Source organism: Lotus japonicus, chromosome 1 (assembly GCF_012489685.1).
Source record: "Lotus japonicus ecotype B-129 chromosome 1, LjGifu_v1.2".
In the NCBI taxonomy this organism is placed as follows: Eukaryota; Viridiplantae; Streptophyta; class Magnoliopsida; order Fabales; family Fabaceae; genus Lotus; species Lotus japonicus.
This window is the reverse complement of record NC_080041.1, coordinates 11,269,017-11,329,964: the sequence shown is the minus strand read 5'-3', so window position 1 is coordinate 11,329,964 and position 60,948 is coordinate 11,269,017. Positions and strand designations below refer to the sequence as shown.

At 36.7% G+C, this 60,948-nt stretch overlaps 6 protein-coding genes and 1 pseudogene across 7 annotated transcripts in view; 3 read left to right on the top strand and 4 right to left on the bottom strand.

The window, feature by feature from the left end:
• The first annotated feature begins 644 nt into the window (after positions 1-644).
• Positions 645-4,780, top strand: LOC130733597 (probable LRR receptor-like serine/threonine-protein kinase At3g47570; annotated as a pseudogene).
• Positions 4,781-5,657: 877 nt separating this feature from the next.
• Positions 5,658-6,413, bottom strand: LOC130733598 (pleckstrin homology domain-containing protein 1). The gene has a single exon (XM_057585821.1). It carries the CDS (start codon positions 6,307-6,309, stop codon positions 5,875-5,877), a length of 435 nt encoding a protein of 144 aa, XP_057441804.1. The 5' UTR covers positions 6,310-6,413; the 3' UTR covers positions 5,658-5,874.
• A 4,689-nt stretch (positions 6,414-11,102) lies between these two features.
• Positions 11,103-12,026, bottom strand: LOC130731599 (uncharacterized). Its single transcript, XM_057583880.1, has 2 exons — positions 11,620-12,026; positions 11,103-11,460 (listed from the first exon to the last, which is right to left on the bottom strand). Exons 1-2 carry the CDS (start codon positions 11,878-11,880, stop codon positions 11,362-11,364), a joined length of 360 nt encoding a protein of 119 aa, XP_057439863.1. The 5' UTR covers positions 11,881-12,026; the 3' UTR covers positions 11,103-11,361.
• Positions 12,027-12,852: 826 nt separating this feature from the next.
• LOC130733595 (uncharacterized) lies at positions 12,853-18,684 on the bottom strand. Its single transcript, XM_057585820.1, has 5 exons — positions 18,206-18,684; positions 18,005-18,125; positions 15,981-16,095; positions 13,718-14,740; positions 12,853-13,585 (listed from the first exon to the last, which is right to left on the bottom strand). The coding sequence occupies exons 1-5, from the start codon at positions 18,408-18,410 to the stop codon at positions 13,328-13,330; spliced, it is 1,722 nt and encodes a 573-aa protein (XP_057441803.1). The 5' UTR covers positions 18,411-18,684; the 3' UTR covers positions 12,853-13,327.
• A 4,835-nt stretch (positions 18,685-23,519) lies between these two features.
• On the top strand, positions 23,520-24,329 carry LOC130724431 (agamous-like MADS-box protein AGL80). The gene has a single exon (XM_057575682.1). The coding sequence runs from the start codon at positions 23,520-23,522 to the stop codon at positions 24,327-24,329; it is 810 nt and encodes a 269-aa protein (XP_057431665.1).
• A 4,389-nt stretch (positions 24,330-28,718) lies between these two features.
• On the bottom strand, positions 28,719-31,472 carry LOC130733594 (protein yippee-like). Of its 2 annotated transcripts, none has more exons than XM_057585819.1 (6): positions 31,342-31,472; positions 31,004-31,116; positions 29,851-29,894; positions 29,550-29,658; positions 29,234-29,289; positions 28,719-29,004 (listed from the first exon to the last, which is right to left on the bottom strand). In XM_057585819.1, exons 2-6 carry the CDS (start codon positions 31,097-31,099, stop codon positions 28,920-28,922), a joined length of 390 nt encoding a protein of 129 aa, XP_057441802.1. In that variant the 5' UTR covers positions 31,100-31,116; positions 31,342-31,472; the 3' UTR covers positions 28,719-28,919. The 2 variants fall into 2 exon arrangements, with proteins under 2 accessions (XP_057441802.1, XP_057441801.1); XM_057585818.1 differs by having other exon boundaries at positions 31,300-31,459.
• Positions 31,473-60,560: 29,088 nt separating this feature from the next.
• LOC130733593 (3beta,22alpha-dihydroxysteroid 3-dehydrogenase) overlaps positions 60,561-60,948 on the top strand; it is a 6,336-nt gene continuing 5,948 nt past the window's right edge. The window contains exon 1 of the mRNA XM_057585817.1: positions 60,561-60,948. This exon is cut by the window's right edge and continues 384 nt beyond it. Coding sequence (XP_057441800.1) covers positions 60,817-60,948 — 132 coding nt within the window. The 5' untranslated portion in view covers positions 60,561-60,816.

Here is a 60,948-nt window from a genome sequence, read left to right as displayed (position 1 = left end):
ATTGTTTCTCAAACTTCCTTAATCTAAATAAAAATTTCGTTGCTTTTGGAAAAAATATATTTTTGCGTATTTATTTACTGGGTTATTTGTTTTGTTTAGTAAGGGGTCATTACTTTTTTGAACATCTTTTATGAAAAAATTGGTTCATCCATCTCTCCTACATAATGATTGTTGTCCAGAAATTTGGTGAATATTGAGTCATTTATAGAAAGACACATTCTTCACAAAGAAAGAAGAAAAAAAATCTACGTTTTGGTAAAGTTTGAGTTAAATCACTCATTATCTTATTTTATTAATTACGCGGTTTCTTTCGGAAGCAGATGAGCTTCTCACGTTGCCTGAATAGTCGGCACATTGAGGTCCTGGGTCGTTAGATAAGAATCTGAAGATGAAAGGCGAAACAAAGAATATCACTACTTTAATGAAGCAGTACCATAGAGAAGTGGCCATAAACGTTACGCCTTTCGTGTGGCTTTGAACTTACCCGACAAGGAATTCGCTTCCTTAGGACCGACAAGGAATTTCGCTACCTTAGGACTGTTATAGTTAGAATAATAATATTATGAAATAATTAAGTAATTGATTTTTTAATACAACACATAGTAGAAAAAATGACATGAGATATAATAAAGAGAAATGGGGAGAGAGTTAATAGGGGTATTTTAAGAATTGAACATGGATAATAAACAAATTGTGTTAAATATTAATAAAAAGGATTACTTTGCACGATTTAAAAACGTTAAGGAGTTAAATACACATTTTCAAACGTTAGAGACTAAGTCACACATGACTCTAAGTTCATAGGAGTAATTTCCTTTTTTCCCAAAATTTTATACACCCTTCTTATTTTATCCCACTATTTGTTTTTCAGTTGAGAATGCTCCTAATCTACAATTCTACATGAATAAAACTCAACAGAACCAAAGAAATGGATTTGTTTTTTTTTTTTTTTTTACTTTTTTCTTAAACTGAAAAACATAAGCACACTCTTTTTTAAGTTATCTAAAAACACTCTTTTTTGCTTATAAAAAAAACTATTTTTGTAAGTCAAGTCTTGAATTCCAAGTCAATAAACGGTTTGACATAGTCCAAATGGGTCCCTCCACACCTTGCCAATTGGGTTAAACTTAAAGTCATGCTGACTTAAGTCCACGCCTCCCTTTCATTTTCAAGACCATTAACTTGTTAGTTCAAATAAACAAATATAAATTTTCAGAAACAAAACGGACACAGATTCAATAATAGCAAATGATGACTTTTATTATCATGTTTCTTCTCTGTTTTGCTTCCCAAACGTTGGTGCCGTCAGTTACAGTTGCTCTTGTTCTGAATTCAGACACTGATAAACTAGCTTTGCTTGATTTGAAGGATAAGCTAACCAATCACATGCCAGATTCTCTACCATCATGGAATGAGTCTCTGCATTTCTGTGCATGGCAGGGTGTTACGTGCGGTCGCCGCCACATGAGAGTCACTGCCTTACACCTGGAAAATCAAAACTGGGGTGGTACTCTTGGACCAGCCTTGGGAAATTTAACTTTCCTCAGAAACCTCAAACTCTCCAACCTCAACTTGCATGGTGAAATTCCCAGACAAGTTGGTTATTTGAAACATTTGCAAATTCTTGACTTAAGGTACAACAATCTTCAAGGAGAGATTCCTATGGAGCTTACTAACTGCACAAATCTCCAGGTAAGCAGGGTTGGACCGAGGTCTGAGGTTATATTAAAAATGGGGTAGTTGTCGCTTTAAAGAGAAAAAAATTATTCATAAAGTAGTATTTAAATGTTGAATTTGTAATTCGCCCCCTCAAATCTTGTCTTCTTCAATTAGTCATTCTAGATTTTACTTAACGTGTTAAACTTACTCATTTTTTCGGGTTCCGTCTCTGCAGGTAATTATCTTGTTGTACAATAAACTTAGTGGAAAAGTTCCCTCTTGGTTTGGATCCATGAAGCAGCTCACAAAGTTGCTTCTTGGTGCTAACAATCTAGTTGGGACTATCCCACCTTCATTGGGAAATCTTTCATCACTCCAGAATCTCACACTTGCAAGAAATCAATTGGAAGGAAGTATACCTCATACTCTTGGTAGGTTGTCAAATTTGAAAGAGCTGAATCTTGGTTTGAATAGTTTGTCGGGTGAAGTCCCTCATTCTCTTTACAACCTTTCAAATATTCAAGTTTTTGTTCTGGGGCAAAACCATTTATTTGGTACTCTTCCATCAAATATGCACCTAGCTTTTCCCAACCTTCAAGGGTTCTTAGTTGGAGAGAACCACTTAACTGGAATTTTTCCTTCTTCAATATCCAACATCATCGGTTTGCGTCGGTTTGATATCTCCATAAATAATTTTGAGGGGCCAATACCTCAATCTTTGGGAAGATTAAACAAACTTGAGATGTTTGATATTGCTTACAATAGTTTTGGGAGTGGAAAAGCACATGATTTAGATTTCCTTTCCTCATTAACAAATTGTACACAATTGAGGATGCTAATTTTAGATGACAATAAATTCGGTGGTGTGATACCAGATCTTATAGGCAACTTTTCTACCCATCTCACTTTGCTTAACATGGGTGGTAATCAAATATCTGGAGTGATACCTGAAGGAATTGGAAAATTAGTGAATTTGACTTCCTTTATTATCATAGAGAATTTTCTTGAGGGAACAATTCCAGATTCAATTGGAAAGCTTAAGAATCTAGTGAGATTGGCCTTGCAACAAAACAAATTATCTGGTAACATTCCTACTGTTATTGGCAATCTTACAAGGTTATCTGAACTTTATCTTCACACCAATAGATTACAAGGAAGCATTCCATCTACACTCAGATACTGCACCAAGTTACAGTCATTTGGTGCTGCTGATAACAACATAACTGGTAGTATTCCTTATCAAACTTTTGGCTATCTAGAAGGTTTAGTAAACCTTGACTTGTCCAGCAACTCACTCATTGGTCCCCTTCCTTCTGAGTTTGGTAACTTGAAGCATCTTTCATTGTTATATCTACATGCAAACAAATTGTCTGGTGAAATTCCAATGGAACTTGGTGCTTGCTTGGCATTAACAGAGCTCATGCTGGGAAGAAACTTATTCCGTGGAAGCATACCATCATTTTTAGGCTCTTTCAGATCCCTGGAAATCTTAGACCTTTCCAGCAACAACTTTTCTAGCATGATCCCTCACGTATTAGAAGATCTAACATTGTTGAATACTTTGAACTTGTCTTTTAACCATCTCTACGGTGAGGTTCCCATAAGAGGTATCTTTCATAATGTCACTGCACTTTCACTCATTGGAAATGAGGGTCTTTGTGGGGGAACACCTCAACTGAAGCTACCAGCATGCTCTACTTCACTCTGGAAAAAACACAAGATGTCTCTTAAAAAGAAATTTATCCTCATCATTGTGATTGGAGGGGTTTTGATGTCTTTAATGGTATTTCTCAGTGTCTATTATCACAGGAAAAAGCATATAAAGTTATGTTCTTCATCTTCTCTACAACATAAGAACTCCAGTGTTTCTTATGGAGAGCTACATGAAGCAACCAATGGCTTCATCCAATTTAGTAGGCACAGGAAGCTTTGGTTCTGTATACAGAGGATCTCTTCTCCATTTTGAAGGACCTGTTGCAGTAAAAGTGTTGAACCATGAAACACGAGGGGCATCAAAGAGTTTCTTGGCTGAATGCAAAGTTCTGGAAAAGATGAAGCACCGAAATCTACTCAAGCTTCTTGCCTTTTGTTCTGGCGTTGATTGCAATGGTGAAGTTTTCAAGGCAATCGTTTATGAGTTCATGCCTAAGGGGAGCCTAGAAAGCTTGTTACATGGCAGTGAACAAGGTGGGTCTAGAAATCTAAGTCTCAACCTTACACATGGGTTGAATATCGCTCTTGATGTAGCTCAAGCATTAAACTATCTTCACCATAATTCTGAGCAAGCTGTAGTTCACTGTGATATTAAGCCAAGCAACATTCTTCTTGACAATAATATCGTTGCCTACTTGGGAGACTTTGGGTTAGCAAGGTTCCTTCATGGGGCCACAGGGAATTCAAGTAAAGATCAAATTAGTTCCTCTGCAATTAAGGGAACCATTGGGTATGTTTCCCCAGGTACAGAGCATTCTATCCCTTATTATACTTTATAAAGTATTTTACCTATATTTGTTAATTACCTTGTGCCAACATCAGCAAAAGTTGTCTACTCGAACTGTGCTAATTCAAATTCTAAAAACGATTTCTTTTTATAAACAATATATGACTATGTTTGATATATACTTCTTTCCTTAATTTTCGTCTAAAGAATTATTGTTGGAACAGAGTATGGAGTAGGTGGTCCAGTATCAACACAAGGAGATATTTTCAGCTATGGAATCCTTCTGTTGGAGATGCTCACTGGAAAGAAACCAACAGATGGCATGTTTGTTGAAGGTCTAAGCCTACGGAAATTCTGTAACACGGCAAATCCAGAAGTAATCACTGAGATAGCGGATTCACGTTTGCTTATCCCATTTGCTGAAGAACGGAGAGGGATTATGGAAGACAACATTAGGGAGTGTTTGGTGTCATTTTCTAGAATTGGAGTTGCATGTTCTGCAGAACTCCCCACCCAGCGCATGGGCATTAAAGATGTTATAGCGGAACTGCATGCAATTAAACAGAAGCTGCATTCACCATGAGACCTCTAGATTACTTGTTTTCTGCACATTACTGTTGTTTGCAAAACTTGAATTCCTACATAGGATGTAACAGTTCCAGTGTACTTCAATTTACCCAATATCCAGAATAAAAGTGGTGTACTACAAATATTACCATGTATATGCTTTAGAGGATGGGGCACTTTAGAGGATGGGGCAAGATCCTTTATATCAGTGTCTAGTGCCAGAAATGGTTTTAACTTGAATAAAATAGCAATTGAAACACTTAATAGAGAAAAGTTCTTCCCAAATAATGTCCTTTTACGACTTTTTACATGGATCACTGAAAATAAGTAACAACCTTAGAGTAATTAAGAATGATCTATTAGTAAAGACAAGACAGATTCTAAGACTCTTCAAGTTTTAACCTTCGCCCTGTAGTACTTTACACGGGCCATTACCAGATTATGGAAACTTATAACATATTAAAATTAGTTTCTCTTTCATCAAAATCAAATTTTCTAGGTATTAGCCGAGGTATCCCACGGCCGGTAACTCTGAGACTAATCCCTCGCGCCATGAGAAGTTTATCCCCATAATTGATTCGAACTTCAGAACCAGAATCAATTGTAAAAGAGTTTCCAAACATGCCCTTAGGAGTTTGTGAATTGGGAAGTATGTCTACAGTAAGAAGGTTATCTAGCTGAAGATCCTACTCATTCCATAGAAGCCAATTGATTAAAACCTGGTGTGGCACAATTTCTATAACATCGACATTGCCAAATAGAGTAATTGAGTTCATGGATTCACGTTTGAGATGAATCCATGATCAAGTCAACTATACTCCCTCCGTTCCTCATTATAAGAACCATAATCGAGAGCGAAGGTAGTTTCCAATTGAAGCCAAACTACAATCAATAAACAAGAGTTTCCACCTCGAGGTGGAAACTCCTGAACTACATTTCAACATAGATTACAAAATCTACCGAAGTAAAATCCATAGAAAACCTTGAAATCTGAACGAAACCAAATTCTTACGAATTGAGAACTAAAGCTATATAGCAATTCAAGTACATAAACAGAGTTTCTTCACAAAAACGAACACGATCTGCAATTCATATAACAATATACACAACGGAAAATTTATAAATATAGGAAAGAGTAGAATTAACTGACACAGAGTCGCGGCGCGGCGCGGCGGCGTGTTGATCGTGAGCGGCGAGGAGCTATTCCGTCAGCGTTTGGCGCTGTCATAATCGACGATCTCAGAATCGGTGACGGATCTGGAGTGCTGAACGATGGAGCGGCCAATAGAGTTGATCCAGTCCTCCTTCTCCTTATCAGAATCGGCGATGAAGTACATCGTATCGGAGCGCGTGGAGAGTTCGAAGGCGTAGGGTTTGTGGAGGACGTCTTCGGCGCCCTTGACGGTGAGACAGGAGGCGACGGGGACGACGCCGCGTGGCTTGGAGACGCGCGTGACGGCGGAGTCTTTGAACCAGAAGAGTTTTCCTTGTTTGAGAACGAACCAGCGGCGGCGCCAGGTTTTGATGTACTCGCCTTGTTTTGTGAGCCAGCCGGTGCGTTCGGGGTTGGACCAGAATTCAACGCCGTCGTAGTCGGTTGGCGGCTCCGCCTGGCCGGTCGCCGCGCGCCACAGGCTGTTCATCGGATGAAAACGGGAAGAAGAGAGAAAGAAAGGATCAGAACAACGCACCGTGAACAAAACCACTTAACATTGCTTTGCTGGCTTCGCAGCACACAACATTTTTTTTTTCTCCCACCAATTTTTCCTATTATATTATTTGGAGTTTAATAATTGACCTAAATAATTATACATGGTATATTATATTATCTACACTATATTTGATTTCTTATTTTAATAAGAAATTATTGAGATATTTCAGCTTCTTAAAAATAATTAAAGAAGATGGAATAAATTAAGATAGGACATGCTCCCTTCATAACATTGAGATATTTCATCTTCTTAAATGAATGTCTTTTGGAGGGTTAATGTGCATTGGAAGGTGCATAGACATTTGCAACTAATGTGAACTAACTTTGGACCGATGGAAATCAAAAGATTATTTTGGGTTACGGGTTTGGAATGTGTGATTCTGAGTTCTAATGTTCCAAACAGATTATTAAACTAAAAAGTAAAGACTAAACATGTTTGTAGTTAACTTTGGTTTATTGTTGAATGAGACTGAACACAATGGCAACATATATCCTCACCCTCTTTTACGTTGGACATATTAGATTTCGAGATTATATGTTAAATGAAGCATATGGTAACCCTGATCTTTTATCATTTATTATAAAATTGTAATATGAATTATGTTATGGTCTCGATCTATTTTATAACTTCTCATTGAACTTGTCCAATAGTTATGGAAACTGCAAAGAAACTGTATTGAGATATGTTTTAATAAGAAAGTAAAATCACGCACTGTCACAATCTAATGCACACAATTTTTCATATAAACATTTTTAATCGTTAAATTACATAGTTAATTTCGGTCACCCCAAACTTAAACTTCTATCTCCGTCCCTTGTCCCTTGTGAATAAATGTTCAACCTCAAATAAAAAAGCAAACACACCCTTGGTTTTCCCCCAATAATTACTTTCCCCTATACTTAGATCTATTGATGAAGCATGTTGAAGAGTTATCAAAGTTATGACATGTAGAGGTGATAGTAAACTTTTAATTAGTCTTAATCTGACCCCTCAAAAATATTTTGGAGATCCACATCTCTTTCTTTTCTTTTCTTTTTTCTTGTCTTTTTTTTTTTACATTTGGAAAGTTAAAAGCAAAAAAGAAAAAGATACAAGGCTAACAAATCCCTAACTAAGATGAGATTAAGCTAAGGAGGAGGTAACTCCAAGCGAGTCCGCTCCCAAACCTGCAAGACATTTAGCAGCTTCATTGGCACTCCTAGGTACATGCTCAAACTAAATACTCCAATCACGATGGAGGAAGTCCCAAAGTTCACAAAAGTCAGAGGCAAGCGGATGAAACTGAAACCAGTTGTCCCTCAAGGTTTCCACAATTTCCAAGCAATCTACCTCACACAACCACACAAAGATTTAACTCCCACAACAGCTCAAGTCCTCGAAGTAGGGCGAGAACTTCATCCTTTAAAGGATCACCATCACCAATCTCCTCCATGAAGCCGGCGAGCCAAACACCAGACACACCCCTAACGATGCCCCCAATTCTCATACGATTAAAAGATGCATGATATGCTCCATTCGTATTAAGCTTGCTCGATCCCAAAGAAGGAGCACGCCACCTGTGTCTCCCCATGTTCCCTTCATCAACCATGGCACTAGCAAGCAACGCCCCATAATCCCTCTCCTCTAGATGAATCCACCGCACAACATACTCAAGGTTGTTGTCGTTGTCTCCGAGAACAACGTTGTTCCTCCAACGCCAGAATCCCCAAATGGCAGCCACAGATATCTAAGAATGTTGGCCACCAACCTGAAAACGCACCCAATCACGAGCATGGCTAACGGTAAACCGCGGCCAAGTCCAAGCACCCTACTGCCGCCAAACCTCACGCGAATAAGGACAATCCCTCAAGCAGTGGAGAGTGTCCACCTCCGGGTGGGAACAACGAGTATAGCTAGGAGAAAGAGCTAATTACCGACAATGAAACCTATGAAGATTGACCTGAAGAACATCTTGAGCAAGGAGCCAAATAAACACACGACACTTCTCAGGGGCCTTGATTTTTCAGACCCATGACCAAGAATCGGTTGCAGCTGAGCCACTGTGTCAGAGCAAAACCAGGAATATGCCTCCGCCGCTGTGTACAACCCTCGGGTAGTCTTTGATTTCATAAAGTATTTTGTAAAATTTTAATATTTTATATCCATTATAATAACATACTACTAGATATTTAATTCTCGTTAATTTAAGTAAAAAGTCAAATAATTTGTTTTAAAGAAATAAAAGTTTATTTTTTTTATTGTTGATTATAGGTTTATCTTTTACTTTCAAAAAAAAAAAGTTTATTATAGGTTTTATTTATTTATTTGGTGAAGTAAACAAATTCCTCATCTTCTCTCTGTATCTGCTACAGGAGGAAGCGGAATGGAGAACGAGGAGAAGAGCCTCACTCTACCTCTTCCTTCTCAGTCTGCTACTGAACGAAGCGGCATGGAGAACCAGAACGAGAAGAACCCTTCTCTGCCTCACGAGTCTCTATCTGCTGCTGAACCAAGCAACGCGGTGAAGGAGAACAAGAAGGAGAAGAACCTCACTCTACCTACTGAGTTGATCACTGGAATTCTGCATTCTGCTTCAGCTACCGGTGAGATCTTTACTACGCTTTAGAAGGGTTTGTACTTCATGGTCCTCTATTATATCTGATCCCAAATTCGCTAAATCTCATTTTGACCTGAATGTTGCACCCACTGATCATCGTCTTCTTCTTCGATTTCTCGGCGAGGATAGAGATAGAGCTGAATCCTTTGATCTAGCTTCATCACTTGACGACCGTTCTACTGTCAAAACCCTCCATGTCCCACCTCCATCCATGTCTTGTGATCTCAACCCTTTTCATTTCTTAGGTTCTTGCAGGGGGTTTATGCTTTTGGCCTATATACATACTGGTGATGTCATTGTGTGGAATCCGACAACCGATTTCGATAAAAGAATTCCAGATATAGACCATGGGTTCCTGTTTTGCTATCTATGTGGTTTTGGGTATGACAGTTCATCTGATGACTACTTTATAGTTGTTATAACACTGTTTAGAACTTTCATTCCTGAAACTGAAATGCATTGCTTTTCTTTGAAAAGTGATTCATGGTGTGACACTAGGTATGTTAATGTTCATTATATGGATTATGGACATGATTCTACACATGGGGTGTTCTTGAATGACTCTCTTCATTGGCTGGTCATTTATAAGGATACAAAGCTTCCTGTAGTTATTGCCTTTGATCTGGGGAAAAAGAGTTTATCAGATATTCCTTTGTCACCTGAATTAGCAGCGAAGTTGACACGGAAAGTGTATTATTTGAGGGTTCTGAGAGGATGCCTCAGTCTGTGTTACTCAGGTGGAAGTGATTGGGCTGAGATATGGGTCATGAAAGAATATAAAGTGCAATCTTCTTGGACCAAGGCTTTTGTTATGACTAATTCTTGTGACGTTCCTTGCAACCGCTTTTATCCAATATGCTTCAATGAAGGTGGTGGAGTTGTTGGAACAAATGGCAGAGGAAGATTGATGAAATTTAATGCCAATGGAATATTGCTTGAGCATCTCAAATATGATCGGGAGTACAAACATGTTCAAAAGTATTTTGAAATGTATAGAGAGAGTCTGCTGTTTTTCCCCGGTGAGGAACGATACCATTGTGTAACTGAAGATGCGGAAGAGAAAACAATTGAAGATGAGGAAGCAACTGAAGGTGAGGAAGCGAAAGCAACTGAAGATGAGTATGACTCTGAAGATGAGTATTCAACTGAAGAGGAGTATTTAACTAGAGATGAGTATGCAGCTGCAGATGAGGAAGAGGAAGCAACTGAAGATGAGGATGGAATTGAAGAAGAGGAAACAACTAACGACGAGGAAGAGAACTGAAGATAACCTACAGTAACTATCCAAGAAACAAGAAAAACTAGTTATCACTTAGGTGCCTTTACAATTCCTGACTTTTATTATTTAATGTGTTGTTTGATGTTTTCACTTGAAGTTGGGGAGATATTGTGGTCTTAACCATAAGGGAGCTTGAAGATGAGATTGAGTGAAAGGGTTGTAACTAATCAAGTTGTGATATGAATTGATTTAACCACATTGTCACATTGGTTTAGTATTTGATTTGATAAGGTTTTTTGTATTGTTTCATGATATCCCTAAAGATGCTTTGTAGTTTGTATGCCTATATGGCTCCGTTCATATTTTCTGTTTCTTTTATCGAGATTGTATCTACTATCTATTACTGAATGGGAAGAAAGCTTTAGTTTCCACTGTCAAAAAAAAAGATAAAAGTTTATTATATAAAATAATTTCATAATAAATAAAAAGTTGATGATATTTATATTGTATTTTGAAATTTAAAATTAAAAGTGAAAAAAAAGAGATATACATTTATGTAGATAATGTATATTATTAGGAGAGACCAAATTTTACCCCAATTTGAGATTGAATCTTATATCGGATTCAATTTTGAATTACAATATGTTTTCTTCAATAATGAATTAATGATTCATAATAAAAGTTTTCAGATTTAATTCCAGCCCTCCAGAGAAAAAATCCTGAAATATTAGTTTTTAATTAATAAAATATTTTCCTATTATCGCCCTCTCATGCATGGTTTCAATGCTGACCAGTCGATCATCAAGAACATTAAGCACACAGAAACCAATCAAAACTAATCACAAATAAAACAGAGAGTTGTAATTAAATCAACAGGTGTATTATTTCAAAAAAAAATTCAACAGGTGTATTAGTTTTTTAATTATAGAGGTGCAATTCATTAAATCAACGGTGTTCTAACATTCACCGTAACAAAAGGAGTTCAGAAAGTAGTAACTAAAAAGTAAAAACAAAACAAAAAACAAAACAAAAAACAAAGAAATTAGGATTTGTACGCTTGAATCTCCAATTCTTGAAAACTCCCAATCCTCAAAACAAAGCTCTCTTCTGTAGTTCCCATGCAAAATAGTAATGGTAAAAAGTTCATCAAACGTATCTTCAATTCCGATCAACCCTCTTTAGACTGAGTTTGGGTGCATGGCTTAGAAATTAAACTCCCAGATCCTTGACTCCTTCTTCCTTGATCACGCTCAGGCAAGTCAAATATCTAAAAAGATCAATGAAAGAATTTTCCAGGATTATTATTTATATGTAACTTGGTGACAAATTAATAGCTAGTCTTATTAGAACAAGAGAACAATGCACAACATGACCAAGAACAATAAAATAGATGATGAGTACTGTAGAATTAGTGAATTAAACTCACTTGAGTATGAAAATAGGATCCAGGAGGAAATTGAATGTACTCCTTCTCTTTGGTTGAAGTTGAAGCAGCTGTGGAATTATCCCAACTCCAAGGAGTGAGAAAGGAGTTATCTTTCTCAAGAAAAGATAGCAGTCTTGGGTGAAGCTCAGTCTTCTTCTCCGTAGCAGCAGTAGCCGTAGGCATTGATGGCCTTCTTGTTTCCTCCATAGTTGAATCTTGTTCTTGTGTTGTTTGGAATGGTTGCACTTTTTGGTTCTCCATATTGCAAATTAGCACTTCATTAAGTTAAACTAATGGAGTGTGTGTATATATATAAATAAAGATTAGTTCACTTTTTTTTTGACGGGATAAGATTAGTTAACAGTTCTAGTGCTTATGAAATTCTATGCGAGATATGATTTCTTTTAATTTTTGAATATCAAATCCAATTCTAGTGCTTATGAAATTCTATGCGAGATATGATTTCTTTTTATTTTTCAATATCAAATCCAATTTGAAGATTGTTTTTCTAATTCTGATGCATTTATAATATATGAAAACCATACCTTATGCTATCTGAATTAATCTTAAAGGGATAGTAAGTCAAGATAATTTGTGATATTTTAGAGATCTTATTACTATCTTACTCTTAGGAAATCTATCTTATCTTTTAACAATTTATTTCTTCCCTCTTATATTGCACGATCTTATTTTAAAAGAAAATTGAAAATAAGATAAACTAGAACATATTTTATGCACAGGTAATTAAATTAATAATTCTTTTTGAAGGTGCATCTAATAATTTTGTCAACTAATATTTTTGAGAAATAATTTTATAATCAATAATTAGAGTTATTTATTTATAAAATTTTATTTTTCGCCTATCAAGGATTTAATAATATCATTTTAAATATATTTTTTTGATTTATTAGTTAGTTAAGCTCACATGATTATATTTGATCTTATTACAAAAGATTTATCGTACATAAATTTCACTTTGCAAATTAAATTTTTATTTGATAAATGTATTTAACAATCTGATATATTGCTCAGTGACTAAGATAGTATTAAGAAAAGAATCAATCAAATATTGATATTTTAATAATACAAAATCATAATTTAGAAAACTAAAATAATAATTAAAAAAATAAAAATTTTAATTTATGAACAGTTAATTATCATTATTTCGTCAAGGTAATAGTAAAAGTTTACATATTACGATTCAAAAGTGCAATCTAATTTATGATCACAATCTGAAATCACAATTTGAAAGTTTATATTAACAAATCTTCCAATAATGAATCACAACAATATTAACACATATAAGGTATTTACTTAAAAGGAATGGGGAAAATGTTGCTACTATCTTTCTCTGGATGAGAAATAAGGAGATAACTGTATCGTCATGTAAAGGTTGAGGCTGAGGTTGATTTTGGAAACCAAGGTTGAGGCTGAAAATACAATGCTACTCCATTCCTAACCTTTACAAAATACATTTTTTCGTGTAAAATAACCACTTAAAAGAATGGAGTGTTACAGTTGTAGCATTTAGTTGATCAACCTAAAATTACAAATACCTTCCATTACACACAGTTGAATCATTTCCCACAAACTTTACAATAAAAGAAGCATGGTTAGCTCCATATGCAAATCCACTATGGTTGAAACTCAGGTCAAGAAGGGTTGTGCCATTAAAATGTGGGAGAGGATTCCCCAAAGTGAGAGCTGTTTACCTGTATCGAACACTGGAAGGAGATCGATCACCTCTCTCACCGACAATATCATCATCTGTTTCATTATAGATACAAAGACCATTTTGGTCTACACTCACCTCAGAACCAGCATTACTGCTAGTGGCATGAGGTGAGCCTGAGTAACTGACAGTTTGGCTATGCCGAGGACTTGACCGCACACTATACATTGAAGATGCTGGAATGTTAGTCATTAATGGCCGCCGTAAATTTCCTGGAGCCCGTTGTCTTATATCCTGTTTAAGGAGAAAATGGAGAAATTGTTAGGAAAATGCTACAAAAAAGAAACTCTCAACTTTACATAGGTGTATTACAAATTTAATCTGAACTGGCAGAGAAAATACAGAAAATGTGTAGAAGATGCATACCATATGCCTAATAGCCATATCCAAGGATTTCTTTGAGAGTGATCTTCCAAAACCAGAGTTGTCTGGGGATGAAGATGGCTTGCCAGGCAGATTACTATGGGGATAAATTTTGACTTCCAGTCGAGAAGGTGGTAGTTTCCTCATATTTATTACCCTCTCGACCATTTTAGTTCCCATTAGAACAGGACTGTCATTGTCATTTACTTTGGAGTAACCCCGGTTAACCGCAGGCATAGAGCTACCACTTGTATGAGAAATGCCATTGGAAGACCTCCCTCTTGAAGGAGAGCATGATTGCCGCTTTGGTCTGCCACCAGAAGCAGGCCCAACAGATGAAGACCTTGAAGCAGGTGCTCCCGGTCTCCCCCTAGTTGTTGAAAGTGACCTTTCTGGAATCGTTGTCCTCAAATTGGGTGGAGCATCAAGTGAAAAGCCAGGCATCTCAGATGGCTTCCATGATCTCGATCCCACTGTAGGTGAAGTGCCACGTGATGGTACTGGCTGCCTTGACACTGCAGGGGCTGGCTTGGGGATTGAAGAAGTCTTAACTGAAGGAGCAGATACGGTGGGTATATTTGATGGGGTAGATGGTCGCCTAGAGGGAGTTGAGGCCCTTGATGTGGACCTGGAAGCAGGTAAGGCAGGCCTGCTAGTTGGCGTTGAAGATCTTGCAGCAGATCTTGACATAGGTGTAGAGGACCTAGATGGAACTGTGGGTTTAGCTGCAGGGACTGTAGTAGTTTTGGTGACCATACTCTTAGTAGGAAAAACCACAGGCTTGGTTGAGGATACCATTGTCCTAGTTGAGGAAACGGGTGCTCGTGAAGTAGGTGTTGATGGTCTAGATTTTGAAGCAGTGGTCAATGTAGGCCGTCCAGTAGGAGTCGCAGGTCTTGGTCCTTGATTCCCTGATGAAGAGGGCCTCCTAGTGCCACCACCTGAGGAGGTCATCCCAGGAGAGGAAGCTGGTTTTTTAGATACCAAGTTGTTCCTTCCAATAAGCTCTGATGGAGGATTTGCCAACTACAACCACAAACAAATACAAGAAAAATGACTTTCTGACTACTAGCATAAAATCAAAATCAAGATTCTACTATTATAAATATAAACTATATGTTTAGGAAAAAAGCAGAAATTACTTTGGAAATATTAAATAGATATGAGCGTTGTTTCTATGAATTTTCATCATTTTAAAAATGTCAAAACTAAGAATTATCAGTTTACCATTATGACAAATCTCAAAACAGATTTTTTTTTTCTTCGTAGAAGAAGAAATTTGTTGAGATGAAGAGAAAAAAAAGTAAAAACGAAAAAAAGGAGGATAAGGAATCTTAAACAAAGGAACAAAACAGAGAACAAAAAAAAAGAGATCATCAAAGTAACAGGGCCCCCAATCCCTCAACATATCTATTAGTGAAACCCCATTAAAAGGGTATGAGTTTCCCACTAGACACTGAATGCCTAATCTTATCCCAAACCAGGTGAAGCACCTATTAAAACCTCCTTAAAAACACGAGATTACTGCTCCAACCAAATGCAGGAAGCGGCTGCTTGTTTTCTGTTGAGGGTCCAAACTGACACTCTCAAGAGGAATATTTTTTGCTTCCCACAAAACTTGCTTTGGACTATGTGCACTTTGCACCGATATCCAACACACACAAAAACAGCACCTATTGTAGCATGGACTACACATTGGCACACAAATTTAGACTCTTTACTTCTACCAAAACCATTAAACTAATCACAAGTTGGTCTAGGAACCAATGAAGCTAGGACGTAACCAACATTCATTGAAAATACTGGATAAGGAAGAGCTATAATAAAACCACAACAGAACAATGCAAAGAGCAGTTGAGGATCCCTTTATGAACCTTGATAATTAAAAGCAAAGTACCTTTTATTAACAAACAATTAATTAAAGTATGGAAAGTCGGTAGAACATGCAATATGATGAGTAGCTGATTTCATGCAGCCCAAGGGTGCCTTTCTTTGAGGAACTGTGTTTGCAAACTAGCTACTTCTGGTCAGGCATAACTGACAAACTGTATTTTCCATTAGTTCATAAAACCATTTTTCTGATTAAGTCAGTTAATCAGGCATAACACATGATATTATCGCTAACAAAAGGACTTTGCTCCAAACCAGGGGCTTGAAAGGAAAAGTAAATTTCATGAGTGGACTCAAACCTGAAGCAAAAGACAATGTTTTCCAATTACCATGAAATAATTGAGGTGATGCAAAAGGATCCAGAAAAATTGCTTACTCTAGATGTTAATGCTGTCGGACGTGTGGTCGGAGCATCAAGCTGACTCTTAACAGTTTTTTGAGTTTCCATCTCCAAAGAAGGAAAGCGGGGAGTCCCAGGGGGGGTTAGAAGCCTGAAAAAGGATAATAATTAATAAGCATTCTAAGCTCCAATTTGAACAAAAATATTCTGCTTTCAACTTTAAAAACATGGAGGTCATGTAATTTATATACATAGCAGTTGGCTAAAAATATCACATCTTATGCTAGTGTCCAATGATTTGCTAAAAATATCACATCTTATGCTAGTGTCCAATGATTTATTTCTCACTAGTTCACACACAGACAGTCTATGCAATAACCCTTTCAGCACATAAAGGACTACAAAGAGATGCATGATAAGAACAACAATGACAATAGTGCTATGATAATAGCACTGATAATTTATGATTACAGAAAAGGAGATATATAGAAATATTAATTAATTCAAATTAATTAGGAGGCATTATGAAATTATGCCGATTGCTGAATGTTAATGAACTTGAGATACTAGCAATATTCCTTTTTAAGCTAATTTGCATGGGGAGGAACTAGACAATATGCTCCAGTTTAGGAATAAATAAAACAGTCATTGTCTTCTAAACATCAAGTTATGGGGGAGAAAAAAAGAGAATTTTCTAAACTTGTCAATATTAATAGTTTAATACTAAAACCTGGAAGAATTTCCTCTAAAGTCAGATCGTCTGTAAGAGCACTCTGTATCCACCTTTTAAATTCTAGTGGTCTCATGATCACGATATACTTTGGATCAAATCAATGGTGGACATACACTTTTGTGCATTTTTGCAGCTTTAGAGGACCGTATCCTAAAAACTAAGCTCTGAATGGATGAGTCCCTGACTCCCTGTCACACATCTTATTTCACAAGTTTCATGATTGTATTGAACATATCTCGACAAATACTTGTAACCTCTGTGTGTGTGTCAACTGTCAAAGATCAAGAGATAGACATAATCCTCCCTAATTATATAAAGGACTGGAGTTAGTGTCGATATCAGTTATTTGCGTACAACATCAGATTTTCTTCAAAGAATATACTACATCCTTGGCCCCTATATTCAAGGAATAAGTTTTGAATTCTAATTCGCTAAAATAAGATGAAGGTATTGAATGGAAATTAGTGACACATACATATAAAATCATGAAACATTAAAAGAATAGGTGGAAACGTCCATTTGCGACTGTTGAGTTTAAATTTCTATTAATATACTGAAGCATACAGCCAGGTGTCTTTTAAATATGCTTTTTTCTCCTTAATGTGAGAGGTAAAGGAACAAAACTACAGAAGCCAAATTAAAAAACTTGTCACAAGTGTTTCTGAAGTTCTCACTACATTTCCCCAAAGGTTCTTTTAAATTTCCAGAAGAAAGATAAGGAATGAATAAAAGCTCGCTAGAAAAATCATTGAGCAAGCATGTTAACACTTACACTATAAAAAATGATTATACGATTCAACACTAAGTGCTTAGTCCCCTATAAAAAAATGAAAATTATGATCTCACGCTTCCAACTTACAACGCATTCTAGTACAACCCCCCCAATGTTCATATCTCTTTTCCCGCAAATCTAATTTAATTGTTCACTCATTTCTTGTTTAGAAAGCCAAAGGATGTTGCTGCATCAAAGTTGAAGTGATACTACTGCAATGTCCCCCTGTACTTTACTAAATAACTGGTGCTCACCCACCCGCTTTTTCTTTACCTTGCCTTTTAGACCTCGCTTGCTTTAGTCCTACTATCGTCCAAACCTTCACTTGCTCAACAAATAGCAGCTAATATCAACCGCTAAAAGGTAACTTCTTTAATAAATTCTCCCAAAACCACATTTCACAAGGTTCTATCCAACACAAAATGAGGAAGTAAACAAAAAACAAAAACAAAAAAAACTCAAACTCCATGGTTACGCGACGCTAACTACAATAAACCAGAAAGACAAATATCAAGAAGAAAAAAACAAATGGAAAAAGCTACCAAAATCACATACCATTCATAATCGTTCTTATCATCTTCAAAATTGAGAAAATCATCAACACCAGTCTTAAGCACAGGACCTTGCCCAGATGATGAAATGCTCATAGAGGGAGAATTGCCCTGATTTGAAGAGCCTGCAACATGACAAAAGTGAAAATCAACAAAAATCACAAACTATCCAATTCCTATGAATCGACACAATCATCATACATACCTAACGGTGGTGAATCAGCAAGCTCGCGGTTGGAGGCGCGGAGCAGAACACCGTTGCGCTCGTTCTCGCGTCTCCTCATCTCAAGGAACAAGGCGAGCTCGTCGTCATTGTCCTTGACGCGCGAAGACGGCGGTTTCAGAAGCCCCAATTGGCGCTTCCACGAACCTTGCATTTGCGATTCCTGCGCCCTGAAGCTCCGATTCATCGTCTTCCCTAAACGAAGAATTAGGGATTGGACGAAGAATCGGGAAATCGAAGTGGTGTGGGTTTAGGTCAGGTGAGAATTTGATGATGGCATTGTAATGGAGGTTCGAAACGTAAAGGGGAGAAAGTGAGAGTGGGGAATGGAGAAGAAGAAAATGGTGATGGTGGTGGGGGAGAAAGAGAAAGAGAAGAAGAGAATCGATTCTGTGTTGCAGGTGTTGTTTTTCCATCACTTGAAGCATACGTTACATGGTTCATGATGGATTGGTTTTGCCGTTAAGTTGGGTGGATTCTTAGATAGATGGATAATCACCATAATGCCCTCTTTTATAAGATAAACATGATTGAGTTTGTTACATGAGGAATAAAACAAAACAAACTACCCTACTGCATCTTGAACCAGCACCGGAATCAGGAACGATGGAGGCTGGTTCGAAACACGACGCGGTCCGCCATCTCTCGGGGCCTCATGTGTCGACAAATTCGTTGTTGCATTGTGTTCTCGGGGAGTGTGGACCACCGTCACATGCTAGTCCCAATTGAGCATTCTATCACTCGAGACACCTCATCTCGCGCCCATAATTGATCCATTGAGCTAGTTGATTGCAAAACTGTCACCACGTTCAAGCAGTCTGTGTAGCAGATTATGTCGCGATACCCAAGATCCCAACAATGGCGTAGCCTAAGTTCTATAGCCTGAACCTCTGCCATGAACGTTGAGCCAGGTTCAAAGCTATGGGAAATGCCTGATATCCAGCTCCCGGCCATGTTACGAACAATAGCACCTCCACCCATTCGCATCATAGTTGGATTCCAACTGCCATCAACCCATATGCTTATCGAGAAAGGTTGATTCTGAGCCAATTGCGGTGAAAGAGCCATCACTACCCGTTGGCGACACACCGTCGTGTCCAGTAGAATCTGCCTTAGCACATAACTGATCGGCCATTGACTCCCATTGAAGATGCTATCGTTCCTCCATTTCCATGCCCACCATAAAATTTCCACAACAAGAGTGTGCTCAGCTCGTGAAGCAATTCTCCTAAACCATACTTGGAAAGGCTCTGCATTCGAGAAGAAAGGGAGAAGCGTTCCAAAGAGACTCCTTTTATTTTATTAATGCATGCAATTATGAATTCCACGGAACTTTCTCCCACTAATTCCTAGAATCCAATTCCTAGACTCAAAAGAAGGGAGGAGTGATAACCCGTTAATCCCTGATCGGAATCTTTTTTATAATCTCCATAAATAAAGGGAAATATTTTTTCAATTTTTGTTGTAGCTATTGCAGCCGCTGAAGCAGCTACCGGACCGACGATACTGGAAATTTGGATTTCCCTTCTTTTCTCTTAGTCTATGATATGAACGAGCTACCGTAGGCTTCGGGGAAGTCGGAATAGGAGAGTTATAAATTCTTCTCGTTATCGCGGGGTAGAGCAACTTGGTAGCTCGCAAGAGCGATCGCAACACTGAAACAAATGATCAAGGTCCTCCAAGTCTGCAGCACATCGCGGGCATGGCTACGACACACACAGATGATTGTGTCTCCACTTCGCATTCGTTGGTAGAGCTCCCTTAGCTACTAACCATAGGAAAAATCGCACTTTCTCCGACACCTTGCTTCTCCATATATGTTTCCAGCATGGGTGCTAATCCTCTGCACCATTTTCTGAGAGCAATTCGTAACCAGCATTAGTGGTATAGGAGCCATCAAGTGTTGTTGTCCACCGTACCCTGTCCCTTCCAGCAAAGGAGGATGGAACACGCACTCTGCTAATCTCTATTATGAGTCCAGGAGGCATAACTGTGTACATGTCATGAAAGAACCAAGAGCCATTCCGCCAGAGACTTGAAATAGTGAGGGCAGTGTCAGAAATATGAACAAAAGGGACCCGAGAGCAGACTTTTCCAATGTCGAGCCAATTCTCATACCATAAGGATGAATTTCCAACACCCAAAAGAGCCCCATAGCCGTGGGAAATGCTATTCTTGGCTCTAATTATCCCCTTCCAGATGTATGAATCACCTTGCTTATATTTCCCAACCAGATATATTCCCCGACTCATTGTTGAGATATTTATGAGACAGTGCCTTGACCCATGCTTTCCCATCATCATTAACAAGACTATCCACAAGCTTGCCAAGTAAAGCCACGTTATTAAGACGAGAGCTTCTCAATCCGAGCCCACCTTCACTTTTATGGCGAGTCACCTCCTTCCATGGTACTAGGTTCCATCCCCGAGCTTGTACTCCTTTGGCCCAAATGCAACTTCGTACCTTCTTATCAATAAAATCACAAATTGATTCTGGTACCAAGGAGCTTGCATAGCATAAACTGGTAGCGAAGACAACACTGGTTTTGCTAGACACAGTTTGCCTGCGCGGTTAAGGAGCTTGTGTTTCCAAGAGGCCAGCCTAGAGACTAGAGTTCCCTTTATTAATGATTGGGGCGAATTTCTCCTTGGTCACTCTACCTTTGGGGCGAAGTACTTTAGAAATTGATGATGTAAATAATATGTTACTATAACTTATTTGATGATGTTAAAAAAATTATTACTTGATATAAAATATTTTAAAATTTACTTAATGATTTTACACATTGTTAAATAAATAAAATATAATTTATTAAAATTAGTCTAATGTTATTTATTAAATATCTTGATTCAATTTTTTAATTAAATATCAATTATTATTTAAATTTGAATAATATTATTTATTTACAAAAAATAACTCGAATATTATTTATTGAAATGATGAAAATAAATTTTTAATAATAAAAAAATAGTTTAATATTTGTTAATTTATTTAAAATATACTCTTTTTATTTAATATTTAAAAATATTGTAAATAAACTCGTGCTGCGCATATGTGTATATTATTAAACATGTTAATATATATATATAAAAGTAAAATTAGCTCAAGCTTAAGCATTTGTGATCATATTATTTACGAATAGTGAGATGATATATCATTAATTTGTGTTAATCAGGACTTATATTATAAATTTTATTATTTATTAAATTAAATACTTTCTTATTTATAAATTTATTTTTATATTTGAAATTAATTAGCAATAATGTTTTTATGAATTGGTACATTGTTCATGATGAATCCATGAGAAAGCGTTAACTAAAGAAATGATGTTGAGTTAAGTTTATAAATTGAAATATTTTTTTTCTTAAGATATTCTGTCTGCGGGCATACATGAGATTAATCACCTTAAGGATGAGAGATCATATTAAGGTTAAAGAGTCCAACTATATATCTACCAGCTATGCTAAGTTTATTTCATATAATTATAACATGTTTATATATGTGTGTGTATATATATATGTGTGTGTGTGTATTTTTGTGTGTATAAAATTATCTAGAACTTAAGAATTAATGATAATATTATTAAAGAATTATTGAGATCAGGTATAATTAATTTGTATTAATCTGGTGTATGAATATTAATTTTATTAATTATTAAATTTAAAATTCCTTATATATAAATTAAATTTTATACTATGAAATTGGCTAATGACAATGTTTTCACTTTTATATAAAGTTCATGATCAATATATGACCAATCATTAATTAAAGAGATGGTGATAACATAATTTAGAAATAAAATAGTATGCAACATTTATTATAAAATTGAAATAAATAAAATATTTATTTATAAGATATTTTATTTTTCAAAGTGTTTTAAAATATTAATGATCATTTATTAATATATATGGTTATCTAATTTTAATAATTAATATTATTTATTTAAATCATATTTTAGAATTAATATTAAATAATTTATAATATTATTTTATTGTTTTATAATATATTCTTTCTTCAATTATTTGTTAGTAATTATTAATTATTAATTAATGTTGAAGTATTAATATTTAGGGCTCGTTTGGAAGTCAGGATAGGATAATAGTAGGATATGATGGAAAGTTGGATAAGGACAAGATATGATTAGAGCATGATAGACTTTTATACTATCCTGTGTTTGAGGTGCACAGGATAATAACAGGATATGATATATAGTTAGAAAAATGTGTCAAATTTTCCTTTGAATAAAAATTACATTTAAAAATTAATTCTTTAAATTATTATTTTAAAAAGTGATTATTCTATTAATTTAATTTTTTTACATTTTCATAAATGAGCATATATATATGTTTTAAAATAACTATTAGTAAATTAATTTTATTGATTAGCTTATTTTTTAAGGGAGGCTATTTTAATTAAATTTATGTAGTCAATCAATTGTTTTCTCCAAAGTTCTTTATGTATAAATAATTATATAAGTAGATAAATGCTTTTAATTATTGATGATAATAGAAAATTAGTCTATTACAATTAATAAATTAATGTTTATAAGTGAGTAGTATGTTTTACTATTAATGAATAATAATTTATTTATTTTTACTTTCATTAAAAATAATATTTTTCTATATATTTATTAATTAATATCATTATATATTGAAATAAATTAATTTTGGGTTCCGATACCGAAAGAGAATATATAACTGTTATCCTATCCTTACTCCCCCCTCAGGATAACTTTTACACATCATGGATGGACATGATAAGATAAGAGACATGATATTGTTATCCTATATATCCTGCGGACGCAACAAACATCAGACAACAACATGATATGATTATTATCATATCTTGTCATTCCTTATCTTATCCACCAAACGGACCCTTAATATTGACGTTCTTTATAATATTAATTGTCATTAAGTGTGGTTGAATTTTTTTTAACTCAATTAATAATTAATTAATAGAGTCATAGATGAAATGTTTCTGAGTATTGGTTTTATTTTGTAAAAAAATAATTACTAATTGCTTCATAAGGAAAAAAAAATTATTATTTTCCATATTAATTTCAATCTTCTCAAACAAGCACTGGCTATTATTGTTCCCCAACTGGTAATTAGCTAGCATATGGTATGGAATCTTATAATCTTATCAATCTAGTGCCTTAAGATAATATTTATTGTACATTATCTACAATCTTATCACCTTTTTTTTATATCATATTGGGCTCTATAAATAACATAATGCTTGTAGCAAGAACAACACAAAAAACATTTTCCCCATTTCCTTCATATTCACCACCATGCGAGGTAGAGTGAATCTTGTGTACAATTCTAATGAAGATGCAAGGAGGGCAACATACTTGAGAAGGAAAAAGGGCCTACTAAAAAAGCTTAAAGAACTCACCATCCTTTCTGGTGGGATTGATGCATGTGCTCTGATTTATAGTGAGTTTGATGACCAACCAGAGAAATGGCCATCATCCCCATCAGAGCTTCAAAGAATAATCACAAAGTTCAGGAGTTATCCGGAATTGGAGCAGGGTAAGAAGATGTTAAACCAGGAGAGCTTGTTGGATGAATTGATTCTGAAGGCCAATGAGAAATTAGCAAAAAGGGAGAGGAAGAACAGGGAGATACAGATGTCCTTGCGCATGTTTGAACTATTGACCAATGAAAATATCATTCAAACTATGAGCAAGTATGACTTGAATCAATTGGCTTGGACAATTGATGAGAAGTTAAAGCAAGTAGATCAGAGGATCGTTGACCTAAACAATAATGCTTCAACTTCTCAGAGCCACGCTCAAACGACAGATGGAGCAATTAGGCAAGGAGAGGCACAAGCTCAAGTGGTAGATCCAACATTGGTGGCTGCAAATGGAGCAATTATGCAGGGGGAGGCACAAGCTCAAGTGGCAGATCCAACATTAGTGGAGAATGGAGCAATTATGCAAGGAGAGGCACAAGCTCAAGTGGCAGATGGAGCAAGTATGCAAGCAGAGGCACATGTAAATCATGGCCAAAGTGATGAAATGAACAAGAAAGCCACACAAGATTTTTCGTCTTTTCTTAAGCATATCAATGGTGGAGACAATGATTCTTCAGCTTAGGTCTGGTGGTCGTTTCCTTTTTGTTGGTTTTGTTTGGTAGTCGAAGCTGGATCGATGAGGTGTAGGTCATTATCTGGCCTCATCGATTTGGTTTTGCTATTATTTATGGGTTCTAGATGGTTTTGTGTTTTTCTTTGGCAAGTTTGAGTTTTGTTGTAATGGAGACAAACTTACGGGTTTTGTCTCTTTTGGCTTTATGATCTTTTATCGAGAAGACTTGTATCTCGACGCTTTTACAATTCAATAAACATGTTTTGCTTTAAAAAATCAATGGTTCAGACAATGATAACATTTGAAGATGAAAAAAGGCCATAAAAGTCGATATCTCTTTCGCTGAGTTCTAAGGATATCCCCTTTAATTACTCTACCTTTGGTCGTTTTTCCCTTTAAATTTGTGTAGAAGAAGTAATAAGTAATCGTGGTTTAGTCTATAGTACTATTCGATTTTGTGTTTGAATGTGTTTTCTTGTCAAATTTTTTTTTTTTTTGAAAACTAAAAATATTATCATTGCATAAGAAAGTAACATGAGAACAACTCTCTCATGAAATAGGAACAAGCTCCAACACCCGATAAGGTACACTCAAGAATGAGCCTCATTAAAACCTTACTTGGAAAGTGGGAAAAAACTCAAGTGAAGGAAAAAGAGTATACGTTCTCAAAAAAACATTCGAAAAATGTCCATCCTATACAATGCAAACAAAAACCACAAATCCACATTTTAGCACCCAACTATTTCAGCAGATCATCTATTGTAATGCACCTGCTTGAATAAGTCAAAAGCCAAAATAATCTTTTTTTATAGGCAAATGTTAGTTGTTAGTAAATTTGTACAAATTATCCCTCCTTAGGGTTCGAACCCTAGCCCTTCACCTGCAATTACCCTTATCTCAGCCTTGTGAGCTACCCACCCCACCCAGCCACAATAGCATTTAATCTCCATTTGATACCAAAATCCTCAAGACATCTTCACCTGCAATTACCCTTAGCTCAGTCATGGGAGCTACCCACCCCACCCAGCCACAATAGCCTTTAATCTCCATTTGATACCAAAATCCTCAAGACATCCCCCACGAAGCCCAATGCTACAAAAAAACACTGCTGACCTGCATAAATCTCGACCCAGAAATCAAATCCCACTATGACAGCCAGATAAAGCAAAGCCACCACATGGAAAAAATGGGCTCCAAAACACCATGGTTTTTAACTCCCTCTCTTGACCTTCAACCAATAAACATACCAAGCTCTATAAACCAAATTATTCCACACAGGACTTCATGAAATCAGTGAGCATGCCTCTTCAAACCAGAAAATAATGCCAGAAAACGCACCCAAAAGACTGCCAAGACCCGCAAAAGCCTCTAGCCATGCCTAAAGAACAACCAAATTCCACACTCAAATTTGCAACTAGACCTTCTATATATCAGATGAATCCATGCTACTTTCTCTCTAGACCCAACAACTCCTCTCCGCTCCAAAAGTGACGCCAATACATTCGAAGCCACCCATGGTCAAGCATACTTACGCTTCACCGACGACTTCCAATTTGTCGTGCTAAGACTTGAATTGCCATGTCCTCCGGACAATCTTATTTGAGGCATCGCACTAATCTCCCCTAAGATTTATCTTCACAATACTCAGTATTCCTCTACGATTCTAAATGGTGTACAAAGATGATTGAGATCATTCGTTCATGTTTGGTATCCCCTTCTCAATCCTCACTAATAAATTTGTGTTGTGTTAAAAACACCTACATAAGGTTTTAAACGCTATATACATGTTTCTTTTTAAATGACATGACAAAATTTTATTGGTAATCTTATTGGCAATGAAATGAACAACATCAAACAAGAACAAAAGATCGTAATCTGTAAGAAGAAGTGGAGGTCAGTGCATTTCATAAAAATAGTGAAATGATCAATGCAATAATGATAAATTTCTCTTTAGAAAAAAAATCAAGAAAGTGAGTGTGATTTGTTTAAAAAAAAATTGAAAATGAAATCCATTAATCTTTGTCAATGGCTAACTGTATGGTAATGCAAACCCACACACCCAAAAGCAAGGACTGGCCAATGTCCATTCAAACTAGGACAGTTTCCTCCCAAATAAAATTTTCTTAGGGCCCGTTTGGTATGTTGTATAGTATAAGATCTGATAGTATAAGGCCTGATTGTATTAGGCCTGATAGGATAAAGCCTGATAAAATTTTAATACTATACAACGTTTGGTCATACACCGTATAATTTGGTGGCGATAGTGGTGGTGGTGGTAATGGTGGTATTGGAAGGTGATGATGGTGGCAGTGGTGGCAAATGGTGGTGGTGGCGGCAGTGGTGGAGGGTGGTAGCGGCGGCGGTGATGGAGGGTGGTGGTGGTAGTAGCGATAACGATGACTGTATCAACGATGGTGGTGGTGGCGGCAACAGCGACAGTGGTGGTGGCGGCGACAGCGGCTGTCGCGGCTGTGATGGTGGAGGGTGGTGGAGGTGGCAGCGGTGGTGGTGGTGGTAGTAGTGGCGATAAGGACGGTATCAACGATGGTGGCAGTGGTGGAGCGTGGTGGCGGCGACGATGGTGGTGGTGGCGGCATCGGTAGTGGTGGCGGCAGTGATGGTGGAGGGTGGTGGTGGCGGCGAAGGTGGTGGTCGTAGTGGCGATAACGATGGTGGCAGTGGTGGTAGCGGCGACGGTGGTGGTGGAGGGTGGTGTTGGCGGCGATGTGGTGGTAGTAGTGGCGATAACGATGGTTGCAATGGTGGTGGTGGCGGTTGATTAAATATGTTCAAGTAGTTTATACATCACACTCTTATCATGCCTTATCCATCATGTGGAGGGTGGATTAAATAATCCACTTTTTTAATGTATAAGAGATGATTGATGTATAAGCTTATATAATACAATGTGAGCACCAAACAATGGATAAGTCTATAATGTATTGTATAAGCTAATACTATCATACATAATCGACGTACCAAAAGATCCCTTAATAAAATAATATTCAAAGGTTGCATTCGTCCCCTACAAAAACTTTATATTATTTTTCCAATTAGTCATTCTTAAAATTATTGAATGTGTTAAATTTGTTCTCTCTTACTATTTTTTTCCGTCCCTACCTAAAAGTAGCATTGCTTGGATTCTTGAATAATCTCTTCCATGCTTACTTGAAGTCTTGAATTAGTAATCTCATCGATGTTTACACAAAGGATAAATAATACATGATACAAAAAGAATACAAATTTGGTAAAAAGAATAATAAGATGGGGTCACCATTAAGATAGGTGCTCTTTACCCTATGTACCCGCATTTTTTGGGTATTGGTGATATCTACATTATATGATTTAGTAGATTTGACATGTGGTAATTGAAATTATAATTCAAGTTATATTTCTGGTGCAATAGTGCTCTTTATTCACTTGACAACTCAACTATCCTCCGGCTATCTTTGTTAGCGTCCACCGCGACCTTGAAGCGGTTGCCGCAAATCTCGATCCTAGCATTAGGCTTGAGCAACATGGTTTTGATCAAGGGAGAAGTCTAATATTGATCGAGTCGACGCCATTAATCTTAAGATACATTATTGAGAAAATGTAATTGTTGATTCATGTGAGACATGGGTCTTTATTACTAATGTCAACTCATTTTTGGTACCATATCTTGACCTGACTTAAGGTACAACAGCAAACACCTACATATATTTTTAAGACTTAAACGGGTACATGTGAATATTTTAGAATGAAACTATGCATATGCTCTCATCTTCTTCATCATACCACAACCCCATTTGTCAGCCCCTTCACCAGCAACCGCCGTGGAAATGACCACCACAGCTACAACATTGTGTCCCTCACCTTCACATGTCCAACACAGAGCTGCCAGCTGCTGATCCAGCCACAGTTTCCATTCTCTGCAAGGCTATGCAATGGGCCAGACAAACCATCTCAATGCCCCATTCCCTTTTCATCTTCTAACTTACAGTAGGTGTCTTTCAAGCTAATTTCTTCTTACCCCAAACCAAAGCCACCAGGTTGAATGAACGAGACACAGGAAGAGATTGAGAGAGGGAGAGGAAGTGAAATAGAGAGCTGAAATAGCAGCATACGGAGCGGTGATGGCGGCCGCCAGAACAGAGACGACATTGTGTGAGATTATATTAAGACAAGAAACTCGAATAAAAAAACAATTTGTTATTATGCTGGGGAGATTAACCATGAAAGTTATATATATTTGCAATAAAGAGTGATGAAGAAATACTAGGCGAATCAAAAGGTCCTATTCAAGATTTCATTTACATTTGAGCTTTAAAAAAATCTCAATGAGAAGACTACGACAAATATGAGATTACAAGATATGCAAGCACCTAGCAAATGGTAAACTAGAATGAAGATCAGTAATAACAAAATGAAAACCAGAATTGATTAGAAGTTTGAACATAAGTTAGTTTTACATCAGAATCACCTATCAAATGTAGTTAATTTGTCTTTTGGGCAAAATGCTGATTTAGATAAGTTGCCCTTATATATCCACATTCACTGGACAAGGAAATAGGGAGGGGTTCTAAGGAATGTACAATTCAATTGGTAATATTGAGATGACTAAACATCATCTGCATCACTTCCACTAATATGAGCTTCACGGCTCACCCAATAATTGCTGCCATCAGGACCTGACACCTTGAACCTGGTCAAAAGTAAAAACTCATCTAATCCACCACATACTTAAAATTCAAAATGACTTCTCAGATTAAGTGCATGTATGGAAATCCTTCTACAATTGATTCTAAAGCCAGAATCATTTCTGGGAGTAAGCTTTTGTGGGTAGCTTCTCGGTTTCAGAATTGATTCTGAGAAAAGAGAAGTTGATCCAGACATGTTATAACAATGTTTCCTCACAAAACATTTCTACTGACCGTTCAATAACAGATTTTCCTTCCTTGTACTTCTGGCTTTTTTCATGAGCAGTTTCCTGAAAGAAACCAGTAGGGAAATTTAATGCTATATAGAAACAGAAAATGGGGAAAAAACTTAGCTGCAGTAGTACTATAGGTATTGTTTGTGCTGTTGGCCAATGAAAAACTCAGCCACCCACTTTGTTAATATTTATTAATGTGATTATCACCTTCATGTTGTAATTGGACAATAATGTCTAAAAACAGCTTATATGGAACTGTATCTAAGTTTTGTCCCAGAAAAAAAAAATTCTTATAGCACTGATACAAATCTTACGTATGTCCAACCCACAATTGATCCACAACCCACACAGAAAATGTCAGCCACAGTATGTATCCCAGTGAGCATATTCCTATCCTCTTTTTCTCCAAGGGAAACATTCACTCTGTTAAAGCATAAACGATTTAAATTACATCCCTGAACAGAACTTACTGTAAAATATAATGTGGCTAGAGCTTTAGAGATCCAGAAGCAAGAAGCCATGAGCAAAAAATAAACAAGCAGAGTTCTACTTAACACTTTGGTTAATTTTCAGTAATCACAAAATCATAAGGTGCCTATATCAAGGAAAACTTACACCTTACTGAAGAGATAAGCTTTCCCATGTCTGGACTGGAAAGACTGGATAAAACAAGTGAAAATGGTAGTCAGAAAGTCAAAAGACATGAAATTTTCAAATGGTCAATAAATATCTGTTGGTTCCAGCAAAAAACAAAAGTATCAAGAAAAGAAAAGACTAAATTTTGGAAAATCTTAACACTAATAACATATATCTTGTTTGAAAGGTGAGATCCTCATTTGACCATTTGTCAGGCAGCTTAGATAAGAAGCACTTAGGAATTAAATCAATTAATCCAAATGGACTTCCATTCTCAGTGCAATTGGAAAGAAAAGTTATAACGAAGCATCTTTGCAACTAGTGTGTGAATAAATAACAAAATGCCCCAAAGCCTAAAGGCAACAAGTTCCTAACATAACTGATAGAGGATCAATCGAAAAACTACTAAACACAATCAATTTTCTTGAACCGTGATAATACAGTTGGTTTAGTTTCCACTTAAGAGAAGCACCAATACTATTTGCGGGATTGCGAGAACACTCTCCCCCATGTAAATAGGCAAGGATGCCTAAAACTCTGTCACTAATACTTTCATTTGCACATTTACATTCACAAAAAATATGAACAATCAAAATCAGAATAGCATCATGGCTTTTCAGTTTTCACCCGAACCAACCCATCACAAGGGTTGGCAAATAAAGAGACTACTACTACCACATCCACAACCAACTCTCCTAAAAGCTCTAGTTAATTGCTATCAAAAATTGATTCTTTATATATATATATATATATGAGGATGTATCTTATGAGAAAGATGATCTTACATGAGAAAATGAGAATAAATCACGACCGTTAGATCTAATCATGTATGTATATATATCATGCAGGAAGCAAAAAGCATTTCCAATCTTCTAAAGAAACACACATGTTATGGCTACAAATCTATAATCAAATTCTTACTGACAAAATTCTGAAATGGAAAAAAAAAATTCCCCTGCTAAACTAATCAAGAGCCAAATATTATGACATATTAATACCCTGATGAATTCTAGCTCCTACCCACATTAGAGAACAAACTCATCTTACAGGAAAACAAAAACCCAGAATTAAAAACCCAGAAAAAAGTACAGGGTCATAAAAATCTGCAGAAAATGAATGAAAAAATGAAAACCTTGGAGACGATGTCTTCACAAAGAGCAAGATGGGTCCGACAGTGTTTACAGCTATAGACTCTCCCTTCCAGATGAACCGCAAACAACCTCCCCATGGTTTAACCGCCGAGAACTGAAGAAGATCAAACAAGATTGTAAGATGAAAAAAGGGTCAACGTGAAAATCAACAAAAGAACAACGACCCAGTCAAAAGAAATCAAAAGCAGTGTCAAATTGAAGCGATGAGTGTATATAATAGCGTGAATTAAGCACAAAGAGGAAGATGAAGATGAAGAAGAGAATGGTTGAATGTTACCAGAGTTTGGTGAAGATGAAGAAGAGAATGGTTGAATGTTACCAGAGTTTGGTGAAGATGATTTGGAGTTGCAAGAAATGTGGAAGGTGAAGCAATCAATCATCACTTTTTTTCTGTAAAAGTATAAACCGACAAGACGTGACGTGGGTTTTAATTTTTCTGCATTCGTTTTTTTCATTATTGATTAATGCAATTTGGTTGCTTTGCTTGCATGATAAAATTTCCTGCATTGAATTTAGGATCATGATTAGATTATTTCACGATTACTTACAGGCTTTAATAATTATAACATGAATAATACATTTCAAAATATAAATATAAATGGAGAGATGCTTATGCTAAACAACTGAAGCATTTCAAAATGAAAATGATAAGTGACACTTTTGATGGAATATTCTTTCCAAAAAATAGATATTCCATATTCATGTCAATGAAACACTATTTGTGTGAGGTTTGAATCCTCTAAAAGTTTTTTTAAAAAAAATTTGAGTGTGTGAAGTTTTACCATCTCACCATCTCTCAAGTTTTTTGTACATTGAAAGGATTCCAAACCACTTAGCGGAAAACGTAAGCATCATAAATGTCCTTTTATCCTTGAATAATAACCCAAGTGAAAAAAGCTGGGAAACATATAGAGAGAAGGTCCATAAATTAATTCCTAGAGCTCTTTTTGAAAATTAAGCAATAGTAAGTGGTGTTGTTAGATGTGGGGATGGGTATTTGGACCCTTTAATTAAATGCTATTTTTATAATGACACATGGCCCAGTTACCTTGGGAAAAAAAAAACCAGGAAAGCCCATGAAGTTGGAGAAATTCATGCTACTCCCATCACCTAGACCAAAAAGATATACTCTTCTTAACACATGGGAGACTTTTATTATGACACTAAAGAGCAAAAGGAATGGTCACGTATAAACCGAAACATGCAGTGATCATGGCATGTCGATGCACCCTTCCTTTTGTCACATGTAGTAGGAGCTAGTAGTGCCTCAACTCTACTATGTATTGGGATCTATAATATGGTTGTATGTGAATCATGGGATGCTATAATTAAAAAGTTGATCTTCATTGGATTATTAATGTCAACCATGTACTTTCCAAACCAATTACAGTACTACTTTCTCAACAGAGATCAATCAACCAATGGGCTGTAAAGAAAGTAACAAGAATAGGATCAAGATTGATTAGGATCATATATATGAATTAGAAAGTGCTTCTCATCAAGTGTTTGATGTGGGAACTGAGAGAAAAAGAACACCATGATTAACACATGTTGATGTCGAGCATTATACGGGCCATTATATACTCAAGTGGAATACCAGAGTGAAGGTTGTAAAGGACATGCCCAAGTGGAATACATATGGGCCATTATACATATCATCCGGTCCAGATATTTAAACCTAGATTCACCTTCAATAGATCAGATATAGTAGTTTTTTGGCAAATTTAGTCGTGCATTGACAAAAAAAAAGATATAAAAAACTATTGGCTTAAAAGCGCTTTTGGTCCCCCACGAATGCAATATGTGCAAACATAGTCCCTAAACTATAAAAATAGCATTTTTAGTCCCCAATGTTACCCTCCGTTAACAGTTTTGGTCCTTCTGTTAATTTTTAACGTTTTTACTCCCACATGGCACATTTTAAATGACGTGGCACACATTTTTTTGGTACTGAAATTGCTATTTTTATTAAGTTCTTCAACATCTTCATCCTTTGTTTTTTTTTGAATTCCTTCAACATCTTCATCCTTAACAAATTGTGAGGAGTGAAATATAAATTGCAAATGATGATGAAGTTTATCGATACCTTGTCTATGCAGCACACAAGATCTGTTTTGGCTTTCTTTGATTAGTATAAACTTGGTCTTCCTGAAATCAATAGAATAATAAATGATTCACACTTTCATCACAACACCTCAATTCACGCCAAAAACTGAAATGAGGATCCCAAAGGCCAGATAAGGTTCAATTCAGAAACAAGAAATCAAGAGAAGTTTATAAAAATGGAAGCTTTATCCCCATCTTCCCCAAGAAAACCCTAGCCACCACCCACCAACCCAGCAGCCCAGTCGCCTCTTCTTCTCCCCCTCTTCATTCTTTTCAACCACCAAACCAAAACCTCCAGCCACCAAACAAATCTTCAAGCAGAGACTCAGATTTGGTTGATGGGTAACCGAAACCACCTGTATGGAACGAGAAATTTTGACAGAGACGGTGATGGGTCATCGTTGCTACGGTGGTGTGGGTGTTCGGAGTTGAGGGATTGGAGGAGGACGAAGTGTTCAAATATTGGGCAAGTGTTCAGATCTAGGGGAAGTTATATGAATCTGGGAGAATGAAAGGCTACAAAGCAAGGAGTGTGGTAATGGTTTTATGGGAGATGAGTGGTACTGGATCTCTTTGGGGTGGAAGGTGACTTGTTGTCACCGTAATGGAATTGTTAAAAAATTGTGTTTTTTATCTTATTTGTTTTGGGTTTGTTTGTAATGAGTGGAAGAATATAGATGAAGATTAGGATTTTTTTCTGGGTTTTTTGGAAATAATGATGAAGATGATGGAAGAATACTTTAAGATGGTGAATCTTTTCTGGGTTTTCCAGAAAACGTTAATTTTTTAACGGAAAAAAGAAAAGGGACCAAAACTGTTAACGGAGGATAACGTCGGGGACTAGGAATGCTATTTTTATAATTAAGGGACCATGGTTGCACATATCGCATTCGTGGGGGACCAAAAGTGCTTTTAAGCCAAAACTATTTTAAAAAATATATTTTAGGAACTAAAATACGAAATGTATACATTCTGGAATTTAATTCCCGGAATAAAATTTTAAAGAAATTTTAAAAATCAATTCCAGAAATTAGTTCCAAGTAGCGATTATATACTAACAGTTTTTTTTATAACCCACATACGTTGATTGAACAATATGTGTGGGGTCCAAAAATTATTTCTGCATAAAGATACTAGTAATACTCATTTTAACACTCATTTTTGACTATTGATCATTAATCGATTGAAATTAATGTGAGATTCACTAAAAATATGAGTTGTAATTTCAATATAGCTAGTGAGACATATATATAAGAATTTCAACTAATTAATTAATGATAATATATTAATTAATGATTATTAATTAATGTGTGAGCTTGAGCATTACTAGCATGAATCTATTCAGGGACGGATGCAAGTGTTATGCTACGAGGTATGAGGGCAAGTGCCCTCACTTAATTTTAGAAAAAATATTAGAAAAAAAATTAAGCAATAATAGTATGTGGTTTTTTATGGTCTTTGATAAAAAATGTCCTCACTTATGTCTCACTTTGCTAAATGTCTTCACTTGTGTCCCACATTGCTTAACACCCTAACTTTTGAGTAATAAAAGTATGTGGTTTTTATGACCCATTTGGTAAAAAATGTCATCACTTGTGTCTCATTTGGTAAAAATGTATTCACTTCTAATAGAATATATTAATTAATTTATTATGAATTTATATGTATATTAACCCCACTACATCAAATTTCTGGATCCGTCATGACTCTATCAATCAAAATGCAATAAGGAAACTGGAAAATAAACTTCCCACAATGACTACTACACATTATAACCACTCTTCTTGTTAAAAAAATTAAATAAATAACCACCCTCATGTTCTGTATGTTTGTTTGCTACTAATGATCATGATTTAACTTTGTAGCAAATCCCATAACATTAATCATTCCCAATGTCAGTTCCAACTGTTTCTCATTCTCCTTCATTAGTGTTTATCTTTTTGTGCACTTGGCCATGTCGGTGCTTGGTCGATCGTTGTGATTTGTGATTGAACATGTGATGGGTCTAGAATTATTTTGCATATGTTGATGCATGATTAGCTCACACTGAACTACTGAAGTACTAATCATTATCTCAAATTCTATCATAAAAGTCATATAATTAATTAATTATATTTCCCGATTAGTTCACACTTCTTAATTAATGATGTTTTCACGTTTTGAATTGTCATTAATAAATTTGAGAGGTGTTGATATTACTATACTTCTAAGCTTAATTTTAGCAATCTACACATATTTCTACAGAAAAATAGAAAGGAATATATAGTGGGCCCTTATGACGGCCCATACATGAAAATATGAAACAGTTCATTCTGAAACCAGTTTTAGTTGGTCCATCACTGAAAACATAAACATGTCTGTTTAATAATTTTCATATCATGATAAAGGTACACATCATCATTTATCTACAGCGATGGTGATGCTCTTAACTTTGTCCATTTTTATTGGATTATGTATTTGGGGTGGGACTAGCTAGAGAGGATTACCCTACTGGCCTTATCCTTTGCGAAACTCGTATATGTATGTGGCCCGGCCATAGAAAGTAGAAACCATGGATGGATGATACATTGGATGGGATCCTCTCTGCCTGATATATATGGTCCAGCAAGTGCAAACACACCATGTAATATTGAATTAAAAAAAGTACTTGATTACTTTAATCAAGTATTTTTACTAAGTTTTTCGCATATTTATGTACCTTAATATTACATTTTCTTTACATAACTCGTATGCTTTAGGCTGACTGTGGAAAAAGTGAAATACGGAAAAAAAAATGTAGAAAGAGACAAGCTAGAAAGTGAAGATCTGTATGCTGAATAGGAGGCACGACCATGGAGCCCAAAAGGCACACGCGTGCTCTATCCAATCGAGGAGTCTTGACCGTGCCCAAACCATACGCGATCGTGTAATTAGTCATTTAAGAAGTCAATGTCGTTCTCTTTAAGAGGCATAGTCATGCCTATTGCTTGGCCAGTTTTTGAACCCGAATTCTTTCCATTAAAAGGGGGTTGAGGCTAGAGGAAAATCACGACCCAATGGAAGAAAACACACATATATAGATGGTGAACTAGACCTTTTGAGGAGAAGAAGATGGAGAAAGACAAAGATATTGAAGGCTTCGTATTTTTGTTCTTTCTAAGATGTTAGTTACTAAGATTTCTTTGGTTTCCTATATTATATGATGAGTAGCTAAACATCATCTTCCGAGGTTGAGTTGTAGGGGATGAATTGAACCCCGTATTTATATAGGTTTGTTATTTTCTTTCTTAATTGTGTATTCTCTATTACGTGCTTAATCCTATACGACGTAATTGTATCACTAGTGGGCTAGTTTACTCCTTGCGGGGAATTAATCCATGGGACCAAAAGAGAATAGAGGGTAGGAAATCAATAACGATATATACCTTAAGAGGAGGTACTAGGGTTAGTTTTTCTTATGCTTTCAACTAGTTTAGATATTGTGGACTGTGAAAGGTCTCTTGGGTAGCTTGTCTATTTAATCCTTACACAACTAATCACGCCTTCGTGACAATTGCAACTAGGTAGTGTCCATAGGTAGGTAGTGTGAGTAAAGCATGACAGCTTATTTAACACTTGAGAAAAATAATTTACTCATATCGGATTCTTAAGCAACATATATACCAGGAAATATATATGATTCAAATACTATAGCAATCTCGAGAATTTCTAAATCTGATTTTATAACCATGATGCTAATATTTGTTTTAGGTTTATGCTTGCATGATCAAAATGAATCCAATTTTTATTTTCCTAAACTATAAATTCACCTATTGCTTGCTTACTCCCTTGAGTACCATAACTGAGACTTAATTCTTATATCACTAATGTGATATAGTGAACTTGCTCTTAATTGATGCATGTGTGTATTTTAAACGCAACACGCCGTTCACAAACAGATCTGCCGCCTCTCCCACCAGTTTCCTCTCTCCCTAACTCTCACCTTCTCCCCTCTGCCACCAGCTCCACTACAGTTGCGACCCCACCCTCCGAACAAGCCGGACCAAGGGTAAAGCAACCCAAGCAAGGGCTTTAGGCCCCAATTTTTTTTATTAAGTAAAAAAGAGCCATACTTTTTTTTACTAAGTAAAAAATGCCCCCAAAATTAAAGTTAATAAAATCTTATCTTAGATCAATCATGTTTCAACAAAAATTAAATGGATTAGCTTTATTATCAATTGAAAAAAATCAAATTGATTATGATAATTTAATAAATGATTTTGCATTTCAAAAAAAAAAAATTTAAAAATTATTTTTACGCACTTTTTTTTAATAAAAAAAATATTTTTTTAGGTAAAAATGCTTTATTTTAAAGTTTGTTTTATGCCTCATTTAGTGTTGGCCGGTAGTGCCTCCGGATTCTCCTTCGCATCTTTAGCAAAAACCTCTCATTTTATTTGTATTGGAGTTTTTAAGATGTTAGGGAATGTATGAATTCCGGTTCAGTTGGATTGAATGCTGACGGAACCAATATTATGCTTTCACGTTTTTAGTTTAAAAAGTGGTATATTACTTTTTTAAACAAATGAGCACTTTGTTTCCAATCTAAATACACACTTATAGGATGTTTGCATGGATCCGTTTTTCTTAGAATCATTTCAAAAAACTTAAAAGAACGACAAACTTTTCTCTTCAAGATGGATTCTGATTGCACTAATTAGTCTTAGTCTTAATTTCCAAACCATTTGGAGCTACCTTTCTCCATTTCATGCATGGTTTCATTAACAAGGAAAGTTAGGTTTGACAAAGACCTAAAAAAGAGGTACATGCCCACAATTTATGCACGTATGTGCCACATGCTAAATGATCAAGTTGTTTTTGCCAAACTATACATCGTCGGTGTTTACCACATTTTCAATAGAAAAATTGAAGTTCCTTATTTACTCTTCACAAATACCTCATTGGTTTGTCTTTTTACACAACATACACATATACAGTTAAACACGTAACATGATATGCAACTACCGACTAAAATGAAAAAGAAGGAAGTAATTAATAACAGTGGGAGGAATTGAAGTTGAAACTCACAAGTACATAGGCTGAGGGATGGTATTCAAACTTGAAATGCTTCTAAAACAGCCAGAAGAACAGGACAGGAAGAAGTTGATAAATTATGGAATGAAGGAACAGGAAATGAAAGGAAAACGTTACAGCAATGAATTATTAATATAGCTGCAGGAACATATGATTAGAAACGACAGCTGCTAAATTGTGTGGGAGTATTCATTAATTCATTCACATTACACTTGCTTTTTTAGCTAATTTTCACTCAGATTCTCTTAATATTTTTAAGTGAGTTCAGCTTCAGTCACCACTATCAGAAAACACCTCTTAAACCATATGTCACTTAGAATAGTACTTACAAATCACCTACTACGCGTATCGTTCTTATATCAACGACGAAAATTAAACACAAAATAGTATTTCTTATCAAATTAACTATATATGTTGAATTGTGTGCACGTGAATTCACTCCTTTATAACCTGAGCTCAGAGTGCTGTGAGGGGCCTCTCAACCCCACAAAATAAAATTTAAGAAATGAAAAGGAGAGAGGCACACGTGCAATGACAGAAACATCCATTCGTGCGGGCAAGTGGGTAGAGAAAGGGAGAGATCAGAGAAACAGACCTCGTGTCTCGTAGCTGACTTATTTACTTTTGTTGTGTCTTGGAGGACTCATCTTTACACTGTGGAACCAAAATTGATCGTGAAATGGCATATCTTCTTGTTTCCCAAGAACAACAGCAACTTGCATATACTGTTTGCCCATGCATTCCTACTTTTAGGAACCTCTCAATTATTCCATCCATAATTTTTTTTATTTTATAAATTCAGTAATATTTTTCCATCTATATTGTGTGGATTAGTTGTATAAATATTTAAATAGATGAAATAGAGGTGCACATAGTGATATCATTTAAGATCAGTCCTACTCACATTAGTTCACAGCTAGTTTGAGTCATAGCTCGACATTTAGCTTATGCGCTTCCTCTCTTGCCATCCAATTTGCTTTTGTTTTTTCATGTTATTAAATTAACCTCCCAAAAATACAACATTGCTAGTGATGGATGGTGAATTTTCTATCTATAGGAGGTTTTGCCCAATCAACATCCAAAAACATCTCCACTTGCATACATGATTCTTGTATATGATACTTTTTCTTGAAGGTTTCTTTGAATACTTAACGATAAGAATCAAAATTCTCAATGCATTCTATTGGATGACATAAACTAACCTACTAACACTTACTCGAAAAGCAATATTGGCTTGTTAATTGTTAAATAATTAAACTTTCCCAACAATCTTCTATATTTTTATGGGTCAGAGAAAGAAATGGTCTATTGTAAATATCATTCATGATTCTGTAAGGGCCTCACATGGTATAGATCTCATAAGACTAGTCTCTCAACTAGAAGATTTAGAACAAGGCTTAAATAACTTTTTAATTCGAAAATTGTAAAGAGAATTAAATTGAGTCACTAAAAATTTTCGTATCAAATTGGATATCTCTAGATTTTTTTTATAATTAAATTAAGTATCTTTGCTCAATTTTGACCGGTCAATGGTCCAGTGGCAAACCTAGTCAGTTGAGGATGACCACGTGGACTTTTTCACATTAATTTTAGTCTTTTGAAAAATATTTTAATCAATTTTAGTCTTTGTTCTTCCACTTCATCTTCTTCCTCTTCCACCTTCTTACTCTTTGTCCATAACTCAAATCCTTAAACCCATAAATTCAAAACCCTAAAAAAACTTTATGTCCTTGAAAAAATGAGTCTCTGAGAATTTTTACATCAAATTGGATCCTAGAATTTTTTTAATCAAATTAAGTCTTTTTGCTCAATTTTGACAGGCAAGCCTAGTCAGCTGAGGATGGCCAAATTGACTTTTTCACATCAATTTTAGTCACTTAAAAAATATTTTAATCAATTTTAGTCTTTGTTATTCCACTTCAACTTCATCCTCTTCCACCTTCTTCCTCTTCCTCCATAACTCAAATCCTTAAACCCAGAAATTCAAATCCTTATGATTTTTTGGGTTTAAGGATTTGAGTTATGCAAGAAAATGAAGAAAGTGGAAGAGGAAGAAGATAAATGTGAAAGAATAATGACTAAAATTGATTAGAATACTTTTTAAGGGACTAAAATTGATGTGAAAAAGTCCACGTGACCATCCTCAGCTGATTAGGTTTGTCACTGGACCGTTGACCGGTCAAAATTGAGAAAAAATACTTAATTTGATTAAAAAAAGATCTTGAGATCCAATTTGATGCGAAATTTTTTTAGAGACTCAATTTGACTTCATTTACAATTTTAAGGACCAAAAGACTATTTAAACCTTTAGAATAAACTTCATTTGCAATATAAGAATACCACTAATTCTTCAAGTACATACTTTAATGGCCAAGAAGTATTTTATAATTTTAAGATATTTGAACGAAGATTTACGTTGAAGGAAAATTTTCAAGTTTCAATTCTTTCACTTTTTACAGGAATAAGCATAATATCATCAAAATAAAAAAACTAATAAGATGCAACCACTAGTTTGTTAAAAAAAAATAGTGTGGTTACTCTCGTTTCTCCATAGGCCAAATTAATTACTTCATAACCCCATAAATCAATCTTCCTAGTTTCTAGTTTGCATAATTTGGTTTGGATAATTTCGGTTTCTTCTTCCTACCGAGAATGTATTATAAGAATCTCTTGATTTTCATGGACAGGGCCTCCATGACGATGGTGTTGTTTTCCTTGCATAACTTGGTGGTAGATTATTCATCATGCATGGTAATTAATATGTTTATGAATTTCCACATACTGCGTCAATTGGTCTTTCATGAACTTGAGCAATTGGTCTTTCATGAACTTGAGCAAGATAAACTCTGATCAAGTAAGGTGGTCCGCGACTGAGAGTAGTGGTGGTACTGCGATTGTGCATGACGGAGCATGATGATGGAGATACATATAAAAGACACTTCGACAATCAAATTTGTTCTTATCTCCGAGAGTTTGTTTGAATTGCTTATAGTGCAAATAAACTTCTACATATATGATTGTCTAATGAATTGTATTGATAGTTAACCATTTATCAGTTAGCTTGGTAGCATTTAGATTTTAACATTGGTTGAGTTTAGTTCGATTATTGTTTTAAGAACTTAGCTTCTATATATAATTAGCCGGTTGGTTAAACCGATGAAAGTCTTACTTTTTCCTTAATTTTAGTGGTGACTTGATCGTAGTACTATAACTTGATCGTACAACTTTCATAGAAAAAAAATGTTATATGTGATTCTATAAATTTAAATTTAAATAAATTACATTATAAACTAACGGTAATTAATATTGTTTGGTCCATCCTATATACCAAGAGTACTTAAGTTTATGTGATTTTGATAAGATTACGTGGTCCTTCTCAGCTTTCAAAGGGAGACATTAGCATCGGAGAGACGCGGGGTTTAATAACACTCAGTTTGGGCGGTGGCTTGTGGTGCCACACCGATTGAAAAAATAACATTGGGGGACCTCACACATTGTTTTCTCGGCAACCAAACAAGAGAAACATGTTCATCAAATTTAGAAATGTACATGTCCTTGTAGACAGTTTTTTCTCCTTTCACATTCATATCTTTTGAGGTAAGGGGGTAAAAATTAAAGAACTGTCGGCAATTGCACAGTAACTCCACACGGTAATTAAATGCAATTTCAAATATTGTTTTCTATTTTTATATATGAAAAACTATACTTCCTTTCCTTTGTTCCTAGTTATTAAACTCTCTCTATAGACAATTACATTTAGGGTTGTTTAAATGACTCATGAGAAAGTTTTTGTTAAATAACCCATCATCCAATCACATTGGAGATAAGTAAGTTGAAAATAAATTAATAAATAAAATAGATAAATTTCATCTCACTTATCTTCAATATGATTGGATGATGAGTTATTAAACCTAAACTTTATCATGGGTCATTTAGACAACCCCTTATATTTATGGAGGAATAAGAAGTGGGGAAAAAGAAGAAGATAAAAGGTAAAAATGAAGGATTAAAATATGAATAATTTTTTTACAAGGACTATAATATAAACAAAAGGTCGACATGGTCACTCCTCAGTTGGCTAGCAAGATCACCACGTAAACTGTTGACTAGAAAAAATTGATGACACATCATAATCTATTGCAATTAAGATTTTTATCTAAGCGATCTATAGCAAAGGATTTTTTATAGAGACCCAAAATTTGATTTATCTTTAAAAACATATCTAAGCCTTTAAAATATGAGTGTACGTTGTTTTCATATGATGAATTGATGTTACTTTTTGAGATAAACTTACTAAAGTGGGCATAAGACGATAAATATAAGGCTTAAATAATTTTTAATCCTTGTAATATACCCTTTTTTTTTTAATTTGGTCATTGTAATATATATTTCCCATTTTCAGTATTTCTAAAATTTTGAATTTTGTTTTGGTCTTTGATGTTAGTTTTTCCATCTAAAACAAATGGAAATCCAAATCAGTGCGACACGTGTTCGCTTAGGAATATATTGTCCAACTCAACACCCACATTGTTTCTCCTCCCTCACTCTCTTAAAACATTATTTTCTTTATACTGATCTTGGAATCCAGTAACACCCATTAGGGTTTGCACATTCCATCATTGCAAGATTTATCATTAGGGTTTTCATTTTTGAATGATTCTATGTGGGTTATTTGGATGGTGTGTAAGTGAGCGAAAATGTGCTTGGTCAAGTCTGGGAAAGTGATGTGGGAGGAAAATGAGTAAATAAGATTTTTGAGACATAGTTGCGTGTTCACAAAAAAGAGTCACCAACGAAGGAGAGAAGAGAGAAGGTGAGAGAATGAGGACAAGGAGGTTACAGTGAACGATAGAGAGGGTTCAAAAGAAGACACAATGGATTTTAGTCAGTGGCTCAGAGTTTGGGTGGTGGTGACCTCATGCTCGATGATAAGGAAGTCGAAGTGAGTTGTTCATCCTAGTGGTTTGGATGTGAGGTTTGGTTGGGGTTTATTGTGTTAGTTGGGAAGAGATAGGGACTTAAGTGGCTATGGGTGTGTTTGCACGGAGGTTGTTGGTTGGTTTTGGGGGTTAATGCGAAGTGATGTGGTGATGGGGATGATTGTACATTGACTGTTGGTGCTGAAAGGTGTAAGACCCGGATTTGCAGAACTGGATTTAAAGTTTAATTTCCGACTCACGCGTAGAATCAGTGTAAGCGTGACAGGAGTTTACAGTTTGGGAAAGCTTAATGAAGAAGAAAGTTCAGGAATTGCTTGAGGATAGTATCATAGTTGTTTTAGGAGTTAATGTGAGTCGTCTGCACACTCGCCTTATGGCGAGAATGTCTAGAATAGGCTAATTCCGCTCTTAAAGCAATGTTTACGCGATATTTCAAATCCTTGGAAAAATAAGAAGTTCTCTTTATTTTTCCTTCGACCAGTGTTTCATTTCGGAACCCTGGACTGTACGCACGATAGGATTCACTTCTCGGAAGTCCGACGACGCTAATTTCTTTGCTTCAAAAACCCTAAATTCAATCACTGAATGAAGATTTTTTCTATTCGGAGCTTTTAACAAAGTTTCCATCCACGTTGCCAGATTTCTTTCGACGTTTCCAATCTTTCTTCAGAACGAAGTTTTGTCATCTGACCTTCACAGCAAAAAGTAGTTTTTCGGGGCAAATTAACTTATACCGCTTTTGGATCGTTTTTCCCAAATTCAAGAAACCTGTTTTGAGTTCTGGAATTCTGTCGCCAGAATCTCGCTTAGAATTCACCGATGAACGTGCTGCAAAAATCGGAATCGCGAAATTTTCATTTTCCCGCGATTTCACTCTCCTATAAATAGTAGAAAAATCACAAAATCCCACCCATTCCACCATTTGAGGCCGCGGGTTTGAGGGAGCAAGGGGAGGAGAAGAACTTTGTCATTTCTTAACCGATCTTTGAGCAGTTTGTCTCTATTTCACGGCATCGAGGTAACTTGCTTGATTCTTACCTCTGATCACTCTTTTTGTCGCGTTTCTTTAGCTATTTCTGTGCTCAAAGTTTCGAGCTTTTTGTAAAACTGTCCGATTTTTCTGTTGATATACCTTCCATGCTTGCCCAACAACCTAGAACACTCGCCGTTGTTCGTCGATTTCGATCGAGTTGTCAAAGATCTGAAAAACTGTGTAAAAACCCTTTTTGCGCACATATTGAAACTTTAATGTCGAAAAGTCATAATCCGACTTAGTGCCTTTAGGATTAGTTGCTACAAATGTCGTTGTGAACGTTCCCATCAAATTTGTTTTCCGAAGTTTTAACTTTAAGTTTTTGAGCTTTAATTTTGGACCAAAATGCCCCTGAGTAGTCGTATTTTGACCCGGTCGTTCTAAAATTTTTCCGACAGTTTCTTTACCTTAGTTTTACCCTAAAACTACCTAGGAATTAATTTAGATCGAAGAAAAAGCGTCGGAACCCTTTTTCTCTTAGGGCCGTGAGCATGTTTAGGGGGGGGGAGGTTTTCGTTTTTCGATAACTCGTCCTCTCGTGTTCGATTGTTGTACTCTGAAGCTTTAAATGCTTTGTCTATCGGTAATTAGTTGTGTGTGATCGAGCTAATCGATTTTGTATGGATTTCTGCTTTGTTTTCTCCGAGGTTCAGTTGAAGGAACTTTGGGTTCTACGGAGCAACTTTGTGAGGAGAACCTATACCGCGAGGCTGGAACAACTCGAGGTTAGGGCAACTTACATATTAGCTAAGATTGCATGATAGGCGTCGATAAATTCGACTTATGTATGATTTTGATATTGGTTATGATGATGATTTATTGTTATGATTGTTTTCATAACTTATGATATTGATGTTGTATTGAACTGTGCGTATTGACGCGATTTCGGAGCGAAGAATTACTGAATTAATTCCTTTTGATCTTTCGGGTTGGATGAACAACCCTAGGCAAGTCCAAACACGGGGTTTGAGACTTAGCCATTCGTTTGTATACTTAGACTTTCCCCGGGATTTACGTTTGGTGGATTTTTGGCAAACTTAGAAAGAATAAAATCTTGGAAACTAGAGACTTTAGGAAACTTAGACTTCGAGAATTAAACTCATAACTTGACTAATTCAATTCAAAACGTTTTCATTAACAAATAAACCATAGGGAATATAAATGGGAAAATGATTGCGAAAGACGGGGAAAAGTCAACTTTGTCGTGGGTTCTGGAGAATTGGTGGACATCACGGGGGTGAGCCACGGTGACGAGTGAAAGTCACCGAGTACTTGGGTACTCTTGTTGTTGGAGTTATGTCGTAGGGTCGGCATTAAACTCTTGGGTTGTGAATTTGAGAATTAAAGCTAAACACTTGCGTTGTGAGGACGATTCGATGTTTGGCTAACCATATTGCATCATGCATACATTCGAGGTTTGTACGATCGAAAGATTGGGCCTCGGTGAAGTTGGGACGGCTTCACGAAGGTTGGGACGGCCTTCATCGAAGAACACATGGATGTATCTTCGGCATAGCGGGCAGAGTGGTACGACCTAGGATGGTTGGGACTGATCTGACTATGCATGGGTTTGTAAGCGACACCCGAGCAGAGTTGTCGACACTAGGCCTGTGTCGGGCAGACTCATGGTGCCCATCCCAATTGAACTATCCGGATCATATTGAATTGCATTTCACGCATACATTCACCCAGACTGGAATCGTATGCTATTTGAATTATCGAAGCATTGTTAGAGCCGATAACATGCTAGGATTATATATATATATATATATATATATATAAACATATATATCTATACCCCAATCACATGTTGTATGTATAAATTACTTTATTCCGTGAGTTGACCCTAGCGCCTTGGCTTTGGTTTCATGTTTGTGTTTGGGCGGTCGGCCTACTGCCAGATGTCGATGGCGGACTGGTTTTCGATGGTCTCTCCCTCGGGGGGATCAGGTTTGAGTTGGTGGACAGACATGCTGTAACACCCTCTAATCCCCTTGTTTATTTTAAACTTACATCAGAGTGATTATACGCATATTCAAAGAGAGCATTACAAAAATATTTCAAGACTACATATCTCCTCAATAACATATGTCACGTTCTCAAACTTTAGATCAAAATATTTCATGAAATAATCATACTTCATCTTTTATGCATTGCACAACGGAAATAAATAGAATCATCAAAAAATCATCTTCCAGACATACTTCAATAAAAAAAAATCAGTAAAAGAAGTATAGGCATTATGGCCATCCAAAAACGTCAACTCCATGTAACTCAAGTTTACAAAAGAAAGAACCAAAAAGAGTTGTCAATTACTCTCATCAAAATAATTTATTAAACCACGTCCCCTATTGTTACATACAGAGCAATTGACCCTCACACTACTAGATAACTATCTAAATAACAGTATATAACTCTCTGTCTACTTCTCATGAGATGCTCCACTAGCACCTGTACCTGTACGATGTCGCATAGAACATCATTCCAACAGAAGGGTGAGAACTTCATCATATAATTAAACATAATAACAGGTAATGAAAGAACAATACAGAAGTTTACATTATAAAAACTTTCTCTTCACAGTAATACTTTCCTTACTCATTATTTCCAAAGACAGTTCTACTTAGCAACTTTGTTCCACAATAAAATATCTTTAACAAAGTAAACGTCATCCAAACTTTTACTAACAACATCATTCACAGATATTCACCAACAACAACTATCACAGTTCTTATATTTCTTCCATCACATAGGACCACTCAAAAACGTGAGACTCAATGTGTGACTCTAATGCACATGCATGTGGTACCAATTGTTAACTTTAGCCGTATCACCGCGTTCACACAGAACAGTTAACCACCAAATAAAGTTTATCAGACTTCCTGAACTACCCCGGTTTAGGGACATTCTCTAGCTCCGCAGTAACTAGCAGACATACCTCTGTCACCGGGTTCTGGAACACTCTCTAGCACCGCAGTAACTAGCAGACATGTCTATTGACTGTATGAAGTGTATTTGTGCAAACATCTCAACTCTATACATGCATTATATAGCATATTTCTTCATCACTTTTCATAATGAAAATCTCATCATATTTGCTCAAACAACACTTCAACCTGTTATCAAATAATCACATTTGCAAAACAGCAATACAACAATTCTCACTTCATCAACAACCAATTCCAATAATTCATCTTATTGAATTCAAAATATTCATTTTCACCAATTCAAATAAATCACCATAATCCATATATCCAAAATTCAAAAGAGTACCCAAATTAAATAACAGATACAGTAATAATTTTCTGAAAAACAAGTACAGTAATCCGTTTTCTGAAAAATAGCAGGCACATCGGTCACTAAAAACGATCTCCAGGACTCATTACTAAACTAAAAATTACGTTCTTTACACGCATAGAAAGTTGATTAAAAACCCTACAATTTCTTAGTTTACCAAATTTTCATTTGAACGCTAGAACTGGGTGATATCAGACCACGAAGTTCGCTGTCCAGCACAGAAACTGACAGAAACAGCAGGTACATCGGTCACTAAAAACGATCTCTAGAACTCATTGATAAACCAAAAATTACATTCTTTATACGCCTGGAAAGCCGATTAAAAACCCTACAATTTCTTAGTTTACCAAATATTTATTTGAACACTAGAACTGGGTGATATCGGACCAAGAAGTTCCCTGTTCAGCACAGAAAACTGACAGAAACACTTCTACCTCAAAATCAAATTTCGAAAATTCCGAATTCAGGGTTCCTAGGCATGACTCTACATCAACCTATCATCATACTAAAATTATAGGATAAATCTCACACCCTTACCGTGATTGATGATGAACCCTAGTTCTCTTCCTTTCCTCTTCCTTCTTCTTTCACGCGTCCTCTTCTTTCTTTTTCTTCTTCTTTCACGCGTCCTCTTCTTTCTTTTCTTTAGCTGCTTCCCCATCCTTATTAAACCATCTAAACCTAATTCTCAAGGGCTAAACTAAAAATCCTAAAATCTCTCCTAGTCCTTGTCTCTATTTTTAATCCTAACTTTCACCCCCTAACTCTCTTCCATTTCATAAAACACACCCAGCATCACAAAAAAATATTTTATTTCATTAAAGTATTATTATATCACCTATTAAACCACCATACAATACAATCTTAATTAAAATAAAATACCAACATTATTTTAATTAAAAACGGGGTGTTACACATGCCCCCACCGCTTGGGTGATCGATGCTGTGGATCATCGGGCGACGTACCGGGGAAGGGTCATGGAGGACCGTACTGACGAGCGTGGACGTCTGACGAAGGGAGTTCTACGACGCATGGAGCTGAACTTCAACTTGCCGCCTTCAGTTCGTTGCGGACTCGGACTCTGACTCCGACACTGACGTTGACAGCTACTCGCCGAGCGACGAGGAGGAGGAGGAGGAGCTTTGAGCGATACTGGGAGGGTAGGTTAGGCAGGCGTCATATTTTGTGTAGAGCTCTGATTCGTTTTGCTTTTGGGACAGGGTAGGTTCCCGACGCATGACTTTTTGTGTGGTTCTCTTGCTGAGGGATCACAGAGAGTCAGTCGGACTATAGGGGTCTTTACTTAGGCCATTTTGAGGCTGACTTTCTCTTGGAGGATTGTATTTATGACTTTTTACTCACACTTCTGGATCTGTACATATTTGCCTACGGGCACACTACTTTGGAGTCACTGCGAGTGCGCGTGACGTGGGAGTGCAGCTGAGGCTGTGCATGTTTATATTTGATGTACATCGGTTAGTTTAGTTTGCTGGGTTATGTCTTTATTTTTCTATCGCTTTATTAAAAAGAAAAAAAAAAATACTTGTTTTCCGCATAAAGTTTATTTTTGAGTTACTAAAGTGACACCTGGAAATCGGGGTGTTACAAAAGGGAAATGTTCAATGATGGCTTGTTACCTTCCAGTTACATTGGTGAGTGTGGGATTAATGATGGCTAGGGAAAGGGTCTAGTTTGTGGTTCCTAATTGTTCGAGCAGGGGGTGATGTTGGGAGAGGTTCTGTTTTATTTTGGTTTGATGATGGGCATGTGGTTAGCAATTTAAAGGATTTGATGAAGGCACGATGGTTGTGAGTTGAGGAAATGGGTTTGGTTTGGTGGTGGTGTGGTTGTTTGAGGTGAGGGGAAGCGTGAAGGGGAGGTAGAGAAAAGGTCGGAGCAGTGGAAGGAGATCGGAGAGATGAGGGAGGGGAGTGGATGGTGGGAAGAAGGAGATGGGGTGATAAGAGGGAGCTTACGTGGATGCCTACACATCAAAATTTACCAATGAAATTAACAAAAAGAAATGCCTCATGTAATGCTTACGTGCACTTTAGTTTGGTTTTGACGAGGATAAAAATAAAAACCGAAATTTTGGAGATATATTGAAAATGAATTTCTTTTTACAAGGACCAAATTCAAAATTGAGATGCATTACATGGACTGAAACTTTACTCAAGTCTAAGTATAGTTGATGTATTAATGTGAGTAATATAGTAAAATTATATCTCACTCAATTTTTTCTAACCCAAAAGTTTGTAGTTATGTATGACCATACTTTTTAAACCTAAGGTTTAGGGTGAAAGCCTACTTTTTTAAGTGAAAATTTCATAAATAAACTCAATTTGCAATACATGTTAACCCATTATTTTTAAGCTAACCAAAACCGAAAAGAGAAGGGTAAATAAATGGCACATGAAGATTACAAGTAGTCGTACATATTGATAAATGTAATAGGTGTTTGAGTCAAGTGATATATGTTTGATTATTTTTAAATAAAATCTTGGATTCAAGTCTTATAAATGAAACAAACACTCATAAAAAGAGTTAATTCCGCCTTAATCATAAAAAGAGTTAACTCTGTCTATGAATGTTCTCTAATAAATAAATAAATAAAGGATAAATGCAATGTTCCCAACCAGATTTCTTTTCCGGCAGCATCGATGTGACCTAACATCGTAACTCATTGACTGATGACAATGGATGATTTTGTCCAGATCCCGGAAATCCTAGGTTTTCAGTCAAAAGTCAAAAGTCTAAGAGCATCTACATCCATCATACTCACTAAAATATCTACACTTCATTTTTTACAATTCCCTATAATACCACATCATCTACACCATTTTACTAACTTTTTACTCCAACCCAACAACTCTTAAAAGCTTCTATAGTGGATTCCACCATCAACATTACATTTGTATATTTTATTATTTATCTTCATTTTAATTAATTGTAAGTGCTTGTAATAAATACAAACTCACTTTTCAAGTCTAGTGTAGAGTATCTATTCTCACATACTCATCTTTGTCATGTTGGAATTGAATATGTACTCCAATGGTAATAGATACTTATATGAGTATGTATTTAACATTAGATACTACCATTGGAGATGCTCTAAACCACAAACCTGCCTATATTGCTACTAACAATAACATCACATCTAAGCCACATGATTTTTCCAAATTCCAAGTATTTATTAACACCATTATATAATGCGAATCATGAATTTATGCTAGAATCAAATAGCAATAATAAAATGTTATGGATGTTTGACATGTTATGGATAAAGTGTTAGAAATAATAATACAAACTATTCATATAATAGTTATCCTAACAGTTTAAGTTTTTTAGATAATTGACTGTTTGATATAACATAAAAGCTTTTGACATAGTCTTAAAATCTATATATATGACCAAGCGGTCCAAAGGTAGATCATTAACGCCCTCAATTCTTCTAATAAAAAATAATTAAAGCACATAGTAGATAAATCTATGCATTCCCCACACTTTAAACGAGCTCTTGTGAGACGGGCTGCGTAAAAATATAAATGATATAAAATTATTTCTATAGCTATTACTCAACAAGTTAAACTGTTGAGATAATAAGTTGTTTGACATCAAGACATGATACTTTGTTCTTTATTTATATAAGTTTCACAAACACAACATAAGTGTGAGTGGGAAATTCCTAAATTACAAAACAAATTACTAATTCACGAATAGGATGTTATTAAATGATGAAAATTTCTAACTATAATAACTTCTCAATTGGATTTTGAAAGACCTTCATAAAGAACATTTGTATAGACTTCTATATATTTGTTCTGGGAATGAACATTGAGGAAAGGTATAGTACCTAAGGGTAGAGAGATTGTGCTAGAGAGAGAGAGTAAGAGAGAGAATGCTGAATTTTATGTGTTACTTCATCAAATGAGCCCAAAGTCCCTTACAATTGATAACTACCTCCTATTTATAGAGCTTGGGTACTACCTATTGGGCCAATTGGGCCTCCGAGATCAAGGCCCATCTGAAGGCCAGGGCCCCGCCTCAGGGCGGGATACATGCTGGGCGTTGCCCCTTTAGGGGCTCGCCCAGTCCACTAGTCCACAAGACACCGAGCTCGAGGTACGAGAGCTAGGGGTGTCTTTTAAATGCTGTTACATGTCTTATTGTACACCGGAATCTACACTGCCAACATGGCTTGAGAAAAGAGAAGTTAACTATATCGCCAACATGGCGTGAGCAAAAGGAAACTAGCATTTTCAGTTACCCAGTCCACCGACTTGACGAGCAAACCAAGCTGGCAAGTCCACAAGTCCGCAAGCGGCGAGAACGACTACTTTGTATTGGTGATAAGTTGGAGCAGGTGTATGATCGCTCGCCGGCGGGAAAGGTGGCAGACATGGGTCATGTGCCGATCATTCAATCATTGACTGGCGGTGACCCCGGCGAGCGACTGAACTTCGTTGTTGGTGTCAATCGTCAGGCGATGGCGTTTGATCCTTATAGTGGCGAGGCTTTTCGCGCTTTCCCTTATTTTAAAACCCTTTCAAATTTCTATCTGCCTCACGTGGCTGCCCCACGTGATGTGTTGGTTACATCAATTTCCCTCTTTCTCCGGAACCGTCACTTCACCTTTCATAACCGTCCCATCGTGCGCAGTAACTCCCCTTTGCACGCGACCCACCTCCCCAAAACCATCATGACTTCCAACCTTCCACACGCGTCCAACACGCGTCACCCTTCCAGCTTCTCCCCTTCTCCTATAAAAACCCTTCTTCCCCACTGTCATCCCTTTCCGAGACCCCTCTTCACTTCCCTAATCGCTTACCAAAATCCTTCTGCCCACTTCCGCTCCGGAGCCGTCGCTTATCACCCTTTCCGCTACCCACTCTTCACATCCTACTCCGGTGAGTCCCACTGTCCTTATCTTTACATCGCACACATACTGATCTTTTCCTTTCTTTCACTTCACTGTCTTCTAAAAATGGCTTCAAACCCTACCTCCCCTAATCACTCTTCTTCCTCCTCCGAAAGCGACCCTGACTCCACCGCTGCCGGCGGCCTCCGTTTAGAGGTTCCGGAGATCCCAGCTCACCGACTAAAAACCTACGCCACTCTGCCCCTTCCAGTCCAAGTAGCCCCCAAACACGAGGCTATAGATCAACCTTCCATCTTCCAAGATAGCGATCCCATTGTGCAATTCGTGAACTCCCTGGGTGGCTTGTCCAATGACGATGAGTTTAACGCCAAACTCAGGATCTGGGTTTGCAGTCCCGGGGATCGCCCCTGGCTTCACAAGCCAGACGGCGACGTAAAGAGATCCCATTTTTTCTTTGCGTACGAATACATGTTTAGCGAGCTTGGAATCAGGCTTCCTTTCTCGCCCTTTGTCCAAACCGTCCTCCGCGACATCAACGCGGCTCCCTGTCAACTCCACCCTAACGCCTGGGCCTTCATTCGATGTTTTGAAATCCTAAGCGCCGCTGTCGGCATCGCCCCATCCCCCACCAGTTTCTTCTACCTTTACGACGTCGACCCCAAGTCCATCAAAAACAAAGGATGGATTTCCTTGAAGGCCCGAGCCGGCCGAAAGTGTTTGCATCCCCACAAAAGTAACGCGAAGTCCTCCTTCGCACGAAAGTACTTCCGTGTGGCGGTTCATCCCGCCTACCCAGAGGCATTCACCCTCAGAGACGGGACCGCCCTCTTTCCTCTTTACTGGACAGAGAAGCCCAACGGGATCACCGATCCTTCAGAGGATTCCTTGTCCGCCAACGATAAAGCCTTTCTTAATCTCCTTGCCCCACTTCCCATCCTTGACTGCACAACAGTCCTTGAGGGCGCTGACCTCTCAAGAACTCCCAAATACTTAGGTTGCCCATAGCTCACTTTTATTATTGACATTTCCTTTCTCGACTCCTATGTTATCACTGATCGTTTTTTTTTATTGTTACAGAAGATATGAATTTCACGAACGCCGAGCTCCTGAAGGCCCGCGAGAGGAGAATGGCTCGCTTTTCCCCAAAATTCAACACTGAGGGCGACGCGAAAAAACGGGGCGGTGCTGAGAACCAAGCCGAGAGTACCAAAGCTCCCAAGAGGAGAAGGTTGACCAAAGCCTCCTCCGACGCCGGCACATCCAACCCTGGCGCTCAGCCCACCACTGCTGCTGCGCCTAAAGGCAAAAATGTCGCTGAAGCCTCTGTCGCCGCAGCTACCGAGCCAACCGCCGTACCAGCTTCTTCTCCTGCCTCCGCCGGTGCGACCGCTGCTGTTGCCGCTGAGTCCTCTATTGGCGCCACAGCCGCCTCCGCCGGCGTTAACGCCACAAAAGTTGCTGCGTCTTCCGACACTCCTATTGGAGATAAGGAAAAAGAAAATGAAACCCCAAAGTCTCCCCCTCGCCAAGATGCGCCTCCTAGCCCGCCCTCAACACATGATGCAGGCTCCATGCCTTCCCCGCCTCATCAAGGGGAAAAATCCTGTCCTGGCGCTGCCACTACCTCTGAAGCAGCTCAAATTGAACAAGCCCCTGCTCCCGAGGTCGGTTCTTCAAGCTATTATAATATGCTCCCCAACGCCATTGAACCCTCAGAATTCTTTCTTGCTGGTCTCAACCGTGACGTTATAGAAAAAGAAGTTTTGAGTCGGGGCCTGAATGACACCAAGGAGGAGACTCTTGCTTGCCTCCTACGCGCTGGGTGCATCTTTGCTCACACGTTTGAGAAGTTCAATGCCGCCAACGTTGAAGCTGAGCGGTTGAAGGCCGAAAGTGCTAAGCATCAAGAAGCCGCCGCTGCTTGGGAAAAGCGTTTCGACAAACTGGCGACGCAGGCAGGAAAAGACAAAGTCTATGCCGACAAGATGATTGGCACGGCGGGGATTAAAATCGGCGAGCTGGAGGATCAGCTGGCGCTGATGAAGGAAGAAGCAGATGAGCTTGATGCAAGCCTTCTCGTACCTCGAGCTCGGTGTCTTGTGGACTAGTGGACTGGGCGAGTCCCTAGAGGGGCAACGCCCAGCATGTATCCCGCCCTGAGGCGGGGCCCTGGCCTTCAGATGGGCCTTGATCTCGGAGGCCCAATTGGCCCAATAGGTAGTACCCAAGCTCTATAAATAGGAGGTAGTTATCAATTGTAAGGGACTTTGGGCTCATTTGATGAAGTAACACATAAAATTCAGCATTCTCTCTCTTACTCTCTCTCTCTAGCACAATCTCTCTACCCTTAGGTACTATACCTTTCCTCAATGTTCATTCCCAGAACAATATTGTTCTTGTCATTTGTTCAACATGAGACTTTCAAAATTCAATCTGGTAACTATTAATGAATTTTCACCAGTTAATAATTTTTTTTGTGAAAATGAGTCATTGTTTTGTGGTGGTCTGAAAACACAAATATATGAATGAAACTTAAATGAATGATTGAAAGTTTCAAAAAAAAAAATGAATTATTTGAGAACTATCCTCAGACTTTCAAAAACAAATTGGACCCGTCCTTCCGGCAGCCTTGGGTCCGGCCGGCGCTGACTTATCCGTTCACGTCAATTAATGAGACCTGACATGGATTTTTTTTTGGAATAATTTATATTTCCTAATTATTTTTCTTAATTAACCCTAAATCCCCAAATAAACCCTAATCAAGATTTAAGATGAAGTTGACCCATTAGCACGAACAGTTGCTCCACCATCGTTCTGGTAGTAATGATGAATTGTATCCTCAGCACCATGGTTGCGATTCCCATTTGCCATTGATTTCAGAGATGTTGATATTGTTGTTGATTTCGTTGCATCTTCCCTTTGAAACAGAGCCTTGCGAAACCAACACACCTCCATCATCTTTTCTCGAACAAATCTTGTCATCAAGCTCCACAATTTCGAACTGTCACCACCGTGACCGGAAAGCCCACCAGCGCACATGGCGGTGGCTGGTCAGGCAACGATGGCGATTCAAGGAGGCGTAAAAGTAGAGGAGAAGATACAAGACTCGAGAAGCAGTGGTTGATGGCATGAACATGTGACTTTCGATGGTGAACAGGATGACTTTCACGATCTGGGACTTGAAGGTGGTGGCGACGCAAGCTTCAGCGACGGAGCAAAGGGTCAGCGACGCGATTGAAGAGGAGAAGTGTGACACGAACAAAGACAAAGCAGGGGGACCAGATGCGAACACCGGAGAACTGTCAAAACAGGGTCGAGCAGAGGGGTAGTAGGAGGACGAGATTGGAGGGGGAGAAGAAGAAGAAGAAGAAGAAGAAGAAGAAGAAGAAGAAGAAGAAGAAGAAGAAGAAGACAATGGGAGAAGAAGATGAAGAAGAACAATGTAGTAGAAGAAGAAGGTAATCGGATTGGGAAAGTTGGAACCCTAACTCATGAATTGGGGAAAAGGGAATCGGATTTGTGTGTTTTGATTTTGAGTAGCATTAGGGATTTATGTTTAGGGATAATTGGGTTAAATAAAAAAATTAGGATTTTTTTGGATTTTAAATAATAATAAAAATTACACGTACGCTCATTAATTGACGTGGACAGCCACGTAAGCCACTGGTCGGATCCAAGCCGGTCGGAGGGACGAGTCCAATTTGTTTTTTAAAGTTTGAGGATGATTCTCAGATAATTTTCCGGCGAGGGACGATTTTCAAAACTCGCTCAAAGTTCAGGGAAGGTTATAGTTTTTAACCCTTTGATCTATTAGTAAAACATTAATGGAAAAACGTGTGAACGTTTAAACAAACATGCCCACAATGGATTTAAATGTGGAATTTATTGTTAGGGAATTATTATTCAGACCCCTCCCACATCTATTCCAACCCCTCTTAAAGTTTAAAAATACTAAAATGCCCTTAATGAAAAAATTATAAAAATTCCTCACCCCCTCCACACATTCTCTCTCCTCTCACCTCTTTCCTCCTCTACCACCACCACCACCACCGTCACCGATACCGTCACCACCACCACCGTCACCACCACCGTCACCCCCACCGTCACCACCACCCCCACAACAACAGTTTATGCTGTTACAATTTGTTTTTAGAAGCTTTTTTTTTCTGCAACCTATCGCACTTTGAAAGTGCGACCCTAACGCACTTTTAAAGTGAGACAATTGTCTTACTTTCAAAGTGAGACACATGTCTCAGTGTCTCACTTTCAAAGTGAGTCAGTTGTCTCACTTTGAACAGTCTCACTTTCAAAGTGCGTGAGGTGTGATATGGGTCGCACTTTCAAAGTGCGTTCGACAGGGGTATTTTTAGATTTCTGGAATTGTTTTGGGTACAAATAGATGTGGAGGGTCTGAATAATAATTCCCTTATTGTTATACATGCGACATTTTCAACTGCGCGTAGTGGAATGAGTCACTCTCACCCAAACCGAATTAATCAAAATTATAAATCCTTACCCTTTTTGCATGTTTTAACATTCCCAATTTCTAATTCAATATAATTTTCTTCAATATTTATAGTTTCATGTATTCTAATCGTTCATGTTCATGATTTTTAATTCCATGCATTTCTAACTATACATGTTTAGTATTTGTAATTGCACTATAAAAAAAACAGAGTTAAGAAATAAATCTGGGTAAACAGCCAAGTTGGTCCTTGAATGTGTCAACCGCCTTTAAGTTGGTCCCTAAACTTCTAAAATGCATCTCGCGGTCCCTAAATGTGGCAACATGCATTCAAGTTAGTCCCTGACGTTAAAAATCTTAACAGACGTTAACGGAGTGACTGATATGTCATATTTTTTTCCACTTGAAAATTCCACATTAGAAAAGAGATTTAACTGAAACATTAAAATTTCAATTTAGTCCTATGGTTAAAAAAAAATATTTCTCTCCCCCATCTTCCTCCTTTCCCCACCACCATCACCTTTTCTTCCTCCCTCCTTCCTCCCCATCCGTCCACCCACTGCACCACCACCACTTTAAAATCCCAACTCAAAAGCCATAAACCAAAGGTATTGTCTCTTAGCAATGCTTTTCCCTTTCTTTGCAGCTTTAATTTGTATCTGCCAAGACCCTGAGCTTTGGGTACAAATATATCTCTCTTTCAATTACCCAGTTCAAATTAATAAAACTGTTTGGAAACTTTGATGTCAACTCAAAACATATGCATCAGTATATATAAGGTAAGACCTATGTTAATTAGCAATGCTTCCACAATGAGAAGTTGGAGCAGGAGCTGTGGTTTCTGGGTTTTGGTTATTGTTTTTGGATATCTGCTACAAATCCAACAGCGGAGGGAGGAGCTCAAGGTGAGGTGGGAGACCCAATTCCAACTCTGTAGCCTATAGTCTCCAAATGGGGTTGTGATATAAAGTGTGTTAAGCTCATCCTTCTTCCATAAATTTGGGGGTTTTTGGTTTATGGTTTTTGAGTTGGGATTTTAGAGTGGTGGTGGTGGAGTGGGTGGTCGGTTGAGGAGAAAGAGATGGGGTGATGGTGGTGGGGAGAGGTAGAGGAAGATGGGGGAGTGAAAGAAATTTTTTTCAACCATAGGGACTAAATTGAAACCCTTTAAAAACTTTATCAACATCCAAATGCCACCTAAGCTTCAGCCTTGACAAAAAAAAATTCCATGTCAGCATTCTGTTAATGTCTGTTAAGATTTTTAACGTCAGGGACTAACTTGAATGCATTTTGCCACATCCAAGGACCGCTGGATGCATTTTAGAAGTTTATGGACCAACTTGAAGGCGGTTGACACATTCAGGGACCAACTTGAAGGTGGTTGACACATTCAGGGACCAACTTGGCTATTTACCCAAATAAATCTCGATTAGCAACCTGAGTGACGAGTGACGTGCTGAATAACATAGGTCTCAGTGTCTCACACACTCAAACTGCAAGACAATCGATCAAAATGTTAAAAACAATATTCTGAGAAGAAACAACAAAAGTAAATTGAACGAGAAATTTGTTAAAAATAATAATATAAAATTATTTGTGTATCCCTTAGTTTAAGTTTTTGAGATAACTTGTTGTTTGATAAAGTATTAGAGTCTTTCTATCTAAGCGATCTACTAGAGTTCAATTATTATTGCTTTCAATTCTTCTAATAAAAAAAAAGAATTAAAACATATGGTATGTGAGTCTGTTCTCCATACTTCAAGACCAAATGGACTCTTGCATGAAGAGATACGTTTGTTAGAAATAATAATACACAACTTAAACATTTAGAATAATTGAATTTTTGAGAAAAAAATGACCAAAAAACTTAAAAACAATGATACAAAAGACAGATTAAGAAAGTGAAGTGAACTCATCCTCCAAACACAGTTATAGACTACAAACAACCTTAATCGTCGGTAATAGTGAAAGATTCAAATTACCCATGATCAAACTGTCAAAATAACACCAGAGTCTCATTAATGTGACCACGGTAAAAATTCAATAAGATAAGTTCTAATTCTTTAGTGTGCATCAAGATATTCCACAATCGACTTCCATAAGATTAATCATCGGGAGCAATTGAAATCACATTAACCAGCTCCTTGGGACCACCCCTCTCAATCTACCATAGAAGCTCTTGTTAATTTTAAGAATTTACTAATATTAAAAGTGCTATTGAAATATTACGGTTCACAAATTTATTTTATTATTTATTTTGGTCATTTGGCCACCAGTCTCCATGTGGGAAAGGGGCCCCGCACGACAAATTTGGCTCAGGATACGGTAGTGATGTTCCTGGCCACAACAGTATTATTTTTGACATCATATGGGGATCGAACCCGGGCTAGAAGCCTAGGTGAAATCCCTTAAAGAAATGCACATTCACCACTTGTATCACCCCTTGTGGTTAATTTATTTTACTATGCATATTAGTAGGGGGAAGGGTAGCTCACTTGGTGAGCTAAGAGAATGAAGAGATTTGTAGGATGAAGGGTCAAGGTTCGAATCATGGCGAAGAAACTAATTTACTAATAATTAACGACTAACATTGGCCTATAAAAAACTATGCGTATTAGGATCATATGAATATATATATATATATATATATATATATATATATATATATATAGAAAATTATGATTGACTTGACCTATATAATACAAATACATATTATTATATATACAGAAAAGTATGATTGACTTATATATAATATATATATATATATATAAATATATATTAATTAGTAATATATATATATAGAGAAAAGTATGATTGACTTATATATAATACTAATATATATATATATATATATATATATTAATTAGTATTTATTAGTATTATATTATATATATATAATATATATATATATATATATATATATAGAAAGTATGATTGACTTGACCTATACATTAATAATAATACTAATTAGTCATTAATTTAAACCGTAATTATTAATCAAAAATTGAGAAAAAATTAAAGGTAATAACTGGTTACTAATAATATTTTATATTATCTATTATATTAATTAATAATTATAAAATTATTTTTCTCATATATAAAATATTTAAATTATAATTATTTATCAAAAATTGAGAAAATTAAAAATTAGAAAATAATAATATAAATAAATATAAGTAAAATTGACTTGACCCTCCACATCAGTAACAATATTAATTTGCTATTAATAATATTTTATATTATTTATTATGTTAATTAATATTTATGAACAATTTTATTTATATATTATTTAAATTTTAACAATTACAACTTAGAATTTTTTTATATATAATAACAATAATAATAAGTAATGAAATTGACTTGATCTTTAAATTTTTAATCATTACACTTTCTTCAATATCGCTCAATGATATGAATACAATCAAACAATGCATACACTTTGATACACCTATTTTTTCATGGATATTTTTCTTCTTATCAAATCACATTTATTAAAAGCAAAATTTAGCTTTTTAAATTCATTGAATGAATAATGTATTTGGTCATTATTAATAACCACATACATAATTTTTAATGACCACATACATCATCTATTTAATAAATTTAAAATTTTTATTTTTACTTATTATTGTGAGCGAAGGGCGTATCACTTATTTCTTCTCTTTTCTCATGAGTTATCACTATAAAATAAAATAAAAAGTCTACACCAATCTTTATTACACATTTATTTCCTCCTGCCACATCCCTCTACCTTTTTAGATTCTCACCAGAGCCCCCCCGTGTGCTCCCTCTTCCCCCTTCATTAATGCCCCTTCCTTGAAACCATCACCACTATACTACCACAGTACCAACCTCTCTCTCTCTCTCTCTCTCTCTCTCTCTATATATATATATATATATATACATAATACACATACATAGCATACCATCATCAACATCACATTCACATACACACACATACATAAACTAGTTAAATTCTCGCACCTTTCACTTGCTCAGTTGTTAGCTTTTTGCATTCTCCATGGCATCACTGTTCACAATACTCTTCTTCGCCACCATCTTCTTGATCCTCCTTCTCCTCCGCCGGAGCACCCGCCACCGCCGCCTCCGGCTACCACCGGGGACCTTAGGCCTCCCCTTCGTCGGTGAGACC

What these genes read in the sequence shown, in the direction of transcription:
- LOC130733594 (XM_057585819.1), bottom strand. Translation starts at nt 31,099, where the DNA reads ATGGGGAGGTTGTTTGCGGTTCATCTGGAAGGGAGAGTCTATAGCTGT. An exon ending in CAATTGTGGGTTGGACATAC is followed by an intron (nt 29,290 to 29,549) that starts GTAAGATTTGTA and finishes GGTTTCTTTCAG; the next exon opens with GAAACTGCTCATGAAAAAAG. An exon ending in GGAAAATCTGTTATTGAACG is followed by an intron (nt 29,005 to 29,233) that starts GTCAGTAGAAAT and finishes ACTTTTGACCAG; the next exon opens with GTTCAAGGTGTCAGGTCCTG.
- LOC130724431 (XM_057575682.1), top strand. Translation starts at nt 23,520, where the DNA reads ATGCGAGGTAGAGTGAATCTTGTGTACAATTCTAATGAAGATGCAAGG.
- LOC130733595 (XM_057585820.1), bottom strand. Translation starts at nt 18,410, where the DNA reads ATGAATCGGAGCTTCAGGGCGCAGGAATCGCAAATGCAAGGTTCGTGG. An exon ending in TGCTGATTCACCACCGTTAG is followed by an intron (nt 18,126 to 18,205) that starts GTATGTATGATG and finishes GTCATGTTGCAG; the next exon opens with GCTCTTCAAATCAGGGCAAT. An exon ending in CGACAGCATTAACATCTAGA is followed by an intron (nt 14,741 to 15,980) that starts GTAAGCAATTTT and finishes TTGTGGTTGTAG; the next exon opens with TTGGCAAATCCTCCATCAGA.
- LOC130731599 (XM_057583880.1), bottom strand. Translation starts at nt 11,880, where the DNA reads ATGGAGAACCAAAAAGTGCAACCATTCCAAACAACACAAGAACAAGAT. An exon ending in GATCCTATTTTCATACTCAA is followed by an intron (nt 11,461 to 11,619) that starts GTGAGTTTAATT and finishes TGATCTTTTTAG; the next exon opens with ATATTTGACTTGCCTGAGCG.
- LOC130733598 (XM_057585821.1), bottom strand. Translation starts at nt 6,309, where the DNA reads ATGAACAGCCTGTGGCGCGCGGCGACCGGCCAGGCGGAGCCGCCAACC.